Raw genomic sequence first — 72,089 nt, 5'->3', positions numbered from 1 at the left:
ACCCTAGTTAGGAGTATGCTTTCCTTGTTGTTTTCTGTCTATTTTAATTTTTTGTTGTTGTTTGTTTTGTTTTGTTTTGGGGGGGCCTCCAGGGCGACCCTGATGGTCATTGCAAGAGAGGGTGGGGATGCAGTACTGGAACTAAGCTAGGACCAGAGTAAGCTCCTCTCCTTGATCTCCGAGAGAGTTTATTGTTCTTCTGTTTCTGTAGACTCAGGGCTCTTGGATGTTGTTCTGGTGACTTTGGCCTCTGTGAGGAGGGATTTGGACTTCTTCTATCCTATGTGGGAGATTCAAGTGGGAGCAGATGACCTCAGAATACTTAACCTCCGAAGGCACTCCAATTCCCTGTGGTCTCCTTGGCAGTTGTTATGTAGTCCTTGGTGTCCATACTGATAGTCCTTGGTGAGGATCCGGGAGTCTCCAGGGTTGGGATACAAGTCTCCTCTTGTCCACCTGCTCCACTCTGGAATCCCCCATGCTAACAACCTATTTCTCATGCAACAACATATTGTGATGTAATCAGTGAACCAACAATCAATGTGAGGCAGACTGCTCATGATCTTCAACAAAGAACTGTAAAACCTAATGCAATTTTAAGACCCTATGCTTCTTCGTAATGGGGAGGGAGAGCAGAGAAATCTTCCATCTCCCTAGAATGTGCGAGGCAGATGTAAAGGATTAACCTATCAAGAACATAACAGGTAAATTATAGACAACAGACTCGAATCAGCATTAGACAATAGTAAAACCACAAAGACATGGGGATATCAAGAGCGACCCTGACAACCTCTTAAATGTATATTTTTTGCAAAATTTATACACACACACACACAATGACAATGTTCTGGTGTTGGCATTTTGCCAGTTCTGGTGAATTGTATAAGCCATGCTAACTTTTATGATGCTTAACTCACACGTTTACAGTTTTCTTAAACAATATTTAAACATATGTTTAGAAACACATCAACCTTAAGCTTACAGTCTTACACTGTCAAACATAATTTAACTATGTTTTTGCTTACTATGTTTTTTTTTTCGTTTCTAAATACTTCCTTCTTCTAATAATACCTTTCTATTTAGAGAAATTTATTTAACCATCCCTATAAGTAAGGTGTTCTTTTTCTTTTGTTGCCTTCAGCATTTTTCCTTTATTTTAATTTTCACAGTTTTAGTTAGGAAGTGCTTATCATGGATTTATTTTGAAATTTCTTTCCTGGATACCAGACACCTTGGTAGGTGTGTTGGATTCCTACAGACTTAAATATTTGAGTAGGAATCTAGGCTCCCTGCTTGGCTGTTCCTTTCCTGGGTTGGAGGGGTCTCCACAATTTATCCCTTCTGTGGCATTTTGCTCAAGTGTTGTAAGTTTTCCTTTCTTCTTTCTCTTCCTTCCTTCCTTCCTTCTATTTGTATTTGTATTTGTATTTCTATTTCTATTTCTCTCTTTCTCCCACTTTTTTTTTTTACTGTTTTTATTCTTATTTTCTATTATACAGTTTTGTAGGTATAGTGCTTCACCCCTTTTCTTCACTTTCCTCCTTATTCCCTCTCCCTTCTTGCTAGACTACCGCTTTTCTAGTTCTTTGTATAAACAGAGAAGGTTTTTCCTCGGTCTTTTAATGTCAGTGATACTTCCTTCTGTAGCTGGTAGTCTGAAACATGTGAAACAAAATGATGGTCCATGGAAATTTTTGCTGTGTTGTCGGTTAGTGCCTGAGATCACTAGTTACTTTAATTTGTTTCACCCTCTTTTCAGGATCTTATTTGTCTTAAGTGAAGTGTAGTACTCACATTTATGAAATAAAGTAATTTGATGCATGTATATGGTATATTAAATAGGATTTCTATCTACTCAAACATTAGCAGTATCTATGTATTGGGAACTTTAGGCTCATCCCTTCACGTTAGTTTAAAATATAAATTGATGGAGACTTTATTTACCCTACTTAGCTATATCAGCACAACACCACAACTAATTCCTCCTCATGTAACTCTGTTTGGTGTTCCTTATCTGTCCTCATTCCATTCCTCTTTCCTTTTCCCTTCCCACTCTGTAGTGACCAAGGTTCCTTGTTGGTTTCCATAAAAACAGTAAGAACATACAGTATTTGTGTGCTTAGCTTATTTCACTTAATTAATGTCAAGTGTATTTCCTCCTGTTCCTTCTACTCTTGGCCCAGATCTGGTGTTATGGCCATTTGGGGAGTAAATTAGCAAATAGAAAATTTTATTTCTCTGTGTGGCTCATTTGCTCTGTGTTTTGCTGCCTTTCAACCAACATAGTGAATAAATCTTTTTTTTTTGAAGATTTATTTTTATGATTTTTTTATTGGAAAGGCGGATATACAGAGAGGAGAGACAGAGAGGAAGATCTTCCGTCTGATGATTCACTCTCCAAGTGAGCGCAACAGGTCGATATCATGCCCATCCGAAGCCAGGAGCCTCCTCCGGGTCTCCCACGAGGGTGCAGGTTCCCAAAGCCCCGGGCCGTCCTCGACTGCCTTCCCAGGCCACAGGCAGGGAGCTGGAAGGGAAGCGGGGCTGCCGGGATTAGAACCGGTGCCCACATGGGATCCCGGGCGTGCAAGGCGAGGACCTTTAACCACTTGCGCCACCGCGCCGGGCCCGTGATTAAATCTTTAAAAAATAATTTTAAATTAGAACATCTAATATTTACAAATAAACATAAAATATTGGGACTGACTTTAATGTAGAACCATATTTAAAATGTCTCAAACTTCAAAGCATTGTGAGATTAAGATTTGTAAAAAAGCAAGTAGTACATAATCTTATATATGCAGAATCTGTAGTATGCATAGAACCTATAACTACTCATAGAAGTTGAAAGTTAATAGTGGTTACCAGATGCTGCCTATAGTGGAATGGATGGCAGGATAGAGAAATTTTGACTAACATTAACTAAGTTATAGTGAGGCAAAAATGAGAAATGTCGATATTCCATTGCACAGTAGAGTGGCTGCAATGATGATATATCTATATTTTTTTCAAGAAAACAGCTAGAAGAAAGGATTTTTGAGTGTTTTGACAAGAAGTTAGCTATGTTTGAAGAGATAAAAATATTTGTCCCAATTTGACATTATACAATATGTAATGTATGAAAACGTTACATGGCATTCTATAAAAGTGCACAATTTTGTGTTGCTTGAACTTTTAAAAAAATTTGAAATTTATATAGTTTCTGCTTAATTAGTATTTATTAACCATAATTGTATAACACAGAGTTTTACACATAAAACATAGAGCAAAATCTGTACTATGCTGGATTATTTTGAGGGGACAGTATTTTGTATTTTTCAAAAAACATGTTAAAATTGAGTGTAAAAGTAACTTTCTATAACAGTGGTTTAGATGTTATATGAGGCACAGGAATGCAATTATTTTTTAGGTTTATAAAAATACTTAATTAAAATATCATAATTACAGTAGACTATTACAACAAGCATTTTCCTTACTCGTAGAACATCTCTTTAGATACATGCTGTGAAGTATCAGTTATCTGCGTAGTATGTAACATTCCTTCAAGGGAAAGAAAATTTTCTGGCTATTGTAATCATATTTTTAACCAACAGATGTAAAAAAAAAATTGTCTTCTGTGTTCTGTTATAGTGAAAATAGCTGGTCATTCTATTCTCTATTCACTGTTTTTTGTTTTGAAATTGATTATTTTATTTTTTAACTTTAAGGTTTATTTTATCTTATCCTTTGTTTTATAATTACATGGAATTATGTATATTTATCATACAGCTTGATCTTTTAAAATATGTATATATTGTGCTCAGATTGAGCCAATTAATATATGCATAACCACCCACATACTTAGTTTTTTGTTGTAAGGAAAGTAGTATTTACTCCTAGTGATTTAAAAAACAAATTATTAATATAGTCACTATCTTGTCCAATAGAGTTACACTGTTTCAGATGTATTCGTCCCATGTAGTTGCAAATTTATTTATTTTTTTTGTCCTCTCACCACATTTCCTTTCTGGTAATCATCTGCTTGCTACTTCTATGAGTTCAATGTTTTTTAGAGATTACCTGTAAGTGAGACACAATATTTGGCTTCCTGTCCCTACTTCCTGCATGTAACATTCTCCAGGCTCTCCTCTGTTGTTGCAAGTGACATTATCTACTTAAATATTTGGAGCAGATGTTGTGGCATATTGACTTAAATTGCTGCTTGAGATGTCTATATCCCATGTTATAGTGCTTGAGATAAAAGTGAATTCCAATCATGCTTTAATCCCAGAATCTTGCTAATGTACAGCCTGAGAGGCAGCAGATGATGGTGCAAGAACTTGGGTCCCCAGTCACATATGTGGGAAACCTGAATAGAGTTCCTTGTTCCTGGTTTCAGTCTATCCTGTCCTGTGCTGTTGCAGATATATGATGAGTGAATCAATGGATGGAAAATATAGCCTCTCCCCCCCCCACCAGCACCTCCACATCACTTCCTTTTGAATAAATGAAAGATGAACACTTTTAAATGTCTCAGTACGCAGGTACTTCAAGAAGTTCATGGAAAATGAAATTAAGAGAGCTATTTATTCTATTTTGGTATAAAATATCTTTGATATCAATGCATAGTTACTTTAAAATACGCATTTCCATGAACGTTTTTGAGAACTTGAAGTGGCACTATGATATGAAATGTCCATTGGTATTCCAAATGACATCTTCACTCACAGTGCCACAACACTGACCCCATGTTTTACAGTTTTTGAAGCAAGGTACCTTGATGCCTCCAGTTTTGTTCTTTTTACTCAAGACTGTTTAGGGTATTCAATATCTTTTATGATTCCATATGAATGTTATAACTCTTTATTTTTAATTTTATATGAAAATTTCCTTGGAATTTTGAATGATTGCCTTAAATCTATAGGTCACTTTAGGTGGTGTAGACGCTTTATAATTTCTTCAATTCTATGCACGTATCTTTTCATATTTTTGTATCTTTTATTTTTGTAATTATTTTTGATGATTTTTACATAGTTGATTAGGATGACAAGGGTCAAGGGATAAAGGAAGATGAGTGAGACCACAATTTCCACACACTCCTTCTTTCCTTCCTGTATCTGGGGAAAGGAAGGAAACAAGGAGAGAAGCCACACCCAGCCTCCCTGGGATGGGGGACATCCAACACCACCCCAGGTCCCGATGGGGGGATTGCTCTGAGGATCCTGATCAAAGGGTTTTCATAATTCAGTAGTTCTAACATACTGATAATCTTGCCAACCCGAGCACAATGAAATCTCTCCAGAATCCACTGGTTGACATAGTCCAACTTAAAGTCTCCGCTTGCCCAGATTTTCACTGCCAACAATTGGCTAGGGTAGTTGATCAATTTGTTCTGTCCTCTGTCTTCTGTTGTGGTACCAGGAGTCCTCTGTAGACTCTAGTGTACTACCATATCCTCCATGTGCAACTGGTTATGCTGTCCACTGCGCTGAGCCACTGAGGAGGCCCAGCTCTGACACATGCACTCTAAGATCAGTCCATGGAGCCTGCAGTTCTCTCCATGGTTGAGGCTCTGAGTTCATCGATTCAGTTGGGGAGATCCCCAAAGAAACTTCATCTGAGGGGATCCAGACATGGTTCTGGTGTGTGTGTGCCAGTATATGGTCCTGCACAGTTCATCGCCCCAATCAGCTTATGCATATTGCTGGTGGTTGCAATTGCTGGGTCAGTTCTTTCCAGTCCTGTCTTCTACAAGAACCAATGGGTGTTGCAGCCCAGCCTGATCCTGCCCACCACATACTCAGCCCTTACATGAACCAGTGGGAGCTGCAGCCTAGTCAGAGTGATCCAAAATAACCCACACCAGGTCTGGCACCTGCCCTGGTTCCCATACTTGCCAGTGTGTACAGCAGACTGATCCAGTCTGTCACACATCCCATTTAGCTCTCACACGTGTCAATGGGCACTGAAGCCTAGTTCAACCCAACCAACCCCACTATCCAGCCCACACATTTACTGGCAGGTGCTACTCACTGTCTAGCCATGCCTGCCCCAGTCCTGGTTCTCATGCTCAGCAATCAGAGTGGCAACCCAAGAGGGACGTTCCCACTCTTTCCCTGCTGGGCCCACTCCCACTCCTGTGTCATGCGCTCTCCAGTTGGCTCTGCAGCTTATCTTGACACAATTTGCCCACTGTGCCAGCATCTGCCAGCTGATGCTATGGCAAAGCACAACCAACCACACCCTGTCTGGCTTATGCATGCACCAGGAGGAACATTCAACCCAGCCTGGCTTTCCTTTGATCTAGCTCACATGAGGCCTACAAGTGTTCTAGCCCTGCCTGGCCTGGTCTTCACCCATACCAACTCATGCTTACCAGTAGGAGTAGTGGTCCAGCATGGGAGCCCACCGCAGCCTCCCTACACCCGTTGGTCTCACGTATGCTGGCTAAGTGCTGCGGCCCAGTCTGGCATGGCTTGCCTCAACTCAACATTTGCCAGTAAGTGCTGTAGCCTGGCTGGGCCCAGCCTACCTCCATTTCCAGCTCACACTGGTGGGGGCTACAGCCTATCCCAGCCCATTCAGCTCCCAGTACTAGCCCTCATGTGAACTGACTTTTGCTGTGACCCAATTCAGCCTGACCTACATACCATTCTGGTGCTGGAATTCGCCAGCTGGTGATCTGAAGTGACCCAGCCAGGTTAACTCCTGGCCTGGCCTGGGCTGGGCTGCTCCCTATCATGGTTCTTGTGCTCACCTATAGGGATGTGTAGCCCAAGCTCCTCCATCAGAACTTCTCCCAGTGCTAGATCTTGTGCCCGTTGGTGGTTCCATGTGCAGGCCCTACTTAGTCCATCTCCTGTCCTAGCAAAAACAGTGGCCTTTTCTGTCTGGCCTTCACTCATTCCAGTTTATACTGTTGAGTGTTACTGGCCAACCAAGCCTGGTCTACACCCAGACACAACTCACACATGGCTCAGCAAGGGCAGAAACCTAGCATATCCCATCCTACACCTACCCTGGTTCACAAGAGTAGCAGTAGGTAATGGAGCCTAGCCCAATCTGGTGCACTACAGACCCAGCCCACGCTTGTGCCGAGGGACACTACATCCATGTTCAGAGCAGACAGCATCTGTCATTCTGGCCTCGTGCTCATCAGTGGGAAATACAACCTAGCCAGGGCGTCCCTTTTGCTACCCAGTCTGGCCTATTTTCAGCCACAGATCTTGTGTGTGCCAGTGGTTGCTCTGACCCAGGTTGGCATACGATGCTGCAGCCGGGCCTGACCCAACCTGCCCCCAGTCCCAACTCTCACTGGCAGGTGCTTGATCCTGGCCCTGATCTCTGGCTCATGCAAAGTGGTAGTGTGATAGCCTAGCCCAGCATGACCTGCATTCCAACCTGGTTTCTACACTTGCTGGTGAGCTAAGGTTTGCTTGGCCCTGCCCGGTCCGCCACCTTCCAAAACCAATCCACACATTTGCCAACAGTTGGAGCTACTTTCCCAGCCTGTCCAATCTCCAGGCCTGTGGGATTGGACAGTGTTCACCAGTGAGCACGGGGGGAGTTTCCCATGTTCCCCCACTCGGCTCACTTCCAGACCCAGATCTCATGCATAATAGCGGGTACTAGACCGTTGTTTGACCCAGTCTGCCCCTCCATTTTGGCCTTTTATGAGCTGGTGAATGTTGTGGCCAAACCCATCCCATACCCTGTTGTTTTAGGATGCACATGTGAGTGCTGCAGCCTGGACCTGCCAAAACTATTCCCTGTCCCAGTACCCATGAGTGTTGGCGGGTTCCATAGTCATACCTAACTTAGCCCATCACCACTGCAACTCTTGAGCTAAGCAGAGAGACTTGTATTTCTACAGGGTTTAGCCTACATATCCCACACAGAATCTACCCCCAGACCTGGTTCTCTTGTGTGCTGGTTACTGTCATGGCCCTGCCTAATGTGACCCATCCCCTGTTCTGACATTCAGTTAGGTGCTAAGATCTAGCCCTGCTATACAGGTCCCCAGCTCCAGTGTTGTGTGTGTGTGTGTGGTGGTCAGCAATGTACCACACCAACAAGCTCTACCCAGAACTCCCATGTGGACTGGTATATCAGTCTGACACATACAGATTTTCTGTTATCTCCCCTCCAAACCACCAGGTCTCAATCTCCTCGCTTACCTGCAAGTACAGTGGCCCTGTTGCTGGGATCCTTCAGGGTTCATTCCTCACCTACACATATAAGCGGCCCTATCCATGAAAGTCCCTAGGCAATAATTCCACTTCCCCAAGACCCCAGAGCTCACTGCCAGGCAGCAGCTGAAGCCCAATGCTGTTGGCACTCTGGCCACCCACAAGCTCAGGATTTGCCCACTGCTTGCAGCAGTGACAGGCTAGGGCACCATGCATTTTAGGCTTACCTGGTTCAGTTCCCCCTAGCAGCCACCATGCTGCTGGGAGGTCTGTACACCCAAGCCCCAAGGTCAAACTCACCTGGGCCCCTCCTACCAAAATTGCGCTGGTGTGAGGAGTCAGAGACTGAGCTGCCTGACATCCCTTCACAGTATAATTGTTGTGGAGGGAGATATCTCTCGGGCCTAGGCAAGCCCAGGATTTGCCCAGTGCTTGGCAGTGGTGGCTGACGCGAGGGCCCCAAGCATTGAGGCCTACCTAGCTCAGTTTCCCCCAGCAACTATCATGCTGTTGGGAAGTCCATGTACCCAAGCTACAAGGTTGAACTCCTGTATCTTTTTCAATGCATTTTTAAAAAATTTATTCTGGAGGGGCTGGTGTAGCACAGCATGATAAGCCACCACTAGCAATCTTGGTATCCCATTTTAGAGTGCCTGGTTCACATCCTGGCTATTCCACTTCCAATCCAACTGCACAGAAAGATGGCCAAGTATTCAGACCCCTGCTACCCATGTAAGAGTCCAAAGTTGAGTTCCTGTTTCCTGGCATAGGCCTGGCACAGATACGGCTTTTGTGTCCATTTAGGGGAGTGAATCTGTAGAGCATCTTTCTCTCTCTCTGTCTCTCTGTCACTCTCTCCCTCTCCCTTCTTCTCCCTCTCTCTTTGTGTCTCTTTTTGTTGTTCTTCCTTTCATATAAGTAAATTATTCATCAAAATTTACTCAAGAGATACAAAGAGAAGAAAGAGCTGCCACTGTACCCGAGTTCTCTCCCCAAACACCTGCTATGATGACGGTTGGGCCAGACTGAAGCTGTGAAACTGGAACTTAATTCCAGTTTCCCATATATTGGAGGCAGGCATTCAGCTAGTTAAGCTGTCACTTGTTGCCTCCCAGACCTTTTAGGAGACTCCTAGTGTCTGCACTGACAGGAAACTGGAATTGTGAATTTGGGCCTCAAAAGTGGGCACTGTGATACAAACCAATGTCTTCACCAAAATGCCAAACACCTAGCCCACTTCTTGGAGTTTTTTTCATCCATGTTCTATGGTTTTCATTATTTGACTTTTTCACCTCTTTACATTGTTATCAGTTAGATTGCTTTCTGGGTTTCTTTTTCAGATACTATGATACAAGTCGTATTGAGTTTTTTGTGTTAATTTTATAGCATCCAAATTTATTGAATTCACTTAGCTTTTTTTTTGAGACTCCAGCATTTTTATATCATTTTGTCTTCCTGCAAATAGGGGCAATTTAGCTATCAACCTTTTTCTTACCAATTTGAATGCCTTTTATTTTTTTCTCTTGCATAATTGCTATGATTAGAACTTTTAATACTATGTTAAACAGAAACTGAAAGAGTGAACATCTTGTCTTATTTTTGATCTTAGAGGAAAAGCTTTCAACTTCTCACTGTTGAGTGTGATATTAACTGTGGGTTTGTCAAACTTGACCTTTAATGTGTTGAAGTACATTCTTTCCACACATAATTTGTTTAGAGCTATTATGAAAAGATGTTGAATTTGTCAAATATAATTTTCTCCATTTATTGAGGTGATCACATATTTTTTGTACTTCATTCTGGTAATGCAGCATGTAATGTGTTTATAGATTTATAGAGTCTGTTGAGTTTGGTTTGCTATTTTTTTGCTGAGGTTTTTTTTTTTTAAGATTTATTTATTTTTATTACAAAGTGAGATATACAGAGAGGAGCAGAGACAGAGAGGAAGATCTTCTGTCCGATGATTAACTCCCCAAGTGAGTGCAATGGCCAATGCTGTGCCGATCTGGAGCCAGGAGCCAGGAACTTCTTCCAGGTATCCCACACGGGTGCAGTGTCCCAAAGCACTGGGCCGTCCTCGACTGCTTTCCCAGGCCACAAGCAGGGAGCTGGATGGGAAGTGGAGTTGCCAGGATTAGAACTGATGCCCATATGGGATCCTGTCGCGTTCAGGGCGAGGACTTTAGCTGCTAGGCCACGCCACCGGGCCATTGCTGAGGCATTTTGTTTTGTTTTGTTTTGTTTTTTACTCTATGTTATTAGGGATACTAGTTTGTTTTCCTTCTAGTGTCATATTCTGGCCTTGCTATCAGAGTAATACTAAGGTAACACTAGCCTTATTAGTTTGAAAGTACTTTTTCTTCATTTTTTGAAAGAATTTGTGAAGGACTGATATTATCTCTTTAGATATTTGAGAGAATTTAACATAAACTCCTTCTGTTTCTTGATGACTCAGTCTTACCAGGTTTTATATGTCTGTTTATCCATTTCTTCTAAGGTATACAATTTATTGGTGCATACTTATTCTTAGCAATTTTTTATATTGGTGTCTTATTTTTCTGGTGTACAGGTTGGGTATTCCAAAGTCCCAAAACCTGAAATCCAAAATGCACTAATATTGCATCACAAGTGAAAAATTACATATCTTATCTCCTGTGATAGGTCATAGTCACAACGCAAAGCCACTGAAAAGATATGAAATTATCTCAGGCTATGCATGTTGAGTGCATATGAAAGAGAAGTGGGTTTTGTGTTGAGTCATGGGTCCTGTCTCTAATACATCTCATTATATAAACAGAATTATTCCCAAGTTCAAGAAAATGGAAATTCTGAAGCAGTTTTTGTCCTAAATATTTCTTTTTTAGTCTAAAGGCTGTCATTTTTTTTTTTTATAAAAAACTCTCAATTCCATTTAACTTTGCTGGTTTTCATTTTCATTTATTTTTCTCTGATCTTTATTATTTCTTTCCTTCTACTAACTTTGAATTTTTTCCTGCCACCTTTGAGGTATAATTTTTGGATTGAGTAGTTGAGGTCATTCCTCTTTTTTCATGTAGCTACTTATTGCTACAAATTTTCCTACTAGCAATGCTTTTGAAACAGTGAAGAGCTAGGCCAAATGGAAACCAACAGCCAGAAATTTCATCTGATTCTTCCATATGTGTAGCTGGGACTCAAGTACTTGAACCATTATCTGCTGCCTCCCATTGTATGCAGTACTGGTAAACTGGTTTGGAACCAGGTACTCTGGTTAATGATGTGTTCATCTTAAGTGATAGAGTGTAACCCACTGTGCTATAACAACAGCCCCTCTTTTTCTTCTTGCTGTCTTCATCTCTCTCTTTGAGTGTGTTTATGTTTCCTGTTCTATTCCCACTACTCTAAAGAATCAACAGGTTAGCAAAAAATTTAATTTCTTTTGGTTTAAAATATGCCTTTTTCCTCTCTGTATTTGTTTAGTGTTCATGGAAAAGAGTATATCAAGCCCCATTGCTTTTTTCTTTGTCACTATCTATCTGCATCTGCAAACTTCCATGTTTCTGAAGTGTCAGTAGCCTGAGGTTTAAGAGAAGGATGCATCCAGGTTTTGCCCATGATGTATCTATATGGCTTCAAGCACTCCATGCTCAGATGTCCTTCAGTCCCATGAGAATGCAGCTGCCCTTCTAAGCACTAACAGGGGCTATGTCCAAATCCGGTCACTGCTTATAATTGTGAACTTGAATTACCTGACTTTTTTGTGTTCAAGTTTGAGTTACCTCCCCAAAATTTCTTGACAACATTTGTGTAGGTCTTTGGTTTGCTATAAAATTACAATAACATATTGGTTAGTTAATTTTCCTAGAGGGTACAAGCATTTCAGAAACAAGGAAGTATTATAGGCATCTCTAGTAGCCACTCCTGTATATAATACCGTTTGTAACAACTTTTTGTTAGTTTTTAAGATTAACACCACTTAATGAATGTTTCATGCATTTTTCAAAGTAAGAGTTAATAGAAAACTAGTCAGCAGAATTCCTTAAGCAGTAGATTTCGTTCAAATCTATTATCATTGACAGCTTTAGTATCTATAGCAATATACTTCATTTGAAATCCCAGTGCCTTTATTTTTATTTTTCCCCTCTACATTTAATTAGTTGAGCAACTCTTTAAATTCTTTAAGCTTGTGTCTGTTTTCCTCCCTCCCCCACCCCACTAAGATTGTTGTTGTTCTACTATATCTTTCATTACTTTTTGCTTGGATCCTGGATTTGGGGCATTTAGGTGCTAGGAATCTTTTAGATTTCATCATTGCATGGTATGGACATGATTCACTTAGGGCTACATATTTTTCAGTACCTAAGTCAAATGAACCCACTGCTCATCTGACCTTCACATTTGCTGAGATAATTATGGAATACAACAATTTTGTTCAATGCAATTAGTAACTATAAAAGCACAAAAAACTTTCTTAGACTCAAAACTATTTGTGCCATATTCCTTGCTTCCTCATTCTTGTTTACAGATGAAATTTTGCCTACTCTACTCTTATAATGAAACCTGTCACTACATTCTGGTTTTTGAGCGTTTATTTGTAATAAATATGTCTGCAGAGTGTCTGGTAATATCACCTGCACACCACCAGCTGCTTGCTAATTAGCATTATCATCAAAATCTCCTTTTATTGCATGGCTTTATTCTAATCCCTCTGGGCAACTAACTATTTAATAATGCTTATAATGTGTCAGACACAATAGTAGCTCTTGGGATGGATATTGCAGCTCTTAGGTAGATCACAGTCTACTCAATGATATTACAAATATAACAGAATCTGGTAAAATTCTAGTAGTCATTTTCCTTGTTCTGCAGTTCTGGCTTCCATTTTGAGATGTTGACTAAAAACTCAGCTAGATTTTTGCTTTCTTCTTTTATTTCTAAACTTGGAACTCATACATCTCTTATTCTGCTTTCCTCTACTGCCCAAGTATTGGGTTATTCTAGAATAAAGCTTCCCAGCCTGGGAATCTTAGGTACATGTGGAGAAGAATAGTATCCTAATCCCAGCTGAATATTTCCCCCAACTCTAACATTCTTTAGATGGGCTAATACCCATTCTTTGTATCCCTTCTGAATATTTCCTCACATTAGTCTATCTTCTCTTGCATCAAATAAATTTAATAAAACACATACACACACACATTTTACTGGATATTTGTTTCTTTAACCATTTTGAGGATTATTCCTGCCTGCTGAAACCCAAGCTGTCCATTATTATAAACACTGTATGTGAATGTGTTTAAGTGAATACTAAAATTTTATATAATTTGCACATCTGCTTTTAAGTAATCTTTATGATTCAAACAAGACAAAGTATTTTTACTTCTGACAGGTAGAAATATTCATGAGAAGCTACTGTTGAAGATTCTCACAAAAAAAGGAAATTAACTCTAAAACTGGATGTGGCCAGTGCCAAATTAATAGATTTTAAAAAAGAAAACATCATGTTACATAGGAAGTGATGTTTCATACAATTGAATATGAAAAATTAATGTTTATGTTTTAGCACCATAGTGTTTTCAATAAGTAATCACATGTCAGTATGTGTTGATGAAGATATCAAACATCTAAAGTAGTTAATTACATTGCATCAATCCTATAATTCCCATAAGCGTAAGTGGAACACTCCCTTGCCATACATTCAACCATGTATCCATTGCTGTCATTTAAATTTCTTGTTCTTTCTTAACTTTTAAATGTTTATTCATTTATTTGAAATGTAAATGACAGAGAGCAAGAGTGAGAGAGCCCTAGTTATTTTCCATCTACTGATTCATTCATATAGTTATCACAATAGATCAGGATAGGCCGAGCTGCAGAATCACATGTTAGGAATTCCATCTAGGTTTCCCAAATGGGTGGCAGGAACCCAAGCACTTGGACCGTCATCTGCTGTTTCCCAAGCACATTAGCAGGAACCTGGATTGGTAGTGGGACTGACACTCTGATATGAGATGTGACTGCCCCAAACAATGATTTAATCTGCTACACCAAAACTCTCATAATGTTGTATATGTAGAATATGTAAATTCTTTCATATACATATGTAAAATAATGTACGTATTCCATATGCACATTATTTTAAATAAAATATTTATTCTAATAAGCAAGTATTAAATATATATTTAATATTTGAAATTACTTAAATGCAATTTTAATACCTTTAAATTACATATATATATACACATATATATGTATATATATATTTAAACTCCTGTTTATTTATTTGAAAGTCAGAATGACAAGGAAGGAATGATTTTCCATCTCTTGATTCACTCCCAAAATGGGTACAGCAGCCACAACTCGGCCTGACCAAAGCCAGGATCCAGAAACTCCATCAGAGCTTCCCACTTGGGCCAAACTACTTGTGCTATCTTCTACTGTCATACCAAGTGCATCAGCAGGAAGCATCAGCAGAAGCAGAGCAGCCGGGTCTTTAAAAGCTGGTATATCAAGTGGCAACTTTATACACTGTGTAACACTGCTGGCCTCTTTATCTTTACAAAAATATAATTAAGTTTGTCTCATCAACCTCCACAATTAAACTATAAGAGAAAAAAGAATAACAGGAGAGATCAGTTCTCAGTGAGCCACCATTATATCATCTAATCTTTGTTAGATATGGTAGAAGCTGAGGATAAGCTTACAGTTGCATTTATCATTTAACCACAAATATCACAACCTAACAAAAATCTAGCAAATCCCAAGATCCCTCCTTTTTCAAGCTTTTCTCCATTATAGATTTTGTAATAATTCTTTTTTGCATGAATTCTATTTGAAGCAGTTTGGAAACGAAACACTGATTTTAAAAAGCATATAGATATGGATATTCCATCTACTGGAATACACCCCAAATAGCCTGAATGTCTGGGGTTTGGTCAGACAGAAGCCAGGAGTTTGTTCCAGGTCTCCCATGTGGATGCAAAGAACCATACATGTCACAGTACTGATCTCATCTTTTTTCAAAGGTGTATAAAGAATAGACATGCCTTTTACTGTGTGGAGAGATTAGAAATGCATTTTGCATGCAAATAGTTTATTTAAGTGCCAAATTTATCTTGCTTTGTTAAAAACTACTTGTTAATATTTACCTTAAAGGGGTTCCAGATTGTTTTTGACTTCTATGAAAAAAAGATCTCTCTCTTCAAAAGTAGCCCTGTGAGGATGATAGAATGACACCCCAGGCTAATCCAACTCCGTGGGGTTCTAGCATTCCATGTAAGTGCCAGTTCCTGTACTGGCTGCTGCATTTGAGAGCCAGCTCTCTGCTTGTGGCCTGGAAAGATAATAGAGGATGACCCATGTCCTTGGACCCTGCTTTCATATGAGAGACCCAGAAGAATGAACCTTTATATCTCCTTCTTTCTATGTAAAATCTGTTTCAAATGAAAATAAGCAAATCTTAATTTTCTTAAAGAAGTAGCCCCGTGTGTGAACCCTTATATACTTGTAACATATTTAAAGAGCAATATAGGGAGAAATAAAATGGTGGAGTAGGGTAAGGAATGAAGAAACATTAGCCACTGTGAAACAGAGAAGGAAACAGGAGAGGACAGAACAACAGTAGAGGGGTACCCAGAGACTGACAGACACAGGAAAGCAGTAGACACAACAGTGTGGTGTTGTAGTGACTGATACCCCAGCAGCATGAAACAAATGGTGATCTGAACTCCACCAACAGACACAACTCCACTAGCAATAAGGTGGGAAAGGATGTTTCTCAAGAGTTCCAGAGGTAAACCCAGACAAAGAATTGCCCATCCTGCTGGTTTCTTTGATTTGACCAAGAGCAGAGACAGAGCAGCAGGTCCCAGACAGGCAGTGCAGGAAAAGGGTAGATTTCACAGCCCAGTCAGCACCCTAGAGCTGAATTGGGTTCCATTTTATTTAACGAGGTAAAGGTTATGGGACAGTACTGTCCATGCACTGAGCTGGGATTGAATTCATTTCTGACTCAGTGAACTGCAACAACGTGGCATCCTACAGATTCCACCCAAGATAAGTCCCAGTAGCACCCACACCTGACAGTCAGCAGATCAAGAATTCTAGTAATGGCACATCAGGCACCATTTTGTACAGTGTGGCAAAGGCTTTAAGACTACACAGACAACAGTGACCTGTGTATGCTCTGAGTTGGGAATGAACTCACTGAGCTCAGTGAATTGCACTAGTCCCACATGGAAAATAATACTTACTTTGGCATCATACTGGTCAAAAGAGGTGCAAATGGCCCTCAGACCTAATGGCCAGCAGCTTCTGGCAAGATCAGCACCACCAACAACCTAGCTATGTAGGACACCTGGTGTCTCTCTAATCCTGGGACCTGCTCAAACTGAAAGTGGGAGAAAGGTTGTACAGACAATGGTGCAGCCTCAGCATGATATCACAGGAGGTGGAGAGTGGTGAGCCAAGAGCTGGGACTACAGAGACCATGGTGGAAATTTAACCTAAGAACCCAGACCTGGAACTCGCTGGATGGATTGGCACAAGTGACTGCAAACAAAGAGCCGTGTGCCAACTGCAATAAGTAAAGTCAAATTGTAGACCTGTGGGTGACACAGCTTAGAAACCTGCCCCAAGGAGAAGAATCTGCTAAACAGAAGTACAATGACCAAGAGCAAAAGAAGAGACAGGGGCACAATGAGTATTGCTGAAGACGCCATTGCAAAGGAGCAAAACCCTTTGCTAACCTCAGAGTTAACTGAGGAAGACGTCAAGGAAATGGGGTGATACAGAATTCAAAACACTTGTTATAAAACCTCTTATCAGCAAGGAGACGCACATAAACCCAGATTTTAAGGAATATGTTACACAGGAAATAGCAGCAATGAGTCAAATGAAAGCTGATATATCAGAAATCAAGAATACAGTGGCGCAAATTAAAACTACAGTGAAGAGTCTTCAAAATTGAATGAAGGAGGCAGAAAAAAGAATCACAAAGTTAGAAGGTATTTCCTGTCACCAGGGGGAAACAAATAAAAAGCTGGAAACAGAGATAGGTCAAGCTAAAAAAAAATATTCAAGATTTGAAAGACACTATCATAAGGACAAATACAAGAGTTATGGGGGTCCCAGAAAGTGCAGAAAGAGAAACTGGAATTAAAGGTATGTACAATTAAATAATAAGGGAAAATTTCCCAAATCTAGAGAAAGAATTAGGAAATAACATTGAGGAGGGACACAGAACTCCCAATAGTATTTTGACCAGAAGTGATCTTCACCACTACACATGATATTTAAGCTTTCCTCAGTCGAACATAAGGAAAAGGGTCCTTAAATGTTCACATGAAAACAAATCCATTGACATATAAAAGAATATCAATTAAACTCACAGAACTCTCACTGGAAAATCTACAGGCCAGAAGAGAATAGAGCAACATATTCCAGATTCTAAAAGAAAAAATTGTTGGACCCAGGATAACATACCTAGCAAGGTTTTCCTTTGTCTTTGAAAAATGAAATGAAATTTTTCCACAGTAAGGAAAAGTTAGAAGAATTTGACTCTTCCAAACCTGCCCTACAAATGGTATTTAAAGATGTTCTCTTGACATACTAAAGGAATAACACCCACCAAAACCAAAGGCAAATGTGAAGAACATCCCAGTAAAATAACAACAGAAGACTAAATCATTGAACAACCCATTGCTAAATGACAGGACCAAATTACCACCCATTCATATTAACCCTGAATGTAAATGTCTTAAACTCAACAATGAAACACCATAGATTAGTAGACTGGATTTTAAAAAAGCAAAAACCGGGCCCGGCGCGATGGTGCAGTGGTTAAGGTCCTCGCCTTGCACGCCTGGGATCCCATATTGGCACCTGTTCTAATCCCAGCAGCCCCGCTTCCCATCCAGCTCCCTGTTTGTGGCCTGGGAAAGCAGTCGAGGGCGGCCCAAAGCTTTGGGATCCTGCTCCCATGTGGGAGACCCAGCAGAGGCTCCTGGCTTCGGATTGGCAACCGCCATTGAGACCGCCTGGGGAGTGAATCATTGGACAGAAGATCTTCCTCTCTGTATATCTGACCTTTCCAATAAAAATAAAATAAATCTTTAAAAAAATTTTTTTAATTAAAAAATAAATCTTTAAAAAAAAAGGCAAAAACCATCTATTTCTTGCCTACAGGAGACATATCAGTGGAAACCGTATCTCACGGATTTTGATTTTTGTGTTAGTTTCATATGTACAAAACTCTTACTCAGAAAATTCTTCAAAGACTCATAGGTCATGCAGTAGCATCATCTCCTTCAAAAAGGTTCTTGATTTTCTTTTTTGTTTGTTCAGCGACACATTAGTCATTCAGTAGCATGTTAGTTAACTTCATAGTGTTGTGATTTTCTTTTTGTTTCTGTTATTGATATTTTGTAGCTTTTCATTTAAGGAGATGTACAGTAATTATGTAATGAAGACTGTCATATCCAAATGTGAAGATACAATGTATTATGCATCTCTATTTCCAGACCAAAAATGGACTCCCAATGAAACTGTTTAGTATATCTTGATAAGAGAATGCAGGTCTCTGCCATTGTCCATACCTGTAATGATGTACATATGATCTTTATGAAGAACTATAGTATAGTAATAATATAGGAGAACTCAGTGAGGTGGGAGGGGATTGGTTAGTGGGTAAGAGAAATCCCAAAACCTGTTGAACTGTATCATAAAATGCTAATGATAATAGTAATAATATAAGAAATAAAGAACATTATACGACTAAGCTTTCTAGAAAAATATGAGTCTTTTTCCAAACTGTTCTATATATGTCAAAAAATCAATCGTATTATTTGTTCTCAGGCTCCTCATGGTTTGTGTGTGTGTGTGTGTGTGTGTGTATGTTTTGAATTATGTTTAAACTTAGAAGTTTGTAGTAGTCAAGCAAGATTTTACACATTCGTGCATTTTTGGATAGCCAAAACAGACTTATAACTGTAACAAGCCATATATTAACAATTGAGTAGAACCGTCTTAGGCGGTTGAGCAGAGAAATCCCCAATGACGTAGTGAGGAATATCTGAACTCTGCATCCTGCCTAGTAAGGTCTATGGTGAAGAAATGAGGATGAGAAAACTTAGAAGAATTTTTTTTTAAAAAAGAAGAAACAAAAGATTGCACAAGGAATGAGTTTCGGTCAGCCTGGTTCTGTCCTGATTTTATAACCATAACACATATTTGTGGAAAATTGTCTGTAATGTATGTCCTGGTCCAAATGTTCAGTTAGCCAATTATCTCCCTGCAACTATTGCATCCCATTTATGCACTGATTATGTTCAGCTGCTGGACTTCACATCTGGCTCCTTGCTTGTGGTTTGGGAAAGCAGCAAAGTCTTGGGACCCTGCACCCACATAAGAAACCCAGAAGAAGCTTCTGGATCCTGGCTTCCAATTTATTCAGCTGTGGCCATTGTGCCGTTTGGGGAATAAACCAGCAGATAGAAGATCATTCTCTCACTTTCTTTCTCTTTGTAAATATGCTTGTGTGATAAGAAAAAAAAAAACTTTGTTAAGAATGTTCATATGTTAATATAAAATGATTCATTCCACCGCACTCCTGAGATAAGCACTGTTATCGTTTTGGTAAATTTATTTCCTTCTTCCAGTGGTGTTCTGTGTTCAGAAGATTACATTTGTTAAAAAAAAACTTTACTCTTTTCTGCTTAGCATTGTTTTTACTTAAAAATGTCCTTGATGTCATTAAAGTTACCTATAAATATTTGCTTTCTATAAAAATGGAAATGAAGATTTTTATTTGCTGTGCCTTTCACTATTCTTTGGAAATTGTCCAAGGGGTGCTTGTTCTTCTGAGGCTGACCAGTTCAAACATGACAAAAAGGAAAGAAGAAAGTACATTTCCAGTATTGTTACAGCTCTGGAAGTGCAGAAAATCTATAACAGCTCCTGCTGGATGGGGTGCAGTGGGGAACAAGCTATCCACGAATTCATTGCCTTAACATTTCACATCCCAAGTCATGCTTTAGCGTGACTACTTTGGCAGTGGTTGTTGTTTAGCTTTCAAAGAAAAAGAGAGAGAAATTGTCTCACATTGAGAGTACAAAGCGTGACAAGGCAGCATTAGCATCTGAAGTAGCACAGGAGAACTTTAGGACAGAAGAGTTGACTCATAGTGATTCAAGTACAAAATCTTGTTATATTTAAATTTTTTATTAGTATAAAGAGAACAGATTTCATGTGTTTTGTTGATACAGTTCTAGGAAGATAAACATACTCCCCCACCCCATCTCTCCCTTGCTCAACCCTCCTCTTTTTTCTATAAGTTTTGCAAATAACATGATCTTACTCCACTTTATAATCATGGATTTAATGCACCATTAACTATGATATCAACAAATAGAAAGTAGAAAGGGCACAGTTCTGCAGGAGTGTAAACAAGGGCTGGAAATGACAAATTGCAGATGTTCATGTAATTCCTATATATTTTCTGTATTTTGTAGTAATTACCACACATAAGAAACAGCAAATATTTGTCTTTTGGAGACTGGAATATTTCGCTAATCCCAGCAGTTTTCAGTTGCTTCCATCTTTTTGTAAAGATGAGAGATATTTCACTCTTTTTTATGGGTGAAATCTCAGTGCATTATCACATACTGTTGCTATGGCTCATATAGAAACTTCTTAAGATACTCTTTCTCTCCCACACACATACCACAATAACTAAATAGAGGAGTTTATTCAGATTTCACCTAAGTAGGAAACCTTTGCTTCATTTTTTATTAGCTAAAAATTCACACTGGGTTTTCAGTTCTTATAATTTAGAAGAAATGCTCATAAGCATCTTTTTAGAAAGTGACATGTAGATCATGGACTTTGGTCACTTCAAGTCACACCATAGTTGTCACCTTCCTTCTCCCTTAAAAATTCCATAGTTGCAAATTCCTTGGATGGAGAAAAACCCATAAAAATATCGCGAAATTCCTAATCATTATTTTCAGGGAACTCCTGTCTTCTGTTAAATATACTGAAGGACAAATGATTTTTTTCATAGACATCAACGCCAGGCCGCATGTTAATTCAGAATGGTACCCAGGGCTCCTGACTTTCATCTGGCCCAGACCTGGTTGTTGAAGAAGTTAGAGATTGAACCAGTAAATGGAACATCTCTCTTTTTCTCTCTTTCACTTTGTTTTCAAAAATAAACAAATTGCTTAAAATATATTTCTCTGTAAACTCCTATTAAAAACTTAAATTACATCAATGCTGCGAAAAGACCAACATTATATGGAAATTTCAGCAAAAGTATTCAGTGGGTTGTAAACCTATCATCTCAGGCAAGAAGAGCTAGCAACTTTGTTGGCTACACCCTAGTATGAGTATTTAATGTTCTTTAACTTAAAAGCCTTCAATTTCATCTCTCTCCCCGTTTGCCATTCAGATTGCTTTGGCCACCTTTTCTGGATGTAATTTTCTTTCTTGTGGGGAAACATTGCAGAATTATCTTTTATTTTTCTTTAGCTTTGAAAATAGTCTTTCAGAATACTCCAAATCTCCTCCCGTGCTCAGACTAATTCTTTAAAAAGAAACAAAAAAGATGTATTTATTTTTATTGGAAAAGCCGATTTACAAAGAGAAAGAGAGACAGAAGAATCTTCCATCTGCTGGTTCACACCCCAAATAGCCACAATGGCTGGACCTCAAGAGATCCAAAGCCAAGAGCCAGGAGATTCTTTCGGGTCTCCCATGTTGCTGCCAGGTTCTGAGGCTTTAGGCCATCCTTTACTGATTTCCAAGTCCACAAGCAGGGAACTATAAGGGAAGTGGAACAGTCAGGACATGAACAGCACCCATATAAGACCCTGGCACTTGCAAAGTAAGGATTTAGCCATTGAGCCATCATCGTTCCAGGCCCCAGACTAGTTCTTGAATATCCATATGTAACGAGAGATCCAGATTACTATTAGTTGGGTTATGTGCACCACCCTGATCTGAAAAGGATTCAGTTTTGTCTGCTGGTCCAACAGGTCTCTACTGATTAAACGCTATGATTTGTTCCAGCCAATGGATTAAGAAGGCTAAAGTTTTGATTCCTGTCTTTCTTCATCACTATATTGGATCAAACGTTGGTCTTAATCGCCTGTTCAGTTTGCTTAAGACCTGTACACTCTGAGAGGTCACTATTCTTCCTACAACTACTCTGGACTAAGTCATACCAATTCAAAGCCATTTTTGCTGCATCATTCTTAAGCATTTTGTCAGATTTTCAGGATTCTGGCACTGAGATACCTCAGGCAATATCTACAGTAGAAGCCATGGCAAGATGTAATTTTTTGGTTTTGTGTGTGTGTGTGTGTGTGTGTGTGTGTGTGTGTGTGTGTGTGTATGCTGTCAAAATAAACCATAAGCGTTTGAACAGACTGTAGTCCATGTATGATTTTTGGCCTCTTATGTATTGTACAGACAGTATTTATTACCAGTGATTCAGAGGTAAAGTCTCACAGAACCATTGGAAATCATTTTCACAGTAAAATCTTCTGTTCCAATAATACATTGGACCGGCCAGTCTACAGTGAAGGAGGAGGAACAGATGGTGACAGGTTCACAAGGGATACTACAGTATAGCTGAACTCTAAACATTTTTGATACCTACATAATAACAAATTTAATGGTTATACTCTGATTTACTTAGCAATTTTCCTATTGTTAGAAGTCTGAGCCAATCATTTTAATTTTGATATTATAATTAAAGCTGTGGTAAACAGTTTTGACATTAATCTTTGCATTTTAGATGTTTTCAAGAGTAAATACCAAGGAGTAGGTTTAAGTTTGTGATAATCTGTCATTGAATTGCTTCCTAAAAATATTGAATGAGTTTAACAACAGAGCATGTTATTAAAGACTGAACAGCTTTAAATGCTTATTAGTCATTTATATTCAATCTTTTATAAATTGTTTGTGTTCTTTGCTCATGTTTGCTTGATGTAACTGCTAACATGTTTATTCCTGAATGAAAGAACCACAGAAGGAACATTTAAAGTCAGAATATCACTAGAGTACCTATTAATAAGTTAGCCATGAAATCAAATATATTCACAATAGGCAACATATAGAATCAACTTGGCTGTCCATATAGTGATGAATGGATAAAATAAATTATTGTCTTCTACACACACACACACACACACACACACACACAAATATTATTCAACCATAAAAAGTTGAAATCCTGTCATTTGCAACAACACAGATGAACAAAGAAAAATGTTGTATTAAGTGATGTAAGTCAGACATAGAAATACAGATACTGTATCCTTTCATTATATGTGTACTCCAAGAAAAGAATGCTGGATGAAATCTTTTTATAATTCACATTCTCACAAATATTACCTTTCAGTAAACTCTTCTGCTCTGTCAAACTGATCTTTTTACCATTCTCAATGTATTTTGTTCAGCTTTACCTCAGTAATATTCAGTTGATTTCCTTCCAGACTACTCTTGTACTATCTTAACTTCACTAGATCAGTGCTTCTTAAACTTTACTGTGTATACTCATCATAAAGCAATACTGTTAAAAATGCATATTGAGGGTCCTGGTGCGAGGTTCACTGACTAAAATTTTTGTCTTGCATCCTTCGGGACACCATATGGGTGCTGGGTCGAGTCCTGGCTGTTCCACTTCATATTTAGCTCCCTGTTTTTAACCTGGGAAATCAGTGGACAGAGCCTCAAGGCCTTGGGACCCTGCACCTGTGTGGGATACCCAGAAGAAGCTCCTGGCTCCTGGCTTTGGACTGGCTCAGCTCTGACTGTTCTAACCACTTGGGAAGTGGATGGAAGATCTTTCTATCTGTCTCTCCTTCTCTCTGTAAATCTGCCTTTCCAATAAAAATAAACCTTTAAAAATGCATATTTAGGAAATAGATGTTGACTCTAAGAAACTGCTTTTCTTTTTTCAGTTATTTTTTATTTATTTATTTGGGTTTTTTTTCCAGTCTTGTTTCTTTCAATGCAAGCATGCGCCATGCATAGAGTCCAGTATCTTATTGCCCAGTTGAATTCAACAGTTTCTTGGGGAGACCAACTCTGGCCTGGAGACATAGCTGGCAGAATATCATTCCGACCAATTAAATGCCACAACATAACATCAACAACAGTTTCCAACAGTATGGGGTTAATTAACATTATATTGAGTGACTGATATGTTAGAGAATGCGAGTTCTTAACCGCATCCTGAGACTACTTCATTAACGTTTCAATTATAGTTTGCATACAACTGGCTTCTATCTACCTTAAATTGGCTACAGGATAGCATTCAGCTATCTCATGTCTATTTTCATTTTAGTATTTAGCAGTTTATTGTGTTGAAGCATAATTTTTACTGAATTTGGCAGATTTTAGGATAATCTAAACTGGCTTATACCTTTAGCAAGGCATGTGACGCCCGTTGCTTTTCTAATAATTCTCAGCTAATGATAATGATGCTAGCTTGTGGCTTTTGATGTGAATGCAAGATCTAGAATATAAGCATTTTTTGCAGGCAGAAAATTTTGCTGGTTTCATTTTTTTTCTGTACTCTGGTGCCTAAAGCAATGCAGATAATCCAGTAATTGTCCAATAAATAATTGTTGGACAAATGTGTAAAAAGACTTTATGCAATGAATACTCTGGGAATGTCCTCCTCTGAAAGATTTACAGTAACTACTCATCATAATGTATTGCTTGTGAATATTTTCACTGACTACACCCATCATAAAGATAGTCTCTTCATTCTGGTTTTTTTTTTTTTATCCTTGGGTATGCAGAAGCTGCTTATTTTCTACTAAAATTTTATACTAAAATACCTTTATACTAAAATACTTGCCCTTGTATGAGACTGAGTGGGATGTGGGACAGACTGAACAAATCTGCTGTATATACTGGGAAGAACAGGTACCAGGGCAGGGGGCATGCCTGGTGGGTAGCCCCAATGAAGCTGCAGCTCCCACTGTTTTGTGTGAGGGCTGAGTGTGTGCTGGGCAGAATCAGGCTGGACTGCAAAATCCATTGGTTTGCATGGAAGACAGGGTTTGAAATAGAACTGACCCAGCAATTGCAGCCACCAGCATATGCATACGTTGACTGGGGCGACAGACTGTGCCAGATCCTGTACTGGCATGCACACAACAAGAATCAGGTCTGGGATTACCTCAGATGAAGTTTCTATGGGGATTTCCCCAACTGAACCACTGATCTCAGAACCCCAACTATGAAGAGAATTGCAGGTTCCTTGGTCTGACCATGGAGTACAAGTGTCAAAGCTGATCCTCCTCAGAGGCTCAGACGGAGCAGTGGACAGCATATTCAGGTACACATGGAGGTTAGGCAGTCTGTCAGAACTGACAGAGGACGCTTGGAACCACAACAGAGGACAGAACAAATCAATCAACAACCCCAGCAAGTGTTGGCAGTGAGCATCTGGGTAAACAGAGACTCTAAGTTGGACTGTGTCATCCACTGGGTTCTGGAGAGATTTCATCGTGTTTGGAATGGCTGTCAAAACCACTTAAGTAGTATCCTCGGAGCATGCCCCAAGTCAGGAACCTGGAATGGGTGGGAGGCTGGGTGTAGCTTCTCCCTTTATCTCCGGCCTTACCCCAAAACAGAAAATAATGATAATTATAATAATGTGGAAACAATGGTCTTACCCATTTTCTTGTATTTCTTGACCTCTTGTACCATAATGAACTATGTAAAGATTATCTATTAAAATAATTAAAAGATAAAAAATAAAATACTTGCCCAAACCAATTTCATTAAATATTTTGTTTATATTTTATTCTAGTATTTTTTGTAGTGCAGTATATTACATGTAAGTTTTCAATTCATTTTGAATTTATTTTTGTATATGGTAAGACATGGATTCTGTAGTCATTCTTTTCCATGTACAACTTTTAAATGTCATTTATTGAAAAGACTGTTATTTCCCTGCTTTTTGTACTTAGCACATTTCTTGAAAATCATGTGGCTATAGATGTAAGGGGTTCTTAGTCTTTGTGTCTCTCTCTCATTCTTCCCTCCCCCCCCCCAATATAATACTGTTTGGGTTGCCATAACTTTGTTGTATATCTTTAAGTGAGGTGTTATGATGCTTCAAGCTTTAGTGTTATTTTTAAAAATTTATTTGGGCTGCCACTATGGCACATTGAGTTATACCATTACCTAGAAAGCCAACAACCCCTATGGGCATCAGTTCAGTCCTGACTACTGCACTTCCGATTCAGCTTCCTGCAAATGACCCTGGGAAATTGGCTAGGAATGGACCAAGTCCTTAGACTGCTTCACCCATGTTGGAGACCTAGAGGAAGTCTCCTGACTTCACTGTGGCTCAACACAAGCCTTTGAAGTCATCTGGATGTGAACCAATGGATCGAGATACCTTCCTGTTTTCCAATCCCCATAACTTTCAGATAAATAAATCTTTAAAAGAGATTTATTTGGGGTCAACATTGTTGATTGAGCCACTGCCTGTAATGCTAGCATCCCATATAAGTGCCACTTTGAATCCTGGCTGCTCCACTTTTGACCCGTGTCTGGCTGGAAGGACAGTAGAGCATAGTCTAAGTGCGTAAGATCCCACTATGTGAAAGAGGGCATGGTATTCCAGGCTCCTGGCTTTGACCTGGCACACTGGCCACTTTTGGGGAGTCGACCAGCAAATGCAGGATCTCTCTCTTGCTCTCTCTCGCTTTCATTCTAACTCTGCCTTTCAAATAAATAAAGGAAATTACTTATTTTGAAAGGCAGAGCATCAGAGAGGAGGGGATAGGTATAGAGAAAGAAAGAGAAAGAGAGAGAATCTTTTATCTTCTGGTTCACTCCCCAACCAAATGACAACAACAGCTAGGCTGGGCCACAATCTAGAGCAAAAGCTCCATCCCGATTTCCAGCATGGTTCTAAAGGCTCAAGTATGTAGGCCATTATTTGCTGCCTTTCCAGGGACATGAACAGGAAGATCATTTCCTAGTGATGTTTAGAGAGGCTAACAGTTTTTGTATGTGGTTTTTATATACTGCAACATAACTGAGTTCTTTTATTAGTTCTAACAGGTTTTGGTGGATTCTGGTGTTATTGTATATAACAGAAGTCATGTTTAAGCAGAGATAATTTAAATTCTTCCTTTCTAATTTAGATACCTTTTTATTTATTTATTTTTTGCTTTACCTCATTGCTGTTGCCAAGAACTCCAGTAATTTTTTAATAAAAATTTAAAAATTGGCCATCTTTGTCTCATTGTGGGTCTTAGTGAGAAAACTTTCAATGTTTCTCTTTTCAGTGTGAAATTAGTTATGTGTTTGTCATATATGAACATTATTATGTTGAGGTAATTTTAGGTTTTGTACCAATTTGTAGATATAGACATATATCTAAATTTTTATGAGTTTTTGTCATGATGTTCAGTTTTATCAAATGGTTATTCCATGTTTAGTAAAGTGGTCATTTTGCTCTTTATCCTGTGTCATCTTTTGTTGATTTGTGTATGATGAGTTAACTTTTAATCTCTGAGATGGATATCACTTGATTATGGTGAATAATTTTTGATGTGTCATTGCATTCAGTTTGCTAGTATTTCTGAGAAACTTTATACCTGCATTCATCAAAGATATTATAGTTTTCTCTTTTGTTCTGCTTTTCTGCTTTGGTATTGTGGTAATGCTAGCCTTGTAAAATCAGTTTGAAAATACTCCATCTTCAATTTTTAAAAATGATTTTAGAAAAATTAGCTTTAGTTCATCTTTAAATATTTGACAGAAATCACCAGTAAAATCATCTGGGGTTTTATTTGTTGGGAAAATTTTTATTTTTCTCTTATTATTGGTCTCTTCAGGTTTTTTTTTTTTCCGTTTTCCAATCCTGGTAAGTTGTATGGGTTCAAAAGTTTATATAATTCTTCTAAATTTCCTTTTAAACTTATTGTTCATGATAATTGCTATATGTGTTCAGAAATTTGTAAATTTGTTGTTTATTTTTCATTTTATTCTATAGCAGTATGATTAGATTCCTTGCCCCCCCCCTTTTTTTTGGTATGTGTGTTGTAGGTTTTTGCTTTAGTTATCATGAGCCTTACACTCACATACCCAATTATGCCATTTTCACAATTTATTATTTTAAACTGATTATAATTTGACTTTGAATACAAATAAGAGGAGCAAAAGAAGAAAAAAAGTAAAACTCTGTTCTTAACTCCATTCCTTCCCACATTTCCAATTTTGATGTTCCTAAGCTGGCACTTCCATGCAGCAGGCTTGCTAGTGTTCCGTATGGGAGCTGATTGGAGTCCTGGCTGCTCATTTCCATTTGAGCTCCCTGCTAATGCCTCTGGGAAATCCACATTAGATGACACATGTGCTTGGGCCCCTGAACCCCCATGGAGAGGCCAGAAAGAAGTTTCTGGTTCCAGTCTTTGTCCTGGCCCAGCCCCAGCTATTATAGATGTTTTGGGAGTGAACTAGCAGATGGAAGATCTATGTATCTCTTTCTCTCTCTGGTCCTCTCTCATGTTCTTTCTGTAAATGTCTCTCAAATAAATTATGATAAATCATTTCTAAAACAATAAATTTTGATGTCTCATTTTATATCTTTTTTATATTTGCCTATCAAAAATTAAGTTTTAATAGTTTTATCTTTTAGTATTTATACTAAAGATATATGTGATCCATGTGCCATTTTTAAAGGATAAAAATATTCTGAATTTGTGTATTCATTATTATCAGGGTGTTTTCTATTTTTAATTGTTAAAAAATTACTTGTTTTTTTTCTAAATTTTAAGTTTGAAGAATTTATTATGCCTTGTAAGATAGATCTAGAAGTGACAAATTCATCTCTGTGCTCACTATTGACTATTGGGCCTAACATGGTGGGCCTAACACTAGGCTTCTGGGTAATATCTCATTCCTATTTCTTTCTCCTCCTCTCAAGTCTACAATGATTATCTTTTCTCTCTGCTGCCTGAATTTCAGGGAAGGATGGAGTAGGTTGTCCTATGACCACCATGGTTTGCCATAATGCTGGGTTGTTCATAAAATCCATAATTACTGAGCCCATCACAGCAGAGCCTTGGTTCTGCCTGCCACTGAGGATTATTTGTGAGCCAAACCCACTACAGTTAGCTAGTAGCAATATGAATCGGAATGTAAATCTGTCCTACCAGGCTATGGGCCTTTGGCTTACACTGTAGCAGATCCAGAAGCTCTGTTGGAGGGCACTGGCCTGTTGTCAGGGATGATTGATGTATAATAGTTTCGTTTCCTTAAGATGGGCCCAGCATTGATTTATGAAACAAACTCCTTTATTTCTCTCATTTGTATGGACAGAGTCACCATGTCTCCGACTCTTTGCTCTCTCTTTCTTCCCCACTGCCTGGGGTTGGAAGCAGGATGGCAGGGACAGTCCTTTGGCTTCCCAAACTGAAACTAAGCTGGATAGTACCTGAAGCTCATAGCTGCCAGTACCAGTGCCATCCTGATATGTACCCTGGGTCCATGTTGCAGCCAGCAGTGGTAGGGGATCAGAATATTAATGTGTCCTGATGGAGTAACCGATTTCTGCTTTTCTCTGGGAAAAGTCCAGCAGCACCATTTTCAAGCACTAGTTTGAGATCAGGAATCGTGGGTGGGACTCTGCCTGTTACTCAGTTCTAAGCCATGTTCTGCTTGGAGTTTGGAAGGGAGCAATGTGGACAATGTGACTGTCCTTCCTACCTTATTCATGTTGTCTTAGTGTTATCCCAGAGCTAGGTATTATGATCTCTGACCTGGTTTCTTTAGCACGTGTGAAGGAACTTTCTAGAGTAAATAATTAAAATTGATGTTTCTGTGTAAAAACAATTTTTGCTGACTTTCTTCACTTTCTTTTTAAAAGGGGAAGTCTTAAATATATTATAGATTGAGAAAAAAGATACAGTTTAGAGGAATAAATGAAAGAGTTGAAAGAATAAATTATCTATTGTAAACAATCTTATGGGTGTGAAATTTAAAAGATAGTATTTGAAGAAGTTAAATCTTACTGAATACCTATCCCTTCATGATGAAAATAAAGGTGGTAAAAATTGAGTTGTCTTGATAGTTACAAACATAATTGTTTATTTTATGTATCTCCAAATACAGTGCAGGAGAATGCAGAAGTATAAGAAGCTTTTCTCTCTGTTCAGTTTTGAATCTTTAATGTTTAGATCATGCCTAGCATATAGTAAATACCAACTATTTTTGGTTGAATGATTGGATATTTATGAACATTAGGAAGAAAATAATTTGAGGTCATGTTTCTTCTCAGCTGGCCTGTCCCTCCCTTGGAAGGTATCTTAATAAATTTTGCTAACCACCACTGCCCAAGAAAGGAAATATTTTGGGGAAGTTTTACCTAATGCTGTTATATTTGTGAAGTAGGAAAAAAGTTGAAATGGGGATAAGTAAGGATTGTGGGCAGATTTTAAATCAGGATTTATGAACAAATAAAATTGAAACTGAAAGGATTGCTCAAGCCCAGATTGAGACTGAGTTTTCTCTATTTTAAACTATTGATTTTGGGGCTAGTACAATGACTCAATTGACTGATCCTCTGCTGTGGGCACCAGCATCCCATATGGGTGCCAGTTCATAGTCTGGGTGCTCTACTCCCCATCCAGCTCCCTGCTTATGGCCTGGGAAAGCAGAGGAAGAAAGTTCCAAAGCCTTGACACCCTGCATGTATGTGAGAGACCTGGAAGAAGCCCCTAGCTCCTGGTTTAGGATTAGCTCAGCTCCAGCTGTTGTGGCCATTTGGGGAGGGGATGAACCAGCAGATGAAAGATCTTTCTTTCTTTGTCTCTTTCTGTAAATCTGCCTTTCCAATGAAAATAAACCTTTAAACTATCTTGAACTTATGCAGATCAGTTAACACCTTGGTATGTGGTAGATGTTAAATAAATGTTAACTGATTCTCTCTTCCTTTACCTGATATCATCAGGCATTTTAGTACTTATTTGTTTAGGGTAAATTGTATCACCATTTCTACATTAGGTACTTCTTGATATCAGAAATATTGTATGTTTTTCATACACTTACCTTTAATGATAATGATGGCAGTAGCAACATAAGCTACTTCATGGACAATAATATTTTGTCATTATTCATTTAATCTTTGGAGTAACGTTATATTATTATGTGCTTTTACTTGAGGAAATTGAAGTTCAGAGTTAATGGCATGCTTTCGGTTTCAGAGCAAACAAGTGGGTGAACTGAATTCAAAATCCTTCTAGGTAGTAGGTCTCACTATATTTATCAACTGAATGAATCTGTGAGATATTGCAGAAGAAAATAGACGTTATAAGGGATGTTACTGATAGAGGAGTAAAGAGGACACAGTCAGAGGCCATGTTTGTGCATGCTGTGACTTTTAAATAATATGTATATATTAAGAAGAAAAAACTGGAAAGTGGGTTTAATAATGAATTTGGATTTTGACATGTGTTTTACGGGTTATTTACTAAGCTATCAAAGAAGAGTGCTAAGGTTTGGAAAATGTTTGAGTATGTCTCAAAACTGCCTTGGTTCCATGTGTGGCAATGTTGAAAGGTGATGGAACCTGTAAGAGGAGGTGCTTAGAGCGACATGGTTGGGTCAATAGGGACACTGTCTTCAAAAGCTATTAATGTAGTTTTGTTGTTAGTTCTCATGTGTTTGGATTGTTAGACTTGTGCTTAAATCTCTTCTGTTCCGTGTCTTCCCAAGTGTCTCTCGTTTCTCCCTCTTGCATATACTCCTGTCATGCTTCTATCTGCTGTTATGATGTCACCAGAAGGCCCTCACCAGAAGCTCAACAGATGAAGCTGCCTGATTTTTTGATGTGATTCATAATACATAATGCATGACTTCCTACTTCCTAAACTTTGAGCCAAATAAAACTTATCTTCATAAAGTGATCAATTTCAGGCATTTTGGTAAACAACAGGAAACTAGTACAGTGAGATATAGGTGCCATCCTTATCCATCTTGTGTACTACAACATTTTTTTAAATATAGAACACTGATTATGTTAATTCCCTAATAAAATGATACTGTAGGTAGGGATAAAATTGAAGCTCATCATATTCTACAGAGCCATCTGTGAATTTTTGCTTAAAGTATTCCCTCTGTTCCCATTCTCTCCCTTGGGCACCATGAATGACCCCTTTGTTTCAATTAAAACTGTTCCTAATTCCCATCTGTCCCTAAATTCTCTTCTGATTTTGTGCATTTATACGTGTGATTATCTACTCAATGTCTATCTTTCCCTCTAGACTGTAAGTCTTAAGAGGCAAAGAGTTACCTTGTTTGTTTGCCTCTCTATCTCTGATATTTAGAGCTGTGTTTGGTAAATAGTATACTTTCAATTGATTAAATTAAACCAGACTACTTGCCTGTGAACTCAAAACTCCTTCTAGTAGCATGTCCTTTTGATGTAAAGGAAAGGACATGATTTAAATTTTACTTCTATGACACTTATAAAGTCCTCTACTTAAGCTCTACATAGCAATAACAAATCTGAGCAGGGTGGGGAGGAGTGGTGTGAGAAAAGAGGATTTGAACAGTATGTACAGTTTGAAACTGTTTAAGTATGCTTGAGTTGTAAAAAGTGATGCATTATGAATCACATCTAAAAATAGGTATTAGAGAAACAGTAGGACAAACTTATACTCATCATGATATGCAGCAAACTGTTTCAGCTGTAAGTCTGAAACTAAAAGTTTAAGGAGGATAATTTTGGACTGTAGCTATGAAATGTGATTTTTGGTGTAATGTTTTACCTTAGCTTCATTTTTTTCTTTTTTTTCCTTCCATTTTTAAAATTTTATGATACAATGCCATAGGCGCTGGGATTTCACTTACCCTCTCCCCAAATTCTCTAACCCCCAGCTGATTTTCCCCATATTATTACAATAGTATAGTCCTTCATAAGCAGTCATAAGTACATCATTCTGCTACTAAAGTGTATCCTGACATTGCAGGTTTAGATACTGGCAGAAAGTCCAGGATCCTATTGTCAAGATATAGTAAACAGTTTAATTTGGAGTCCATCTTTCATTCAGAAGTAGAGATGCACACTGCACTTTATCTTCACATCTGAATATGATAGTCTCTGTTACACAGTTACTATATATTCCCTTATAGTAAAAGTCATAGAACAAAATCAAGAACAAGAATAAAGTTTTAAAAAATGTACACCACCATGGAGTTAAGTAACATGCTACTGAATAACCAATGTGGCAATGAAAATAATAATAATAATAATAAAAACCTTCTTGGAGAAAAGCAAGCTACTGTGATTTATCAGTAAGTGAAGAATTTAATGAGAGAAAAGAAACTATTTTGAAGAAATGTAAATAAAAACAAAAATATCAAAACCTATGAGATTGTAACACAAACAGTATTGAAAGGGCTATTGATCTTGTATTGCATGAAAGTTGCCTTATATCAGAGAAAACACACAGTATTTGTCCTTTTTGGATTGGGTTATTTCACTGAGCATAATGGTCTGTAGTTGGGATTATTTGCTTGCATGTGGTAGAATTTCACTATTTTTAATGGCTAAGTAGTATTCCATGGAACAGATTTACCACAGCTTCTTTATCAGATGGATGAACATCTGAGTTGTTTCTATGTCTGTGCTATTGTAGATTGTGCTGCTATAAATATAGGGTTGCAGGTCACTTTCTCTCTCTCTTTTTTAAAGATTTATTTGTTTTTATTGGAAAGGCAGATATACAGAGAGGAGAGACAGAGAGGAAGATCTTCTGTCCGATGATTCACTCCCCAAGTGAGTGTAACGGCTGGTACATCGCTGATCTGAAGCCAGGAACCAGGAACCTCTTCCAGGTCTCCCACACAGGTGCAAGATCCCAAAGCTTTGGGTCGTCCTCGACTGCTTTCCCAGGCCACAAGCAGGGAGATGGATGGGAAATGGAGCTGCTGTGGTTAGAACTGGCGCCCATATGGGATCCTGGCACGTTCAAGGCGAGGACTTTAGCCTCTAGGCCGCACCGCCGGGCCCAGGTCACTTTCTCATATACAGATTTCACCTTTTGATACATTCCAAGGAGTGGGACGAATGAGTCATATGGTAGATCAATTTTCTTTTTCTTTTTTTTTTTTTAAGATTTATTTTTATTATTTTTTGATTGGAAAGGCGGATATACAGAGAGGAGAGACAGAGAGGAAGATCTTCCGTCCGATGATTCACTCCCCAAGTGAGCGCAACGGGCTGATACTATGCTGATCCGAAGCCAGGAGCCTCTTCCGGGTCTCCCACGCGGGCCACAGGCAGGGAGCTGGAAGGGAAGCAGGGCTGCCGGGATTAGAACCGGCGCCCATATGGGATCCCGGGCGTGCTAGGCGAGGAACTTAACCACTTGCGCCACTGCGCCGGGCCCGATCAATTTTCAGTTGTCTGAGCACTCTGACTTCCATAGTAGTTTACTAGCCTACACATCCCAGCAGTAGTGAAGGAAGGTACATTTTTCCCCATGTCCATACCAGCAGGTATTGTCAGTGGAGTTTGGAACGTAGGCCAACCACACTGGAGTTAGGTGGAACCTCAATGTGGTTTTCATTTGTATCTCCATGATGGCTATGGAGTCTGAGTGTCTTTTCATGTGTCTGTTACGCATTTGAATCTCTTCTTTTGAAAAACATCTGTTCATTTCCTTTGCCCATTCCTTCACAGGGTTTTTTGTTTGTTTTTTTGTTTTGTTTGTTTGTTTTTGTTTTTACTGTCCCTGAGTTTCTGAAGCTCTTTGTAAGTCCTGGATATTAGTCTCCTATCTGTTTTGTAGTGTACAAACATTTTCTCCCATTCTGTTGGTTGCTTCTTCACTTCGTTGATCATTTCCTTTGCTATACAGAAGCTTGTTTAGTTTGATATAGTCCCATTTGTTTATTTTCACTTTGACTATTTGTGCTTTTGATGACTTTTTCAATAAGACTTTTCCCATTTTTATATCTTGGAGAGGGCTTTATATGTTTTCCTCTAATAGTTTGATGTTTTCTAAGTACAGATTTAGATCATTATTCCAATTAGAGCTGATTGTTGTGTAAGGTGATAGGTGGGGGGATCTTGTTTCTTATCTCTGCAAGCTACTATCCAATTGTCCCTAAAGCATTTGTTGAATAGACCTGGCTATACATGTGTGGGATCCCTTCTGGTGTTTCTATTCTGTTCCATTGATCTTCTTGTCTGTTTCTCTACCAGCAGCAGACTGTTTTGATGACCACTGCTGTGCAGTATGTCTTGAAATTGTGGTTCTTTCAGCTTGATTTTTATTCTTCAAGATAGCTTTGCCTATTCCTGGTCTCTTGTGTTTCCAGATGAACTTTTTGTGTCATCTTCTCTGAGAAAAATGTTGTGGGGGTTTTGATTGGAATTATGTTGAATTTGTATATTACTTTTGGTAATATGGATATTTTTATTATGTTGATTCTGCTGATTTAGGAACATGGTTAGTCTTGATATATTTTTTGATGCCTTTTTCAAGCAATTTTTTAATTCCCCCCTTTGATTTCTTCTCTAACCCACTGCTCATTTAGTAGCATATTATTTCATGTATTTGAATGTATTCCTGGGTGTTTTAACTTCTTGATCTCTAGTTTCACTCCATGATGATCTGAGAAGATGCATGGTATAAGTTTGATTTTTAAAAATTTGCCAAGGCTTGTTTTGTGGCCTATAACATGGCCAATTCTGGAGAAGATTCCATGTGCTGATGACAAAACAAGTGTGTTCTCTGTAGGATGAAAAGTTCAGTAGATATCAACTAATTCCATTTGTTGTGATGTCTGGGTGAGTTCTGTTGTTTCTTTGGCTGGGGTTTTGTCTCATTGATCTGTACATTGATGTTAAAAGGGTGCTTAAGTCCCCTATGATTTATTGAAGTCTATTTCTAAACCCTTTAAATCCATTAATATTTGTTTCACATAGCTAGATGCCCTGACATTTGGCACATATACATTTATTATGGGGATTTCTTCTTACTGAATGGATCCTTGGATCATTATGTGGTGTCTTTCTTCATCTCTTTTAATTTTTTCATGTCAAAGTTTATATCATCTGATACAGGAATGGCTACCTCCTCACGATTTTCCTTACTATTCGCTTGGAATATCTTTTTGCATCTTTTCACTTTCAGTTTCCTCTGATATTTGTTAATGAGATATGTCTCCTGTAAGCAGCAGTTAGATTTTTTTTTGATCCAGTCCTCTAATCAATTTGACTGATGAGTTTAAGCCTTTCACATCAATGTTAGTATGGATAGGTGGCTGTTACGCCCTTTCATTTTAGCAGTGGGTTGTTGTTTGATTGAGTCTCGGGCCCTTAGCCTGCTTACACAATGGGTGCAGTGTCCATGAGCCCCAGAGGCTTGGGGTCCAGTGGGTCCCTTGTCGCTTGACCTGGTTCTTTGACCCCCCCCTGTGGGGTGGGTGCCAGGTCTGTGAGCCTCAAGGGCAAAGGGTCCAGTTGGGCCCAAGTCACCTGGTTAGAGTCCTTGGCCCACCTGTGAGAACTGGTCCTCCTCAGTAGAAAAGACAGAGTAGTGGACAGTTGGCCCAGATCCACATGGAGGATATGGCAACTCATTGAGCTCTTCAGGTGATGTCTGTACCATCCCAGAAGAAGGAGGATGGAACAAATTGGACAACTACCGCAGCCAAACTATGACAGAAAATATATGAGTGAATGGAGACTCTGAGGTTGACTATGTCGGCCAGTGAACATAGAGAAGGACCCTCATCCTTGAATCGGCAAGATCGACAACATTTCAAAATTATCAAAACCACTTGGGCAGAAACCTTGGAGTATGTGCCACATTGGGACTATGGCTTGATTCTCCATCCTTGGGTACTGAAGTACCTTCCCCCAAAAAACAAAAAGGAAAAACAAAATTTGGAAACAATGATCACCCCCACTTTTCCCTAACCTTTGATCCATCCCACTCTGATAAACTATGTTAACATCATCTAAAATTTAAAATAAATAATAAATTTTTTTAAAATGTAAAAAAAAAGCGAAAAAAAAAAAGATATTTAAGATATCTCTCAGTCTAATTGTAGTTCCTCTACAAGTAATCTGGCATTTCTCTTGTACACAGTTTAGGGTCTTTATATTTGGCTATCGAATGACTGTAATGTGTTACAATGCAGATCTTTTCTGATCATGCAGTTCTGCATGCTTCCTGTATGTGGATGTCTCTACCTTTTTCCAAATTAACGTTTTCTGATACTTTTTTTTACTAAGTATATCTTCTAATCAATTCTCTATTTCCTTGTCTTCAGGAAAACTTTTTACATATATTTTAGGTTGTTTGATGCTATTCTATAAATCTCAAATACGATTGTTAGTGCTTTTATCTTATCAGCAATCCATTTCTAAAGATTTGTCTTCTAGCACAGATATTCTTTATTCTGTCTCCCCAAGCTGTTGCTAACGCTTTCCATTCTGTTTTTATTTGACATACTGAATTCTTCATTTCTAATATTTCTGACTGATTTCTCTTTAAATCTTTATCTCCCAGCAGAATATTTCCTTCATGTCACATGTAGATTTCTCTAACTCATAAATTTGTTTTTCTGTAATTTTGTGATCACTCTTTTGTGTTTATTTTCAGGCATTTTGCAGTCTCTTCATGTTCACATTAAATAGTTAAGTGTTGTGTTCATATTAGGGAGTCATATTGTCAGCTTTGTTCATGTTGTATTACTACTTTTTTTAAAGCATTGTGTAAACATTTGTTATTTTCTCCTCTGATGACTTTTATCTTTAAACTATGCCTCCATGACTTAGTGGAGTGTCTGCTCCTTCCGTGAATATCCAAAGTTGTATGCTCACTCCAAACGGATGGTGTCCCCCATCACTTCCTATAGAAATTGTTGGCAGTGTTTCTGTTTGCTGCTTTATTTTTCCACTGTCGATGCTGCTCATTAGCATCTTTGTTCTTTCTATAAAATTTCTCCTGCTAACTGCCCCCTAAGCCTTTTCTGGGATTGCAGTAAGATCATTTTTTTCTGCTATTGTTTTTCTGAGGTAAAAATCATCATTTCTTCTTCCTGTTCAGCAATATTGAATCTTTCACATTAACTTCAGTAGCCTATTATACTATTTCCATTTTGGCTTTGTCTTTCTTTTCGAATCTGTTAAAGAAAAATGCACAGGAGAATTACCATACTGATTGTTGCACAGGCTATTTTACAGTGGGAGGGTGTTAGGAAACAGTTGTGGATATGGCGTAGGTTCTGTGAATAAAATTGTCAGGGCTAAAGATGATAGGTCAGTACTGAGGATGACTAGAAAAATTTATACTTTTCAATTCTATAGGGTAAAACTTTCACAGATTTAAAATATTTTTCTAATATATTAAAGTGAGAAGTGAAAGCTTCTACCATGGTATGATGGGGGGGGGAGTATGAAAAATTTCTAATTTAAAATAGATTATTATTAATTTTCCTTTGATATCCTGTGATATCCATGAAATAGAGGAAAAATGATTTGGACAGAGATCTTTTGTGAAGTGTATAGTAGAATGATTTTAGAATAGTCTCATTTTTAAATAGGCAAATTAGAGGTTTGGGGAGAGGAGGTTTACATTGAACTAGAATTACATGCTTTATTTTGTTCCTTTTACCACATCCATCCTTTCTCAAAATCATAGTAATAGCAATGATTAGTACTTATTATAAACTAATCATTATTATTGACTGAAAATTGCTTTTTCATTCTTTCCAGGACTTTAGCTTTAAAATACTTCTAAAAGGTACAGTACAAATTCATATAAACAAGCTTTGGGTGTTATTTTTCCTTGCTTGTCAATAAAGTGAAACTTGAAATGGGCAGGTAACATGAAATTATGATAAGTAAGCAAATGTCAGCCTTAACCTTTTGAGAAATATTTTCCTGGATTCATAAAAAGCTCAGTTTCCAAGCTGAAGATATATTGTGGATACTAATAATTTAAAAAATAATAATCCTTTCCATTCTTTATTTAACAGTTGTGTTTCAATGGCTTGCCCTTATATTTGAATTTGAAGAATTACACACAGCTATGGTATTCTTTTTTTACTCCACTGGTATGTAGCTTCTTGTGTAGCAATTGAAAGTGTGAAAAAAATGTTGTTTTTAAGGCAATTTGATGTTCCACAGTTCTTATCCTCAATCACTGTTCTTCAAGTCTTAAACTGGCAGCAGTCCATTATCTGGCCATAAAAGAAATTTTTTAAATAATTATGTAATCTAGGACCTGAAGCTTTCTGCTCCATGGAGGAAATTATCCTAACAGTTTTTGGTAACTATGCAATATCAGACTTTTACAATAGAAAATGTTGAATCTAGTAGACATTTTTTTCTTCATCAGGATTATAATAATTACTGCGTAATAGCTGTTTTTTCTTATTTCTTTCTTCTTTCACAGCTGCCACTTGATAATGTCCTCCACTCAACTTACAGTTGTTTTATTCAATGCAGCACTTACTCGGAGGAAGTCACTAAAATATTTAAAAATTACATGTTATTTTAAGTAGGCTTCAGTGAAAGTCAGTGTTCTGCTTGACATTTAGGATGATGATGATGATGATGATGATTTCTCATTTAATGCATATCATTATGTTCATGAGGGTACCTGTTTTCCCAAGTCCCTTCAATACTTGTCACTATCTTTTTAATATTTGCCTTTTGGATAACTATGAAGTGATACTTCCATATTTTAGTGTATATTTCTCAAATTACTGATGTTTCAGTAGGTTTTTTATGCCTTTCATTTTTGTAATTACTTCTTTTGCGAGATATCTGTGTTTTCCATTAATTATACTAGTTTCTTACCTTTTACTGGTCATAAAACTTTTAAAGTTTATTCTAGATTTTAGTTTAAAGTAATCACAAAAATTTAATTAAGAAATAAGAAAAAGTCCAAACTTTTAACTGTTGTACCCCACTGCATAATTTTGTTACAAAGCTGTATGTTTAGGATAGCTTGCTCAGGGACTTAGTTATAAGCTTTCTCATTTTGTAACAGTACCCAAAAATCTGACCTCATTTGTAAAATGTGTAGTATAGCTTTGCTTTGACTGTTTTAAAATTGCTGATATTCCTTAATAGCTTAAAAATATTTGGAAGTATTTTTGAAAAAAAAGTATTTTTGAACATTGGCAGAACTGTTAAAAGTTCTTTTTAGAAGAATAAGTATGCAGGATTTGTTAAAAACTTTCTTAAAGAAGTTTAATGAGAAGAGATTGCTCTATCAGATATTAAAATGAATTTCAAAGTTAGAATAGCCTTGAAATAAGAAATGATAGGCTGGCTTCCACCAAGCTGCCTTCTGCTGCACCAGCTTCCACCACACTGGCAGAGTGCCTCACTAGCTTCCACCCTGTTGGTGAAGTGGGTCTGGGGATGTGTGCACATGCTTGGGTCTTGGGTGAGTAGGTAGATGAGCAGGTAGGGCCCCAGGCACGTCCTTGGGTCCCAAGTGGGCAGAGTAGTAGGGCCCCAGGCCTGAATACTGGCCTGGGCATTGGGACTCATATACGTTCTTGGGTTCCTGACAGGTGGTGGGGTGAGGGGTAGTAGGTTCCCAGGATGACATACTGGTTTGGTATACTGGTGGACTGGATTTGGGGACTCACCAATGAATGCGCTTCAGTCCCAGGATGATGGGCAGGGCTTCAGAGCAGCATGTCATACCACCGCAAGACTGGTCTTGGAAAGACCAAGCTCAAGAGAGCACACGCTGGTGGACATGGGGGCTGTGAATTGCTCAGGGAAAGGGGTATGAGGATATATGACAGGGCATACTGCTGAACGGGTATATTACAGGTGGGGAATGACTTCTGGGGGAATTCCACCAATCAGACTACTGTACCTGCAGATAAGCAAAGGGGCTGATAGCAGGCAGTTTGAAAAAGGGAAACCAGAAGACGTTTTTCAGTCAAACCAATGACCATGTGGGAGACCTGGCTGGGTGAATTAGCATCTACCTCTATTGAACACCTCATGCTAGCACACATGAAAGCTGGGTCTGGGGGACCTGACTGACAGAACTAAACAACAGTACCTGCCAGTGAGTGTCAAAACAGGGGATGAGTCTTTCAATGGGCAACTGAGTTGTTTCCATGTCTTTACCATTGCTAATTGTGCAGCTATAAATTTAGGATTGCAGATCACTTTCTCACATGCAGATTTCACTTCCTTTGGATAAATTCCCAAGAGTAAGATAGGAGGGTCATACAGTAGATAAATTTTCAAGTTTCTGAACACTCTTCATACTGACTTCCATAGTGGCTGTACTTTCCTACATCCTCAATAACAGCAGAGTAGGGTGCTTTTATCCCAATATCCACTTTAGCAGGTGTTAGTAGAGTTCCAAATGTAGGCCAACCTCACTGGAGTTAGGTAGAATCTCAGTGTGGTTTTATTTGTATTTTCCTAATAGCTAGGGAGCCTAATTTTTTTTTTCCATGTGTCTATTAGCCATGTGAATTTGTTCTTTTGAAAAATACCTGCTCATTTCCTTCACCCATTTCTTCACAGGGTTCTTTGTTTTGCTCTCATTGAGTTTCTGAAGCTCTTTATAAATCCTGGATATTAGTCCCCTCTCAGTTGTGTAATGTGCAGAGATTTTCTCTCATTCTGTTGCTTGCTTACTCACTTTGCTGTACAGAAATTTCCAAGTTTGATGTAGTCCCATTTATTTTGGCTTTTTCTGCCTGGGCTTTTGGTGAATTTTCTTTTCTTTTTTTAAAAGATTTATTTTATTTTTATTGGAAAGGGGGATATACAGAGAGGAGAGACAGAGAGGAAGATCTTCTGTCCAATGATTCACTCCCTAAGTGAGCGCAACGGGCCGATGCCATGCCGATCCTAAGCCAGGAGCCTCTTCCGGGTCTCCCACGTGGGTGCAGGGTCCCAAAGCTTTGGGCCGTCCTCGACTGCTTTCCCAGGCTGCAAGCAGGGAGCTTGATGGGAAGCGGGGCTGCCGGGATTAGAACTGGCACCCATATGGGATCCCGGGCGTGCAAGGCGAGGACCTTAACCACTGTGCCACCGCGCCAGGCCCTGGTGAATTTTCTAAGAAGTCTTTCCCAGTGCCTATGTTTTGGAGAGTGCTTTTTATATTTTTCTCTACTATTTTGATGATTTCTGGGTGCAGATTAGGATCCTTGTCCACTTAGAGCTGATTTCTATGTAAAATGAGGGGTGGAGATCATCCTTTGTCCATGTTTTATTTTCAGTTTTCTTGTTGAAGATTAGTAGGTTGCACATAGGTGGCTTCACTTCTGGGGTTTCTATTCTGTTCCATTGATTCTCTTTTTCTGTACCACTCAGGACTTTTGATTACCATTGCCCTATATTATGTCTTAACATCCAAAATTGTACTCCTCCAGCTTTATTTTTATTCATTATGATAGCTTTGGGTATTTATGGTCTTGTGTTTCCATGTGAATTTTTTGCATCACCTCTTCTATTTTTGAGAAAATGTTGGAGCATAGATTGTCAACATGTTACATTTGTATGTCTTTCAATAATATGAAAATTTTGTTATGGTTGATTCTACTGATCTAGGAACAGGTAGATTTCTCCATCTTAATATTTTCTTCTATTTCCTTTGTCCAAAATGAATTTTACTTTCTATCATAGAAATCTTCCATGTCTTCATTTAGATTATTTCCCAGGTATTTAAGGTTCTTTGCTATTTTTTTTTTAAGATTTATCTTATTTTGATTGAAAAGTCAGATACGTAGAGAGGAGCAGAAACAGATAGGAAGATCTTCCAGCAGCTGATTCGCTCCCCAGGTGGCCACAACGGCCAGAGCTGAGCCAATCCGAGGCTAGGAGCCATGAGCTTCTTCCTGGTCTCCCATGCAGGTGCAGGACCCCATTTTGGCTATCCTCTACTGCTTTCCCAGGCCATAAGCAGGAAGCTGGATGGGAAGTGGGGCTGCTGGGACACAAACTGGTGCTCATATCAGATCCTGAGGTGTGCCAGTCAAGGACTTTAGCCTCTAGGCTACCGTGCTGGCCCTGGTTCCTTGATGTTTTAAAAGGTACTCAACTTATAATTTCTTTCTTGGCCACAGAGTTGTTTGTGTATACTGGGGCCTTTGACTTATGTTCATTAATTTTATAAGTTGCTAACCTGCCAAATTCTTATATGAGTTCTATTTTTTCCACTTTTTTATTATATTTTTGGCAATCTTTATGTAGTTAATTAGGGTAAAAAGGTTCAAGGGCTAAGGAAAGTATGTAAGACTATTAGTTCTGTGTTGTTTCCTTCATATAGCTGAGGTAAAGGGGCTTTTAAGGGAGAAGCCCCACCCAGTCTCCCACCCACCCCAGGTCCCTGATGTGGGGCATGCTCTGAGATACTTGCTCAAGTGGTTTTGATAGTTCAACAGTTAGCAATTGCTGCCAAGCTCACCACTCCAATCAAAATGAGGTCATTGAAGAATCCACTGATTGACATAGTCCATCTTGGAGTCTCCATTTGCCCAGCTTTTCACTGCCAACATATGGCTGAGGTGGTTGATTGACTTGTTCTGTCCTCTGTCTTTTGATGGTTAGGGGTCTGAGTCTGGCAGGTCAATTGGGGGAATCCCCAAAGAAACTTTGAGGTGTTCCCAGACAGACCAGATTCTTGTATGTACTAGCAAGCACAGGGCCCGGATCAGTCCATCACCCCAATCAGCTGGTTGTTGCAATTGCTAGGTTGGTTCTGTTTCCAGCCCTGTCTCCCACTGGAACCAATGGGTGTTGCAGTCCAGCCTGGTTCTGCCCAGCACATACTCAGGCCTCAAATAAACCAGTGGGAGCTGCAGCGTAGTTGGAGCGACCCACAATAACCCCCACTAGGCCCACCTCCTGCCCTGGTTTGCCAGTATGCGTAGCAGACTAGTCCACTCTGTCCCACATCCCATTTGACTCTCATACATGTCAATGGGTATTAAAGCTAAGTTTCATCTAACCAGCTCAACTATCCAGCCCTCAGAGATGTTGTTGGGTGCCTCTCTGTCTAGCCACTCCAGCCCCTGTCCTAGTTTTCATGCCTTCCCATGGGGGTTGGTAACCCAAGAGGTAGGAGCTCATTATTTCCCACCCAGGCCACTCCCACTCCTGGATTATGCATTCTCCAGGTGGTTCTGTGGTTTAACTTGACAGAACTAGCTCCTAGTGCCAGCTTCTGCCAGCTGATACTGTGGCTAAGCCCCAGCAACCCTCACCCACTCTAATTGAAGATTGCTCCAGTAGGAATAATCAGCCCAGCCTGGTTTTTCCCTGATCTGGTCCACATGAGGCTTACAGGTGTTGTAGTCCTGCCTAGTCTGGTCTGCCCCCATCCCAGCCCACACTCTCCAGTGGGGGTAGCTGTCCAGCAAGGGAACCATTCCCCTGCTGGTTCTGCCCCTCCCTTCCTGATTCTCACGTGTGCTGGTTGGGTGCTATGGTCACATCTGGCACAGGCAGCCTTACTTTGGAATTCTGTGTTGTGCACTGCTTTTGTCGTGACCGAACCTGGTTCGACCCACAATCTGTTCCGGTGTTCAGATTTGGCAGTGGATGACATGAACTGATTCAGCCTGGTCTGCCCCCAACCCATGCCAAATGCACAACTCCCATTACTTTTATGTTCAGCCTTTTGATGGTGTCACTTAGTTCTTGGATGCTTTGCTTAGCTTTACTGAGTTCTTGTTGCACCTTCCTGTTTCAGCATTATTGCATGCGGAGTCTTCCATTTCTGGAATTTGTTGTTTTGCTTCACTCTTTCTATTATTGAGGATTTCCACTGAATTTTCAATATGCTGTAATGTATGCTTCATTTCTAATAATTCGGTTTGATTTTTTTCAGTGTTTCTATTTAATTTGTAACATTTTCCTTAAATTCCTTGATCTCATGTATGTTTCTTGTTGTTTTTAAGGATCTTTACAATACTTTAAAAAATTCTTTATCTGGCAGTTCCTTGATATCTCTTTCAGTTAATTCTGAGGTTGAAATACTCTTTTGCCTCTTTTTGGGGGTGTCAATAACATGATTCATTGTGCCTGTACCTCTTCTTTTGCCTTTGGCCATTAAAGTCTGGTTAGAGGATTCTTCTCCTTGTGACTGGTTTTTAAGCTGTGTTGTCCACAGTCTAAAGGTCAACATTTCTGATCCCGTTCATTGCCTGGGTTTCCATTTTGTATCACTCCACCACTCCCTCCACTGAGATTCAGTCCCAGCTTCCAGTGCTATGCTTCTGCCACTGCCTCCACAACCACAGCTCCTGGGTCCCCATGACCCTGCTCCTGTGATCCAGGTTGTAACTGCACATTTGTCTGCTCAGCCTTTCTTCTTGTTTATATTTCTGGAGGTACTTGGGATTAGGGAGACACCAGCTATGTCATTAAACCAGATCACACGATTTTCAGTGGTGCCCATTGCTGTTTTTTTGTTTTGTTTTGTTTTGATTTGTTGTTGTTGTTTTTCCTCTTCTTGCAGGAACCTGATGGCAATTAGGTCAGGGGGGAAACCCAAATATATTTGGATGGAATATGTGTGATACCAGGTTGGTTTTTTTCCCCCAGTGCCCATCGTATGATTTTTTTTCATCCTCTTGCAGAAAGCTGTTGGTAGTTAGGTCTGGGGAACAACCCAGACCTATTTGGATGGGACCTCTGGGATGCCAAATGGATATTATTTTCCCAGTGCAACAAGAGCAATGTGTTGAGCCAAAATGAGTTCTAAGCTAGATTAGTGCTTGCACAACTAACTGTAGCACTCCTCCCCCTCAATCAGGGGTTTTCCCACAAAAGTCAAAACGGTGCTAGATGTGGCACTGGTGCATGTCTGGGACATGAAATGCACTTTGTTCCAATACTTGTCCAATAGGGCTCCACCACTCTGCTTCTTTTCATGATCAGATTCAAAAATCAGTGGGACCTGCGATTACATAGCTGGATTCACCTTCTGTGTTCCCAGTGATCTCTCGTTCCCAACTGACAGGCGGAGGAGTTCCAATCTCCATTGAGGTATCTATTCCAACTAATGCTAATTTATTTTTAAAAAGATTTTATTTCTTTTTATTGGAAAGGCAGATATACAGAGAGGAGGAGAGACAGAGAGGAAGATCCTCCATCTGATCGTTCACTCCCCAAGCAGCTGCAATGATTGGAGATAAAACAACCTGAAGCCAGGAGCCAGGAGCTTCTTCCTGGTCTCCCACATGGGTGCAGGATCCCAAGCCTTTGGGCTGTCCTTGTCTGCTTTCCCAGGCCACAAGCAGGAAACTGGATGGGAAGTGGAGCTGCTGGAGTTAGAATCAGTACCCGTATAGGATCCCAGTGAGTTCAAAGCAAGGACTTTAGCCGTTACACTATCATGCCGGGTCCCAACTACTGCTTATTTAGTGATAAAATTTTTAGCTGTCACATTTCAAAATGAGTGTAATGTATTATAACTTATTTTGAATTTCTATACTTACGGTATAGAATATGATGTTATGAGATACATATAAGTAGTACAGTGGTTTAGTATAAGTGAAGCAAATTAACATTTCAATTGTCTCACATAGTTCCAATTTTTTCATGTAATAGCAGTTAATATATGCTTAATTTATAAAAACTCAGAATATAATACTGTTCTATTAACTATAGTCCTTATCTCATACATCCAAGTTCTAGACATGTTCATACATGACACCTTGTTTTTGCTGAGTTATATATCCTCATTTTTCTTCTCCTTTCCACTTCTAGTATTAATTGTTGTATTTTCCACCTCTGTATATATGAACTTTATTCTTTTTATTTTAGCTATTTCTTTTATTTTTGATGGTGTTTATATAGTTGAGAAAGATGTATGCCAAAATGGACTACCAATTAGGATCGGAACGGTGAGGTATGGAAGAAAGTAAATGAGACAGTTGCTTCTATTTTTTTTTTCTTTCTGCATCTATTGGAAGCGTGGACAGAAGGAGAGAGTATCACTTCCAGGTGCCTAACTGCATCAGTACCTAGGAATTGGGGACGGCCACTCGTTGTCATCCCAGGGTCCCCAGTGTGGAACATGTACCAAGGGCACTGCTTAAATGGTTTTGATAGTTATGAGATGCTGTTGGTTTTATTGCTCCAAGACTGAAAAACTTCCTCCAATATCCATTGGCTGACATAGTCCACCTCAGAATCTACATTCGCCCAGATATTTGCCATCAAAGCTTTTCCAGGAGAGTTGTCCACTTGATTTTGCCCTCCATGCTCTGCCACAGTACTAGACGTACTCAGCAGGCCTCAACGAGCTGTTATGTCTTCCATGTCCATCTGAATATGCCATCCACAGCTTAGGCTTCAGTAGTTAAGGATGCCCAGTTTTGACTCATAGACTCCCATGGTCAGACCACAGAACTTGTGATTTTCACTGCAGCTGAATTTCTGAGTCCAGTGGTCCAGTTGGGACGGTCCCCAGAAAATCCTGTCAGAGGTGACCCCAGAGCTGACTCCTGTGTGTGCCAGTTAGTGCAGGGTCTAGCTCAGTCTATCACCCGCATCGGTCTATACATACACTGGTGGATTCCATCGCCTGGTCACATTTGTCACTAGCCCCACTTCACACATAAACTAATGGATGCTGTGTCCCAATCCAACCCTGTCCACACTCAGCTCTCATACACACCAGTGAAAACTGTAGCCTAGTAGGAACACCCACCAGGCCTGCTCCCAGCCTGTTTCTGTACATGCTGCTTTGTGCAACAGACTGGTCCGATCCATCCCACATCCCATTTGAATTTTGTACATGTCAACGGGTGCTACAGCATAGCTCAACTTGACCAACCCCACTATCTAGCTACACATATGCTGGCAGGAGTTGCCACCTGTTTAACCAGGCCCACCCCCAGCCCTGGAGGTCATGCTCACTGGTGGGAGCTGCAGCCTATTAGAGTGGTGCATACAGCTTCACTACTAGGCCCACTCCCAGCCTTAGATATTGCAGTTTCCAGGTGGTACTGTCGTCTATTCTGACAGGGCTTGCCCCACCTCCCCATCTTTTGACTTGCCAGCTGATGCTGTGGCAAAACCAGACCGGTTTGCATTTATTCAGGCTCATGCATGCACCAGTGGATTAGATCACATAGCCCAACCTGGTTCTCCCCAAAACCAGCTTGCATATAGGACAACAGGTTTTGTAGCCGAGCCTAGCCTGATCTGCCTCAAGTCCTAGCTCTCATGCTCACCAGCAGAAGCAGTAGCCCAGGAGTCCTTACAGCTCCCCCTACTAGGCTCACTGCTCCCCAACCCCAGGGTCTTATGTGTGCTGATGTGTGCTGTGACCCAGTCTGGCATGTCTTGCTTCACTTTGGTATTCACCAGCAGGTGCTGCAGCCTGGCTTGGCCCAGTCTGCTCCTAATTCCAGCTCATGCTGGCAGATGCTATAGCCTAGCCAAGTCCAGCCAACACCCAGTTCTGGCCATAATGTGAACTGGTTGGTGTTGAGGTCCAACCCGGCCTGTCCTAGACCCCATGCTAGTTCATCTGCCAATGGGTACTATAAATTGGCCCAGGCAAACCTGCTCTCAAACCTAACCCACACGTATGCTGGCGGGTATTATAAACTGGCTTGGAACTGGGCTGCTCCCAGACTTGGGTGTGTTCACCAGCAGGGACTGTGTCCTGACAGGAGGTCCCCCAAGCCTCTCTATCAAGCCATCTCACAGTTGGAAGCCTTGTACATAATGGTGGATTCTTGGCCCAGCCTGACTTGGCCCACCACCTGTCCTGGCAGTTATAGAGGCCTTGCCCAACCAATCTACACCCATTTCCGCACTTACTGTTGGGTGCTACAGCCCAGCTATGTCAGGCCCACCACCCAACCCAGCTCTCACATGATTCAGAGGGTGCAAAGACCTAGCCTAGCCTCTCCTACACTCATTCTGGCTTTTGTGAGCAGCGTGGTGCTGGAGCTTAGTCCAGTCTAGCACACCCCAGACCAAGTTCATGCCCATGCTGAGGGATGTTGCAGTCATGTCTAGCCCAGTTTGCTGCCTGCCCTGAAGCTCACTTGCTCACCAGTGGGAACTGCAGCCCAGCTGGGGCATCTCCTTAGCTCCCTAACCAGGCTCGTTCTCACCCAGATCCTGCACATGCCAGTGTTTGCTCCTACCCAACCCGTCACACAGCTTGGCCTCCATCATCAGATACTGCAGCCTGGTCTGGCTTTGTCCACCCCCAGTCTCAACTCTTACTGGTAGGTGCTGCAGCCTAGTCCTGTCCAGTTACCCCCATCTCTGTCTTTCATGCAAATATGAAAGCAGGTGAGTAAAAAAGCCTAAACTGGTCTGGCCTGCACCCTGTCCTGGATGCCACACATGCCATTGTATGCTATAACTTGGCCTGGCCTGGCCTGTCCTACCACCCCTAGTCAGCCTACACACTTCCTGACAAGTGGATCAGCCCTGCGCAGTCTGGCCCACATCCAGCGCCAATTCTCATTCTCACCAGCAGGAGCTACATACAACGTAATAGGGGAGTTCCCCAAGTTTCCCCGCAGAGTTCGTTTCCAGACCTGGATCTCATCCGTGTCAGCTGGTGCCAGGATCCTGCCCAATGTAGTCCAATCCCCAGCCTCATCTTGTGTGAGTGCTGGTAGATGCTACATCCTGGCTTGTGCTCTACACTTAATTCTTGGGTGCTTCAGCTTTGACCAGTGTGTCCTACTTTTCACCCCAGTTCCGATAAGTGTTGGTGAGTTCTGTAGTCATGCCTAGCTTGGCCTTTACCACACCCAGATTTCACACAAACCAGCAGTGATTGCAGCCCCTCATGGATAAGCCAATGAAGTCTCCTCAGAATCTGCGCCAAGTCCCGGCTCTCTCATGTGTCATGGCCCAGCCTAACATAACTCAGCCTCTTGCCATGACATTCACAGGTACTGCAGTCAGGCCCTGTCAGGCAGACACCTAGGCTTAACTTTTGTGTGTGCCAGTGGGTGTGATGATTGTCAGCTAATTCACCTCAGATTTTTCACCTGAGTAGATGGCCTGGTCTGACCCAGACTTGTCCTCTGGCGCCCCCATCTCTCCAAACCACCCAGTCTCAGCCCGCCTTGGTTACCTTAAATTGAAGTTGGCTAGTCCATGGAAATCCCCCAGATATCATTCCTCATCTGTAATGTATTTCCTCAGCAGTACCCCCACCCACACGTCCCCAAAACCCCTTCCCAGGACAATTCAGAGGCATTACTTCCGTGGCTATGTTGTCATCAGTCTCCTGGCCTTGATGTGAGGCCTTGCTTGCCGTCCATATGCCCAGGGTCTGCCTGAACTTTTTTCTTTAAATTCAGTATAGAGGTGAGATCATATGAGGTAGGGATACGAACTGTTGATACTTTTGTTCCACATAGTACTAGAAGTCCCAGCAAAAGCAATCATATATAAAAACAGAAACAAAAAGTCATACACATTGGAATGGAGGAGGTAGAATTATTCTGCTTGGAAATTACATGATACAAAATGCAGAACCCCCTGAAAATTCTATAAAAACATTATAATTAATAAGTGAATAATATTACACGATACAAATATTTAAAAAGTGGGTAATGTTTCTATATATAAATAATGGGTAGCTGGAAAAAAAAAGTCAGGAAGGAGACATTTACAATTTCATTAAAAAAAAAAAAGAAAAGCTTGAGCTGGTGGTTTGGTGTACCTACTTAAACTGCCACCTATCAGCTCAAAATCCGATATAGGCGTCAGTTTGAGTCCCAACTATTCCACTTCCAGTTCAGCTTATGTGTCTGGGAAAGCAGCAGGAGATAGACCAAAATGCTTGGGTTCCTGCCATCCACATAGAAGACCCAGATGCTCCAGGCTTCAGACTGTCCTAGCCATGGATGTGGCAACAATCTGAACAATGAAGCAACATATGGAGGATCTCACTCTTTCTGTGTCTCTCCTCCTCTGTAAATCTACCTTTATTTCAAATAAGTTAAAAAAAATACTTGGGAAAAAAGTTTAATAAAGGACTATATAACACTGACAAAAGAAATTGGAGACTGCAAATAAATGAAAAGATATCTTGTGTTTATGGATTTGAAAAATTAATATTGTTAAAATAGCCATACTTTGCAAAGCAACACGCATGTTTAAAAAATCTTTACCACAATTTCAGTAGCATTCATTCATAGAAATAAAAAAGAATCCTAAAATTTGTATTAAGCTAGAAAAGATTTTGAATAGTCCGAGTGACAGTGAGAAGGAATTCTAAGACATCAACTTCCTTCTTTAAAATATTATAAAGCTATAGTAATTAAAACATCTTATTAGTATAAAAACAGATACAAAGACAAAAGAGCCCCGTAGTAAGTTTAAATGTAAATCATCAATTATTTTTTGACAAGGACTACAACAAAGTAGTTTTGAATATTCTTTGATGTAAACAAATACTAGGAAAAATGTTGCAGAAAATCTAACAAATCACGGCCTAAGCAAGGGTCACAACAATTTACAAAAGATTCAAGATTTTAATATTTAAATTTAAGTCAATAATCCATCTTGTTTTGGTTTCTGTATATAACATGAAGTATGTATCCAAGTTCTTCCGGAATTTTGTTGTGACCATCCAGTTTTTTTTTTTTTTAAACATTGTGATTTGTTGAAAAGACTGTCCTGTACTACATAGTGTTGACATGTATTAACAGTCGCTTATATAAGTATGGAGTTCCTGTAGATTCTCATTTATTCAGTTCATTTATTTTTGGTGAGTCACATTTAACGTGGTGATACCACCTTTAAAAATAATTTAGTGGCTACCTCACAGCTTTTAATATAAGAGCCTGCAGAAGCAAGAAGCAAGATACCCACCCCTCATCTTACACAGAAATCAGCTTGAAGTGGACCAAGGACCTAAATCTGCACCCAGAAATTATCAAAATATTAGAGAAAAACATACGAAGCACTCTCCAAACTGTAGGCACTGGGAAAGATTTCTTAGAAAAGTCACCAAAAGCCCAGACAGAAAAAGCCAAAATAAGTGGGCCTACATCAAACCAGGAAGGTTCTGTACAGCAAAGGAAAGGCTCAACAAAATGATTAAGCAAGCAGCAGAATGGGAGAAAACCTCTGCACACTATACAACTGATAGGGGACTAATATCCAGGATTTACGAAGAGCTTCAGAAACTCAATGAGAGCAAAACAAAGAACCCTGTGAAGAAATGGGTGAAGGAAATGATCAGGTATTTTTCTCTTTTATAAATTCTTTTTTTTTACTTCTTTATATATATATATGTATATATATATATATATATATGTATATATATATGTATGTATTTTTTGAATTTTTGAATTATGTATTACAATTTCATATAGACTGAGATTTCCTTCCCAAACTCCCACCCCTCAACAGATTTTCCTCATTTTACTACGGTGGTATAATCCTTCATAAGGAATTATGTATTTTTTTATTTTTAGAACCTCTATTTTTTTTAACTAACAGTGCATTTTTATTATAATTAATATTATTTTACTTTGATAATCTTTACAGTGTTGATCAGGGCACAAAGGGTCCAGGGCTACAGGAAAGTGGGTAAGGCCATTGTTTCCACTTTTTTTTTTTCTATATTTGGGGGAAGGGGGAGATAGAGGAAGAAGCCCCACCGAGCCTCCCAAACATTCCAGGTTCCTTGGTGAAGGATATGCTCCAAGGGCACTGCTCAAGTGGTTTTGATAGTTCAGCAGTTCTGAACTGCTGCCAATCTTGCCATTTCAAGGATGATGAAATCTCTCCAGAATTCACTGGTTGACATAGTTCACCTTAGAGTCTCTGCTTGCCCAGATTTTCACTGCCAACACTTGGTAGTTGATCACTTTGTTCTGTTTTCCATCCTCTGTTGTGGTACCAGGTGTCCTTTGCAGGTTCCAATGGACTGTCATATCTTCCATGTGCACCTGGATATGCTGTCTATTGTTCCATCTGAGCCTCTGAGGAGGCTCTCTGTTTTGACAGACTCCATGGTCAGATCATGGAACTTGCACTTCTCTTCATAATTGGGGTTCTGAGTTCAGTGGTTCAGTTGGGGGGATCCCCAAAGAAACTTCATCTGATGTGATCGCAGAAATGGTTCTTGCGTGTGTGTGCTTGCCAGTACAGTGTCCGACACAGTCCCTTGCCCCAGTCAGCTTATGCACATGCTGGTGATTGCAATTGCAGGGTCAGTTCTGTCTCCAGCCCTGTCTGCCACACAAACCAGTGTGTGTTACAGCGCAGCCTGATCATGCCCACCACACACTTGGGTTTCACTCAAACCATGCAAGCTTCAGTCTAATTGAAGCGATCCACAATAACCCACACCAGGCACACCCCCTACCCTGGTTTCCATGCTTGCCCGGATGTACAGCAGACTACTCCAGTCAGTTCCACATCCCATTCAGCTCTCATGCATGTCATTGAAGCTTAGTTCAACCCAACCAGCCTCACTATCCAGCCCACACACATACTGGTGGGTGCCATTTTATCTAGCCATGTGTGCCCCAGTCTTGGTTCCCATGCTCACCAGTGAAAGTGGTAACCCAATAGGGAGATGCCCACTGTTTTCCTACTGGGCACGCTCACACTCCCAGAACAACTCTCGAAAGAACAAATTCACATGGCTAATAGACACATGGAAAAAACAAAAAAAAAAAGCTTAGGCTCCCTAGCTATTAGGAAAATACAAATAAAACCACACTGAGATTCTACCTAACTCCAGTGAGGTTGGCCTACATTTGGAACTCTGCTAACACCTGCTGAAGTAGATGTGGGGATAAAAGCACCCTACTCTGCTGTTATTGAGGATGTAGGAAAGTATAGCCACTATGGAAGTCAGTATGAAGAGTGTTCAGAAACTTGAAAATTTATCTACTGTATGACCCTCCTATCCCACTCTTGGGAATTTATCCAAAGGAAGTGAAATCTGTGTGTGAGAAAGTGATCTGCAATCCTAAATTTATAGCTGCACAATTAACAATGGTAAAGACATGGAAACAACTCAGTTGCCCATTGAAAGAGGAATAGACAAAGAAGCGGTGGTACTCCATGGAATACTACTCAGCCATTGAAAACAATGAAATTCTACCATTTGCAACACAATGGTCCCAAGTGGAGAACATTATACTCGGTGAAATAACATAATCCAAAAAAGACAAATATCATATGTTCTCTCTGATACAAGGCAATCTTCATGCAAAATACAATGCAAATAGATGCAGACATAAACATGTTACCTACATGTATTCTCATAGATGAACTGTATAATGGAGACTAGCATATTGGGAAGTAAAGATGAGTTTAGTGTACATCTCCACTCCTGAATAAAAGATAGACTCCCGCTGAAACTTTTAAATATACAGCAACATAGGATGCTGGACTTTCTGATATTGCTTATGCCTACAATGCCATGATACACTTAAGTAGCAGAATTTTGGATTTCTTACAATTGTTGAAGGACTATACTACTGTAATAATATAGGGGATAACAATGTGGGGAAGGGAAGTTTGTGTGGTATGGAAGAGGACATCCCTGAACCTATACAATGTGTCATGAAAAATTGAAGGCATACAAGACTGTGTGTGTGTGTGTGTGTGTGTGTGTGTGTGTATGAAATCAGTCTATCTGAAAAAAGAGGACTGTTTTCAACTACTTTCAATATTATGTAATATCCTCACAACAAAATTTTCCCTCTCCATGTTAAGCAGTTGTTGTCACGTGCTTAATTTTCTTGTATTATAATAATTCTTGGGCCACTACTTCAGTTACCATGTACAGATGTTTTTCTAAGAGAACAATTGAAAATATATATGTTTTAGAAAACCTTTCACATTTATATTCATTTACCTATCTGTAATCAGTTCTAATTTTTTCTGTGTATCTCAACTTTTATCTGGTGTATTTCATTTGTATTTCATTTTACCTTTATATTTCATTTCATAAAGTTCTCCTAATAGTAAATGCATTTAACTCTTGTCTGGGAATGTAATTGTTTCTCTGCATTTACAGCATAATTTTTGGATGTAGAATCTCAGGTTGAGTTTTTTCTTTCCAGTGTTTCTTTTTACTCCTCTCTTTTACTGAGATTCAAAATAATGTTTTTTTTTATTAATTTCACATTTAAAACATACAATTCAAGGTAACCTTAGAATATTCACAAAACTATCCAACCATTGTTTCTGTTTAATTGCAGAATATTTTCATCACTCTGTAAAGAAATTTTGTATCCATTAGCAACTGTTCTTCAATTTCCCCTTCTCTAACTGATTGCAACCATTGATCTACTTTCTGTTCTTATGGATTTGTATAATCTGGACGTTTTCTATGAATGTAGCCATGCAACATATGACTTTATTCTAACTGGCTTCTTTCATTTGGTATAATTCTTCATGTATTAGTAGTTCACTTTCATTGTGGTAAAAATAGTTTTACACTCCGTAGATATATCTAATTTGTTTATGCTTTTCGAGGTGATAGGCATTCATGTTCACTTCACATTTTACTACTATATTTAATACTGCTATGAATGTTTATGTTCTAGTTTTTGTAGAAACATATTTCAAGTCTGTCAGAATTCTATCTAGGATTGAAATTACTTGTTTAATCATTGAGTTATTGCCAAACTGTTTCCCATAGTAATGAATGGTGCTGTGCTGTCTTGAATTCTCACTAGCAGTGAATGAGGTTTTTTAATTTATCCACATCCTTTCCAAACTACTTTTATTCTGTTTGTAAAATTATAGCCAGGGCCAACACTTTTTCATATCTGTAGACTCATGTACTATGCGATGTTTTGTGTTCAGTTTATTTCTTTTTTAAAAATATTTATTTTTTTTTTTTTGGAAAGGCAGATATACAGAGAGGAGGGGAGACAGAGAGAAATATATTCCATCCGATGATTCACTTCCCAAATCGTTGCAACAGCTGGTGCTGTGTTGATCCTAAGCCAGGAGCCAGGAGCCAAGAACTTCCTCCGGGTCTCCGGGTGGGTGCAGGATCCCGAGGCTTTGGCGCGTGCTCGACTGCTTTCCCAGGCCATAAGCAGGGAGCTAGATGAGAAGTGGAGCTGCTGGGATTAGAACCGGTGCACATATTGATCCCGGCATGTTCATGGCGAGGACTTTAGACATTAGGCCACCATGCCGGGCCTGTTCAGTTTTTTTTATTTTGCATGTTTTAAAGATTCATTGACATTCTATGATTCCCTTTATGATTAATCATATAGGTTTATCATTCCCTTTATGATTAATAATATAGGTTGCATTGTGTTTCACAGTATGTTTATTCATTTGTCTACTGCTGAACATTGTGGCTTATTAATACTGCTGCTACAGACATTCATATTAATGTGTTCGCTTGAGTGCTTCTTTTGGATGTATACCTAAAAATGGAATTGCTAGGTAATATGATATAATGATGTTATAAATATTTTGTGTTTATTATATTTAATATATGCAATATGTATTATATATTATATATGTAATACACACACAGAGAAGAGAAAAATGCATATGCTGCTTTTTGCCCAGTTTTTGTTTGGGTTAGTTGTCAATATGGATGAATTGTTAAGAGACCTTTATAGTTCTGGATATGAGACTTGAGGTAAATGTGAATGGAAAAGGCTTTTTCTCATCTTCTGTGATACTATTCACTTTCTTTTAAAAAAAATTAATAAAGAGTTGCGGAAAGAGAGAAAAAGAAATCTTTCTGCTGGTTCACTTCCAAATGGCTGTCATGTCAGAAGTGGGATGGTCCAAATCTGGGAGCCAAGAACTTCCTCCAGGTCTCCTACTTGGATGCAAATACCCAAAGCCCTGCTGCCTTTCCAAACCATTAGCAGGAAGCTGGATCAGAAATAGAGCAACTGAGAATTGAACTGCTGCTCAAAGGGGTGCTGCCACCACCGGTGTAGGATTAGCCTACTATGCTACCATTAGAGCCCCCTCTTTCTTTTAACAAATATTTTTGAACTGACTTGAAAAACAGAGTTACAGAGTCAGGTGGGAGTAGAGATATTCTAATCACTGGTTTACTCTCCAAAATAGCTGCAATGAAGGGGGCTGGGCCAGGCAGAATTCAAGAGCCTGGCACTCCATCCGGGCTTCTGACTTGAGTGCAGAGACCCAACCACTTGGACCACATTGTGCTGCATTTCCAGATTCTTTGGCAGGAAGATGGATTGGAACTTGAGCAGCAAAGACATGAAGCAGTGGCTACATGGGATGGCAACATTCCACACAGCAGCTTTACCCACCATGCCACCATGTCAGCTCCACCGTTCACTTTCTTGATAATACTGTTACATGTATGAATCTTGTTGCTATTTTTTTTTTTAGTGTTTGTTACAGAGGTTTGAGGATTGCAGATCATTCAGGCCTCCAATTAGGATTGGGGGGGGGGTGGGGAGAGGGATAGGTGAGAGGAAAGTAGAGAGGAGAGGGAATATGCTGTACTGCTCTTTGCTGCCAGACCACATCAGTGCCAGAGAACAAAGATGGTCCTCTGGTTTCTTCCCAGTGCCTTGATGGGGGGAAATATCCTGAGGGTGTTATTTGAGTGGTCTTACTGCTCTGAGTTTTATTGGCTTTACTCTATAAGGGGTAAGAAATAACTTCTAATGACTGTTGCTTTTCCATATGTATCTGAGTATGTCTGTGGGCCTAGTTGTTTGTTGCAGAAATTAGCCTATGGTGGGCCCGGTGCAGTATCCTAGCCGCTAAAGTCCTCACCTTTCACGTGCCAGGATCCCATATGGGCACCAGTGTGTGTCCCAGCAGCCCCGCTTCTCATCCAGCTCTCTGCTTGTGGCCTGGGAAAGCAGTGGATGAAGACCTTTGCAAAGCCTTAGGACCCTAATAGAAGATTTTCTCTCTCTCTCTCTCTCTCTCTGTGTGTGTGTGTGTGTGTGTGTGTGTCCCTCTCTGAGTAACTCCAACTTTCAAATACATACATACATACATACATACATACATACATACATAGTATGCTTAGGATGCCTATATCCCATATTAAAGGGCCTGTGTTCCGGTTTCTGGCTTTGCTTCCAATTCCAGCTTCCAACTAATGTGGATCCCTGTCACCACATGGGAGATCCAGATTGAGTGCCTGGATACTGCTTTTGTTGTAGCCCAGTCCTGGCTGTTGGCATCTGGGGACTGAACTAGTGAATTTGAAATTGATCCCTATGTCTGTCTGCCTGTCCTTTCTCCTGGTTTGTTTTAGATTCAGTAGTCACAAATAGTTGGGAAGATGTATGGAGTCACTTCCTTTCCATTGGTCTGTATCCCTGTTTTTATGTCATTATCAGGCTGTTTTTTTATTATTAATTACATTGCGTGACACAATTTCATAGGCTCTGGGATTCCCCCATCCCCTCCTCGTGCCCTCCCCCCATAGTGGATTCCTCCACCTTGTTACAGTATTGTAGTTCAAGTTCAGTCAAGATTCTTAAATTGCAAGCATATACCAAGCATAGAGTCCAACATCTCACTGTCCAGATAAATTCATCGGTTTCTTGGGGAGACCATTCCTGGTCTAAAGGTAGAGCTATATCATGCAGTAAGATATTGTGATGTAACCAGTGAGCCAACAATCAATGTGAGTCAGACTGTTTATGATCTACATCAAAGAATTGTAAAACCTAATATACTTTTAAGACCCTAAGCTACTCGGAAAGGGGGCAGGAGAACAGAGAAATCTTCTATCTCCTTAAAAAGTGTGAGGAAAACATGAAGTATCAGGCTGTTTTGATCACAACTGCTCTATAGTACATTTTGAAGTCTGGTTTTGTGATAATCTCTAGCTTTGTTTCTGTTGTTTAAGATTGCTTTAGCTATTTGGGATCTCTTTGTTTCTATATGAGTTTTAGGATCATTTTCCTAAATCTGAAATGATTATCACAGGTATTTTGATTGGAATCACATTATATCTGTAAATTACTTTTGGCAAAATAGACATTTTGATTATATTCTGTCAATTCATGAACACAGCAGACGTTTTCATGTTTTGGTGTCTTTTATTTCTATCTTTAATGTTTTGTAGTCTACATCAGAGATCCGTCATGTCCCTTATTAAATTTATTTCCCAATAATGTAAGTTTTTTTTTGTCAGTATTGCTAATGGAATTGATTTTACAAGTTCTTTCTCAGCCTTAAAATTTTTGTATTGACTTATAATCCTGCAATTTTGCCAAACTCTCTGACAGTAGTAGTTTTTGGTTCTGTTAGTGGTCTTTTGGTTCCCCTATATAAAGCATCATGTCATCTGCAAACAGGAATAGTTTGACATCCTATTTATAATTTGTATCCCTTTGATTTTTTTTTTTCTTGCATGATACCTCTGGCTAAATCTCCCATGACTCTATTGAAGAGCAGTGACATCCATGTCTGCTCTGGTTCTTAGTAGAAATTCCCCCAATTTTTCACTGTTCAATGTGAACCAGGCTTGTATTTTTGGTGTTTTACCTGTAAATCTGTTTCCTAACCCAGGGTCACATATATTTTTTCTCAGTTTTTCCTTGTAAGAATTTTATTATATTTCAGTCTTCTTACATTTGGGCACTTAATCTATTCCTGAATTAATCTTTGATGTGATGTGAGTTAAGGTGTCCAGTACATTCTTTCGCTTGTCGTTATGCAGCTGTCTCAGTAACATTGTGAAAAGACTGTTATTCCCCCATTGAGTTGTCTCAGCAGCCTTGTTTAAAATCAGTTAGCTATTGGTGTGTGCATTTACATCTCATCTCTGAATTTATTCCATTTATCTGGATTCATACCTTTATAGTATTGCATTACTTTGTTGATTAATGTAGATGTTTAGTTGGTCTGAAATTGGAAAGTGTATTGATGTATCTTACAATTCTATAAGAATTTTATAATTGCATTTTCACTTATGTATAAAAAGTAGTTAGAATTCTAATAAGGGTTGTGTTGAATGTGTATTGTAATTGTACAATTTGGAGATTTTTATCCATGTTCATAGGTGTTTCTCCACTTATGTCTTTAATTTCTTTCAATAATATTTTGTACATTTGGATTCATTAATATTTTGAAAATTTAAATGCACAAGTTTATGCAATTTTGCTAAATCTATTCCTCATTTTTATTTGATTTCTTATAAGTGGAATTGTTTTATTTTGTTTTTGAATTCTGTTTGATGTACAAAAATAGCACTTATTTTGTGTATTGCTCTTTTAAACTGCAATATTGTTTACTTTTTAGAAACTGCTTAGTTCAAAGAGTTATAGAGAGAGGGAGAGAAAGAGAATATTGTATATGCTGGTTCACTCCCCAGGTGGCCAGAATAACCAGTACTCAGCCAGGCTAAAGTCAGGAGCCACCAGTTTCATTCAAGTCTCCCACATGGGTAGCAGGAGCCAAACACTTGGGACATCTTAAGCTGCTTTTTCTCAGATAGCCAGATCAGAAGCAGATTAGCTAGGACATGAAGCAGAGACCATGTACAATACTGCTGTCTCAGGCAGCAGCTTAACCCACTACCTTACACCAGCCCTGATGTTTTATTTTTCAGTATTTTCCATATATATTATCTCTAAATATAGGTATGTTTAATTGTTCCTTTTTTAAGCATGATTAAAATGGATCTTTGTAATCCACTTTACCAGAGTTAATTGAGAAATTAGTTGAATTTACATACAGAATATATACCCATATTTAAGGATAATATACATTCATATCTGTGTACAGGTTTCATATTATTATTTTTGTCAGTATATAGCTCAAAGGAAATTTTATTCATAATACTTACACATAATGCAGCAAACAGAACACAGCCATTGCATGGTTCCCAGAGGAATTTCAATGGAGTGGAGTTGGAGAATGAAGAGTACATATGCATTATCACAGCGATAGAGGCTGATATGTAAAGGAGCCATCAATAGAAATGCCACTTCCTCCTGTAGAATTCACTGAAATGCATGGAAGCACAGCGGAAATAAATATGTCCATAGGTATATATATCTCATAAACAAAAAACACCTTAAAGATTAAATTTATATTATTTCAGGCAATTCTGTCCTGATTTCTTTCTCTCATCCTGGTGCTTCAGTTTCACATGTTAGTTTTGATGATGTTCCTTCTCTTTTTCAATATTTAGTTATACTTTTAAGACTTTTAAAAATTTTTGTTGAAAAGGCTGAAGTACAGAGAGAAGGAGGGACAAAGAGAAAGATCTTCCATCTGCTGGTTTACTCACCAAATGTAAAAAGTTGTAGCTGAGCTGATCCGAAGCCAGGAGCCAGGAACCTCTTCCAGGTCTCCCACACAGGTGGAGGGTCCCAAAGCTTTGGGCCATTTCCCAAGGTTTTGGACCATCCTATGCTACTTTCCCAGGCCACAAGCAGGGAGCTGGATGGGAAGTGGGGCAGCTGTGAAACAAGCTGATACCCTATATGGGATATCATGCTCAAAGGTGAAAAATTAGCCAATGAACCATCACACTGGGCCCAAATGTTTTGTGTGGTTGTTTTCATTTGAAAGTCAGATTAGCAGAGAAAAGGAGATAGAGGGAGAGAGAGATCTTTTATTTGCTGATTCACTCTCCAAATGGCCACAATAGCATAGCCAAAGGCATGAATCAGGAGCTCCCTCCAAGTCTACAACATGGGTCCATGGGTCCATGGGCCCAAGGACTTGAGCCATCCTCCACTTCCTTTCCAGGCCATAAACAAGGCTGAATCAGAAGTGGAATAGCCAGGATATGAACCAGTGTCCATGTGTGTTCCTGACGCTGCAGGTAGAGGATTAGCCAGATATACTACCCCACAGTCCCCTGCTCCATTTTTTTTCTTTTAATCACTGTATTTCACTTTCTATTTACTTCAAGTTTGCTTATTCTTGCATTGGTTCTATTGAACCTACTCATACACCCCTTTGTATAAGTGGAATAATGGTTTCCCGAAGACTTTCATATTTTTCCTAGAACTGTATGTTGTTATATGAAAGGAAAATAAAGGTTGCATACAGAATTAGCATTTCTAATTAGCTGATGGATTGTTAAGGAAATTATGCTGGGTTATCTTTGTAGGTCTAATTTAATCAAAGTGTTTAATACATCAGATACAAGAGACACTGAGAGTTCAGAGGGAGATACAGTTATGCAAGAGTGGTTGAAAAGCTACAATAGTGTTGATTTTAAAGTTAAGAGGAAAGAGCCATGAGTGAAATAATGTGGACACTTTTAGGGAATGGACAAAGAAATGGATTCTTTCCTATGGCCTTGAAATGGGACCAATCATGCCTTAATTTCACTCTATTGAAACTTGCGTTATGGTGTTGACCTACTTCAGTGTAAGAAAGTTGTATTATTTTTAAAGGAAATGAAATTGTGATGATTTGTTACAGTTGCAATACAAAAGCAATATACCTTTTGAAAGCATTCTTTATCAGTTATCATGATTTTATTTCTTGCATTCTATTTGTTTTATGTCTTTTTGTTTCTGTCTCTACTGGAATTGTCTGTTTATACATGTTGTCTACCCCTTTCACAAGCTCTTATATGTATGTACCATCTTCATTTTAAATTTACTGTCTGATGATTTGAATACATGACTACTGGGCTTGTTTTTCATTGTATACCTCATGACACTGGTCCTTTTTCAATTTTAAAGCGTTATACTTTCAAAATGAAAGTTGGATATTGTGTGAGACAGTGAAGTTTACAGTAATAATAGTTACGTCTGGAAATGAGCATGCCCACTAGTGTGAGGACTTGAGACCTGAGTGAAGGGATTAAGATCTATATAGGTGTTGTTGGGTTTGAGTTTTGTCACAGTTATACTTCTCTTCAGTATACCACCGATTTAAAATTATCCTTAACTTTTTCTTACGTGCATTCCCTCAAATGTTCCCATCTCATCTTTGAGGGTATTAGATTTTTCTAACTTGGATCCTGACCTTAAATGGAACATTGGTTAACTCTGTTAGGTTGTTAATTTGATCTTCACTGAGTTTGCTATCATTTCAAGAGACAAAGATCCAGTTTTAAGGTAATGCATATATTCTCTGGTTTTTACAGAGTTTTCAATGACTTAACTATAGTGTGCTGCATTATTCCTCTACTAGTCACAAATGAAAAATAATGATGGACAATTCCATTGACGTTATTTGCAGTTGCTCTTCCATGCCTTTCAAATGCACTTACCAGGGTGTGCACTTCTGTTGTAATGTTTTTCCAAATAGACTTAATGGAAAATTTTAACAATTGTGCTGTCACCTTGTGCCAGTATGCATCTCATAATGCCAGTGATAAGATACTTCGTGCCGCTTGGGCAATAAGAGATCTGCTCCCTAAATCAAATCTTGCTGCATGTTTTCTCAGACTACTTATGACACCTTTGGGAAGCAGACACAAGATGAATTTACAAATTCCAAAGACTTGGTAGGAGTGATGCCTATTAAATATTAAGCTCCTCAGGCTGGATCAGATAGGGAAAGCCTTCAGACTATAACAGAGACTGCAGTCAGGTATCTTTTGAAGGGCAATTGGAGAGTGAGGGAGAATTGTCTGAGAAAAAATCCTTATATTGTGGTACTCAGAAAATCTGTTCAGTGTAGAGCTTCAGTGCAAAAATTATTAAAGAGTACTTATCATTGACAAAAAAATGGACAGAGCCTTTGATCATACTTGGACCACACAAGAAGAATATGGCATCAGTTCAAACTACAGGATCTGCACAGCACTGCAGCTCAAAGTTACCAACACACTGTACATACTTTTTGTGCCCAGCTTTATCTTAGGACAAGATCCAGGTGGCATACCTCTATGGCTACCAAGCTGATGGAATATTTTTTAGGATTGTGGTAAATTCCCCACAGGAATATGAAGTATATCTTGTTCAGGGATATATATATATATATATATATACATATATATATATGGAAGTGGAGCAACTGAGACTTGAATCAGTGCTCAAATATAAGATGCCTGCATTGCGAACAGCAGTGTGGATATGGATATATATATGGATATATATATCCATATATATATCCATATATAAATATGGATATATATATCCATATTTCTGGTATAATGGGTTACACTGCTGTTCGCAATGCAGGCATCTTATATTTGAGCACTGATTCAAGTCTCAGTTGCTCCACTTCCAGTCCAGCTCCCTGCGAATGCAACTATGAAAGCAGAAGATGGCCGTGTGTGTACACCTGTGAAAGACCTGGATCGACTTCTGGAGTCCTGGCTTTGTCTTGACCTTACCCCAGCCATTGTGTTCATTTGGGGAGTGAACTAACAGATGCAAGATCTCTAATCTCTATCTCTTTCTGTCGCTCTGAGTGAATGCATGTGGTACTCATCTTTCTGTTCCTGGCTGTTTCACTAACATAATGACCTCCAGGTTCATCTATTTATCACAAATGACAGGTTGTAGTTTTGATTTGCACTTGCCTAAAGATTAGTAATGGTGAACATTACTTCTCTTTCTTTCTTTGCTCTGTCATTCAGCCTTTCAAATAAATACCAATATTTTTTTTTAAATAAAGTATACCTTTTTAGTGTAAGGAAGCCTAAGACCTGCTATGCAATTTTTGGCTTTTTTATGGTGTTGCTGCCATCTGGGGAATAAATCAGCAGATGGAAAATCTTTCTCTGTAACTCTTTAAACTAAGTAAATCATTCTAAATTATTCTAATTGATAAGTAATAATGTATTTATGGAGTAAACATGATGTTTTAATATATGTAAAATGTGGAATAGCCAAGTCAAGATAATTAACCTATCAGTGACCTCATTTACTTATTTTTTGTTGACACTCTTGCATTTTATTTTATTTTGAAATATAAATCATTGACAATAGTTATCATTTTGTACATATTTCTTTTTTAAAGATTTATTTCTTTTTATTGAAAAGGTAGATTTACAGAGAGAAGTAGAGACAGAGAGCAAGATTTCCCATTTACTGGCTTACTCCCCAAGTGGCCGCAATTGTCATAGCTGAGCCAATTTGAAGCCAGGAGCCAGAAGCTTCCTGAGTCTCCCACATAGGTGCAGAGCCCCAGTCACAAGCAGGGAGCTGGATGGAAAGTGGAGCAACTGGAACATGAACTGGTACCCATATGGAATCCCAGTGCATGCAAGACGAGGATATAGTCAGTGAGCCATCGCTCTGGACCCTTATACATGTTTATTAAACTTTTTTTTCTTGTCTAAAATTTTGTTGACTTTGATCATGTTCCCTATTCTTTCTCTCTCCAGCCTCTAGCCATTTGATAACCCTGATTCTATCCTGCAGTTCTAAAAATTCAGCTTTTTTAGATTCTAAAGATGAATGCATGTGGTACTTGTCTTTCTGTTCCTGGCTATTTGATTAACATAATGCCTTCAAGGTTCTTCTGTGTTATCACAAATGACAGGTTGTGGTTTCGATTTGCGCTTAATCTAAAAATTAGTAATGGTGAACATATACCTGCTGTCCATTTGTATGCTAGCTTACAAGAAATTTCTGTTTAGATCCTTTGCCTTTTTAAAAATTGAATGATTAGTTTTCTTGTTATTAAATTATTTGAGTTCCTTACATATTTTTGATGTTGAATCTTATCAGACAGTATGATGTATATATGTTCTCTCATTCTAAGGGTTATCTCTTTACTTTGTTAATGATATCCTTTCCTATTCAATGTAATTCCATTTATTATGTTTCCTTTCTTTACTGTTAGCTCTTTTTGGTATAAGTTCTTTCAGTTTGCCATCACAAGCTGAAACACCAGACATAGTGAGCCACACAGGAGGTTTTATTCCAGAAGGGATGATGTCACAGAGACAGCAGCAGAGGCAGAGAGAAAGAAACATCTCCTACTGTAGTGGTAGGAGGGGATTGCAAGGGAAGAGGGAGAAATGGGGAGAAGAAGAATAAGTGTGCCAACAACATTTACTAAAGAGTCCTTCCCACTTGCTTAAGCTGTCATTGGTCTTTTTGTCAAAGATTAATTGGCTGTATCTGTGTGGATTCCCTTTTGGTGCTTCTATTCTATTCCATTGATCTTCCTTTCTGTCTTTGTGCCAGTACCAGGCTGTTTTGATAACCACTGCTCTATAGTATGTCCAGCGGTCCGGGATTGTGATTCCCCCTGCTAATTTCTTATTTTTCAGGATGGTTCTAGCTATTCGTGGTTTTTTGTGTTTCCAGATGAACTTTTGAATCATTGTATCCAGTTCCGTGAAGAATGTTTTGGGCAATTTGATTGGAATTGCGTTGAAAATGTATATTGCTTGTGGTAATATAGACATTTTAATGATATTGATTTTGCCTATCCAGGAGCACGGGATGTTATTCCATCTTTTGAGGTTTTGTTCAATTTCCTTTTTAAATAGTTTGTAGTTTTCTTCGAATAGGTCTCCTACGCTTTTGGTTAGATTTATTCCCAAATACTTCATACTTCTCTCTGCTATTTTGAATGGTATCCTGTTGGTTAGATCTTCTTCCATCTTGGTGTTATTTGCGTACACTATGGCTGTTGATTTTCGTTCGTTAATTTTGTACCCCGCCACTCTGCCAAACTCTCGTATATGTTCTAGCAGTTTCTGTATTGAGTCTCCTGGTTTTTCTATGTATAGGATTATGTCATCTGCATATAGTGAAAGCTTAACTTCTTCGTTTCCTATACGTATGCCTTTGATTTCTTTTTCTTGTCTTATGGCCTCTGCAAGTACCTCTAGGACTATGTTGAATAGCAGTGGTGATAGCGGGCACCCTTGTCTTGTTCCAGATCTCAGTGGGAAGGGTTCTAGCTGGACTCTTTAGTAAATGTTGTTGGGACAACTGGCTGATAGCCTGTAGAAACAAAAAGATAGACCCACATCTATCACCATACACTAAGATCCAATCTACATGGATAAAAGACCTAAACCTACATCCAGAAACCTTCAAACTCTTGCAAGAAAATGTAGGAAATACCCTGCAAGACCTAGGAGTAGGTCCTGACTTTCTAAGAAGGACACCAAAAGCAATAGCAGTTGAGAACAGAATAAACAAATGGGACCTCATCAAACTAAGAAGCTTCTGTACAGCAAGGGAAACAATCAACAAAGTAAAAAAGCAACCCACAGAGTGGGAGAAGATCTTTGCACACGATATAGGCGATAGGGGGCTAATTTCCAGGATATACAAAGAACTCCAAAACAACCAAAAAACCAAAACAAACAAGCCACTCAAGAAATGGGCACGGGAAATGGGCAAACATTTCACAAAGGAACAAGTCCAAATGGCAAACAAACATATGAAAAAATGTTCCAGCTCCCTAGCAATAAGGGAAATCCAAATTAAAACATCGATGAGGTACCACCTAACACCAGTAAGATTGGCCCACATAAACAAGAACACCAACGACGCTTGCTGGCGAGGATGCGGGGAAAAGGGAACCCTACTCCACTGCTGGTGGAGCTGCAAATTGGTACAGCCTTTATGGAAATCAGTCTGGAGAACACTCAAACAACTCAAAATCTGCATACCATATGACCCAGCAATAGCACTCCTAGGAAAACACCTGTTTTACGACAAACCAACATGCATCCCTATGTTCATTGCAGCACAATCAGTAATTGCAAAAACATGGAAGCAACCGAAATGCCCATCAGCAGAAGATTGGATAAGAAAGCTTTGGTTCATCTACTCCATGGAATACTACTCAGCTATTAAAAAAAACAAAATGCAGTTCTTTGTGGCTAAATGGGCACAACTGGAAACTATAATGCTAAGGGAAATGAGCCAATCCCAAAAGATTAGATACCACATGTTTGCCTTGATTTAACCTGTAATTTTTTCTTTGGTTGTTTGTTATTTTTTGAACCTGTCATTGATACTGTCTCAACCCAGATGTTTCGAAGAATGGAACTTGCATTATTCTTAACATATTGTTTACCCAATACTATGTCAATTAATTCCATAATGTTGTATAATGATACTGAGGCCTTGTTGGGGCTTTTAACTGACTGGATCTTTACTCTGTTAGACCTATCTTCAGACCATAGAAGGTCTCCCCAGGAGGCCACTGAACTTATCTGGACAATAAGACGCTGAACTTTATGCTAGGCATGTGTTTGCAAGCAATGAATCTCAACTGAACTTGAACTATGGTTATGCAACAAGGTGGAGGAATCCACCATGGGGGGAGGGGTATGGGAGGGGTGGGGGGGGATCCCCAGCGCCTATAAAACTGTACTACATAATATAATGTAAGCAACAATAAAAAAAAAAAAAAGAAAAAAAAAAAAGAATAAGTGTGGTACTCACACAGGAGTGTGCCGTTATGGTTGGGGGTGGGTATCCTGGGGCCATGATCGGTTGGTGGATAGGGCCTTGTGTGGGCCACGAGGGATTTTTGGACAGGATTGCCAGGGTTGTAGGGGATTTGTGGGTGCAGTGTTGAGCAAGGACTAGGGGGAAAGGCCTGCAAAGGATTGATGAATAGGACTGTCAGATATGGCACCGTGAGGTTACAGTTGATTGGTGGTTACAGGAAAATAAAGTTACAGTGGATTGACAGACAACAAAGTTTGAATCTAAAGGATGCATGAATCTAAAGGCTGAATGAGATCTAGGGAAGCAGGTGCTTAAAACGATGCTGAGTCCAAACTGTTGGGGGTCTTTAAGGCCGATGTTTGAGTCACTCCTCACTATTACTTCTGCTTTCAAGGTCATATTCAAAAACTCATATCCCAGAGCAATGTAATATATTCTGTATATTCTTCTAATAGTTTTACACTTTCAGGCTTTATACTTAACTATTTAATCCTTTCTGCTTAAATGTGAATAAAGTGTATGATAAGGATTCAGTTTTTCCAATCCAAGTACTAACCAGGCCCAACCCTGCTTAGCTTCTAAGATCAGGTACATTCAGGATGGTTTGTAATGATATAGGGAAAATTAGTTTGGGGGGGGCAGAGATTTGGAGAGGGGAAAAAGGGAAGTCCCAGAGCCTATGGAACAGTATCATGAAATAATAAAATAAATAAATTGATTAAGTTTTAAAGAGTTCAGTGTAATTATTTTGTATTTATATGGGCAGATTTTCCATCACCGTTTATTAAAGACTGCTGTTTCCTCAGCTTTGTTGTGTTAGCAGTTCCTTATGAACACCTGTGCTTATTTCTCGGCTTTCTATCTTGTTGGGAGTCTACACTTGCAACAAAGAAATCTTGTGATTATTCTGTACATTGAAGTTCGAAAATAAATATTCTGCGGATGGCATTGTGACCCAGGGGGTTAGCATGCTTCTTGCAGTGTCAGCGTCTCATTATAGAAGGCCTATTTGAGTCCTGTCTTTGGTGCTTCCAGTCCATCTCCCTGCTGGTGCACAGGGGAAAACAGCAGAAGATGGCATCACTATGTGGACCCTGCCACTCGTGGGAGATCTGATGGTGTTCCTGGCTCACATCTCTGTCTGGTCTAGCCCAGAAATGTTGCCCTTTATAGCGTGATCCACTATGTGGAAGATCTCTGTCTCTCCTTCTCTGTCACAATACCTTTCAAGTAAATACATTTAAGGGAAAAAAAATCCCTGTTTTAGACTATTGCAAAAGACATAAATATAGCTGTAGTTGTTTTCACATTTTTAGAACTTGCCTTTGAGTATTTTACCTTGAAATAATGAACCGCAAGTATTTGTAATTTAGAAGGGTTGCATCATGTTAGACTTTTATATTATCTTGGTTGTTTACCTGAAGTCACACATTTTCAATTTAGCAATGGCAATGTACAGGAAAAGAGAGCTTTGTAGTCAAACATCCATGTTGTAATAATACTTTATTACCAATTTTTTTTAATAAACTGAGTATTTTATAATCCAATGGAATGGACTCTAAGTTGGCAACCACTATTCAAAATAGGAACTCCATCTAAATTAGTGACAGAGCAAGGAGAATATTTTCCCCATAATTATTTTTTGTTTAAATGGTTGTTCCAAAGAATCTCAGTTCTATGAATAGCTTTGAACCTTTTATCCATCTAAAATGGTCAATTTTTGGTGTTAGTCATCTCTGAATTCTGCCTGTTTTTTCCCAGTTATTCTTTGAAAAATTTATTCTACTTTGGAATTATGTCATAGGAAGAAATTCCTTTCACCTGGCATATATCTTTTCAGTGCTTACTATGAGCAAGCCTTTATGGTAGGCACTGAAAATCATGCGAAAAATGCGTGCAATCCTTGCCTTCCAAGTTGTAGGGTAATGGGTTGGGCATAGGTAAATAGACATTGCATAGGCAAATAGAATTGATAAAGAGTGTCACCAGCTGGACCTAAATGCCCCTCACATTTTGCTTTTCTCGTGTGATGGGAAAATTACTTTTTTGGTTCATGAAGAATCAGAGAATGAACATTAAAGAACATGATATAAAACATTTAGCAAAGGACATGGTGTGGTAGCTCAGTGATTAAACCCTCACTATGCATGTGCCCAGATCCCATGTGGGTGCTGATTTGTGTCCCCACTGCTTCACTTCCCATCCTTGGGCCCCAGCACCTGTTGTGGGAGACTCAGAAGAAGCTCCTGACTTTGGATCGGCTTAGCTCCAGCCATTGCAGTCACTTGGGGAGTGAACCAGCTGAAGATCTTCCTGTCTCTTTTTTTCTCTGTAAATCTGCCTTTGCAATAAAAATATTTTTTTTTAAAAAGGGAGACAAAAACAGTTATCAGAGGGGCATGAGTTCCTGAATTTGTACTCTACGTTTCTTGTTGCTTTTAAAAGGTTTATTTTATTTTACTCAAAAGTGTTAGAGACAGAGCTTCCATCCACTGATTCATTCCCCAGATGATCACAGCTACCAGAGCTATGCTGGTATGAAGTTGGGATCCAAGAGATTCTTCCAGCTCCTCTGGCCTTGGGCTGTCCTCTGCTGCTTTCCCGGGCCATAAGCAGGGAGCCAGATCCAAAGTAGAGCTGCTGGACTTGAACATCCCAAGTGGTGTGCTGGCACCACAGGCAGATGATTAGTGTACTAAGCCACCATGCCTGCTACCTGTATTCTCTACTTATTTTATAAGCAGTTTCTCATGGAATTATACTTTCTCATACTTGAATTACATGAAATGTGGAAACATGAATCTATATGTGTGTTGTATAAGTTGTTTCACAAAGATATATTAAGTATTTTTCAAGTGTCTCATTGCAACTTCATAAAATAATATGGAAATCATTTCACTTTTATAATAGTAATATAAGTTTTTCTATCCTCTATTATACGAAGAAATAACTATTACTTATGAGTTCAATAATGTAGGAGTTCTGATGTAAGGTTTCCAAATTTTAATGCAATATATTCTTTCTTAATAATCCTATGATTTCCAAAAAGAATAATTTGTAAAAGTATTTTGATGGACTCCTTAGTAGGAGTTAAATGTTTACTAAGAAGTGTTTTCCAATAGCTTATGAACTATAATTTTTGTGTTGGTGGGGCTCTCTTCTCCCATTTTTGAGATTTTGCTAGGGAAAGGTGCTTCTATTATTGAAACTAGAGCTCAGAATACATTTCCCACAAAGAGAATATTGTAAGTTATTGCTAGATACTTTATATTAGCACTAAACCTCTTTTATATCAATAAGTAAATAACATTTAAAAATAGCTATATTTTATAAGAGTTTCTTTAAGGAAAATAGTTTTTAGTTTTAAATAAACTGATCTAATGTTGAATTTAAGACAATGATGACCTGTACGTATTTGCCATTGTCTTCTCTGAGCCTCTAATACTTTAGCTCTGTACTTCGGTTGACATGTCTTGTCCTGGGCTTTCTGCCAGAGGAGCTTTCCTAGGCTATCTTGTCTTTATTCATTTAAACAACTCCTAAAATCCAAGCCTCTTCTAGAGTTTTAACACTTTATAGTGTGATTTATGAAGAACACAAAATACATAAATTGTTTGCAAATGTATGTAGAACAATAACATGAAT

This window comes from Ochotona curzoniae, unplaced genomic scaffold, assembly GCF_017591425.1.
Source record: "Ochotona curzoniae isolate NIBS_2020 unplaced genomic scaffold, NIBS_Ocur_1.0 contig_1274, whole genome shotgun sequence".
Taxonomy (NCBI): domain Eukaryota; kingdom Metazoa; phylum Chordata; class Mammalia; order Lagomorpha; family Ochotonidae; genus Ochotona; species Ochotona curzoniae.
This window is presented reverse-complemented; position numbering follows the sequence as displayed.